Below are 72,089 nucleotides of genomic sequence, written 5' to 3' on the forward strand. Positions count from 1 at the left end.
TACTGTGGTTTTTATTTTGTAAAATACTACAGTAAAAATACTGGGAAACTACATCTTTAAATAAGAATATATTATAATGCCTTATGTGAATAAGGAATACTTTTAAAATTATAAAACAGAAACTTTAAAGAATCAATTAATAACAACAAATAAATAACAATAAAAATGTCAATGACTGTTAACCTAACATGACAACTTTAAAATTTTAAGAGATGGTTCTTTGTTTGATTTTGGTGTTGAAAGTTTGCAATAGTTTTTAATAAAAATATTTGACAGTATATTACGATGATGTTGCTCCATATCAAAAGAGTAATGCTCTGATATTAGCATGAAAATATTGCACAGGGATGTCCGACAAACTTTGTTCTTAATAGAGATAAAGAGTACAAATGAGAAGAAAACCCATTGGGCAGTATTATCAAAAGGAATTTTCAACCCACCTCTATCGATTGATTTAAGATATTGACCAAACTTTTCAAAATTAAACATTGTTTAAGTCAAAAGTTCCTCTTCATTAGGCAAATCATCATTTCGAAATACATATCCAGCAATGCAAACAAAAGACATCTTTGATTAAACAGTTATATTTTTTTCAAGTGTTGGTAAATTGTCAAATACCTCAGCTGAAGACTCATCAAGAAAAAATCCACAAAATTGACAAGAATGTCCTGCATAAGAAGCTGACTCGTTAATGTTATGTGTCAACAAAAGTGAAGCTTTAGAAATATTGAACCTTTCAATTATTTGTTAAACACTGAAAAAATATGTGCCACCAGATCCTTGTCTTAACTTGCTGAATTCTTTTTCAAGTGGGTCTGTTGTAAATTTTCCTAACAGAACATATTTGTGTGTTTCTTCTAATAATATTTTTGTCAGCTCAACAATTCCTTTACATGTATGATTTATGGAATGTCGTGTATTATGGGTTAACTGTTTTATGCGTTTTCCTAAATTACTTGTGTAATGCCATGCGTAATGCCATTTCTCCAAAATCAAAAACAAACTTTAATCTATCATCATTCGGATCTCTGATGACAGCTTGTCGATTATCATTAAATCTACAATCCACATCAACACTTTTTACATTTAAAATTTTTCACCAAGTGACTACAAGTTTAATAAAATCAGCAGTTTGGCTTATGTTTGAGATATTGGTGGTTTCGGGGTGATTAAGTAGAGCATTATATGTTTTGTCAGAGAACACCTTTAGACAAGTAGAAACAGATTAATTTTCAATATGACTTGGTCGAATAGAAACTTCATTCAAATCAGAAAGTTTCATTAGACAATTTGATTCAGCTTCATAAAGTTTTATTAAATGCTTCCAACAAGCTTTTTTCTCAACACCATTTTCATAAAAAACAAGTTCTCCAGTTTTTTCTGTGAGCCAGTTGTTTCGGATGTTTTTGATCAAGTGGATAAAACCAAACAACAAAAAAGTTCCATTGGTGGTTAACCAAGGTCTTTCAGGAAATGTGTCAAACCTTTTAAAAAACACTTGATTAGTTCGATTTCTGTCACATATAATAGCTTTTGCTTCGCCATTTGAATCTTTTACTGCTTCTACAGTTGACTGAATTTGATCATATAGAAATTGAGAACTTAGTTTGTTTACAGGTAACATTTCTACTAAAAATTTAGGTCCACCAAACATACAAGTTATCATGACACCTAAAACAGTTTTTGCAAGAGAATCTGGGTTATCTAATGCTTTTCCAAAAACAGCACCTCTGTAGTATAATAGCATTTTTTTAACATAAACCTTGCCATGAAGAATAATACAAGTTCTTTGACTATCACTTAAATTATCAAAAACTTGTTTTAAAAATAAATTATCATCAGACTTTGATACCCTTGAGGTAATGCGTGTTAATGTTCGAATAGAAGGTAGTTTAAAATCATCACATAGTTTTTTATAAAGTGTACGAGAGGTGGTAAAATACTCAAATGCTCTGATGATTACACTAAGACTCTACTTACTTGTGTTCATTGAATTAACTTGCTCATTCATAACTATTTCTTTATTATTTGGTGTCAAAAGGTTTAGATATCGTAATACTTCTTCAAATTTAGACCACGTATTAACAACATTAGATACAGTATGGACTTTTTTTTTCACATCATTGAAATAGGCTTCAAACTTTAAAGAACTATCAAATATAATGAGAAATTTTGGTGTTGCATAATTAAAGTGTGTAGATTGTACATAAAGTTTGCTATCTGAAATAAAGGCTATCAGAAAAATTACGTTTTTTATTAAGCAATGTATCACAAAAACGTCAAAATCAAAATTATCTTTTGCTAAAAATAAATCAATTTCGTCAAAATTATTTCGGCTTGAGGATGATGCACGTTTAGTTGATCTTATAGAGGGTATAGATGTTGGTATTTGACTGAGAGGGACATTAGGCCAAATTGATGGTGGGTTCTTTGGTCGTTCTCTTCCTTTTACTTTAATTTTTTCGAAGTTATGGGCCAATGCAGTTCACAGACTACAGTATTGCTTGACACTTTTAAGTTTGCATTAGGAATACATCTTATCCAACGTGTTCTCTCTTCTTCGTCTCTTGGAAATCTATAAACTGACGTTTTTGAATCGTTTAAAGTTTTTTTCTGTGATAAGTAATTTGTCGAGCATCCATATACACAGCATTTTTTCACCATTTTTATAACTGACAAAGTAAAGAAGTAAACGAAGCAAGCAAGTTTTTTTTATATCATTCGAGTCCTTTTCATAACATATTCAAGAAGTTAAAAGCGGCCCCCACATTATTTTCTGAATTTTGCGTGTCACGGCCTGTTACTTAAAGAGCGCCATGCAGGCACCCCTTTTAGTATGTTTGTAAAAAACGAGTCACGTTTTACGCGAAACATTTGTTGAAAACCATATTATATAACCCTGAACCTTACAATAAAGTTTGTTTTATTGAAAGCCATACCCTAACCAAAATCCTGAGCCTAACCCTAAAGGTCCGGGTTAGAATTTGATTTGGGTATGAATTAACAACAATATTTGTTTCGTATAAGAGTCTTATACGAAACAAATATACTACACGTTTTAATAAGACTCTTTTACGGACTTACTAAAGGGAGGTGTCTGAAATACACGTACGCCCAAATTTGTAGTTGAAACTTTTAAAAGCGTTCAAATGTAGTAAAGTTTATGATTCTAATTAGTAAGTTTAATAATTAGTAATGCTGTGTAGTTTATCCTAAGGTTGTTTTGAGCACTGGTACAAACATTAAGCAAACAAGATACTTTCAAGACTCTTAAGTTTCCTCCAAAAAGCTGACTTTAAAGTTAAAAAACCAACAATCAATGCCGTTACTATGGCTGTAACTAGAGAAGCCTAAAACACTAATGTCCATTAAAACATAGTTGTTTAAAAAACTAAATTGAATAATAAGAAGCGGTTTTCATATTACAAATCTCCGTTAAATTCTGCATATAAATCAAGGTAAATTTTTTTGATTATTTAGAGGGTATGCTACCTTAAGGTGGTAGTACTCTTTAAGAGAAAAAAAAAATTTTAAACTGGATATTATATGGGAATATTTAAATTTTTCTGAAGTTTAGATTTAATCATTTCAAAAAATAACAAAATTATTTTTTTTACCCCCTGCCTAATAATTACGCACATAAATTAGCAAAATTTAGGCAAAAAAAATGGAGCTTTTTTTAACAAGAATATCTTGAGAACCATAGACGTTCTACAGACCAAACTTTATAAGTAGTTTTATAATGTTCAGAAAATGTGCTGAATTAAAAATTATACAATAAACAATTATACAATATACAATTATACAATTAAAAAAAAAAAAAAACCTAAAATAAAAAAAAAAAAAAAAATAAAAAATACAATAAATATTTAATAACTTTAAAATCATTAAATTCTATCAATAAAAAGAAAAAAGTATAAGTACAACTTGCTGAAATTCAAGCTTTAATACTTTATATAAAAAAAAAGTTAATTTTCTTTGGTTCAGCACATCGCAAATATACTGAAGAATAATTGCTGAAAATTTAAAAGAATTCCAATAAGCGGTTAAAAGGTCATCTCTGTTAAAAAATTAAAAGATACACAAAAAGTTAATCGCTAGAAAAATACAATTTAAAAAAATACTTAAAGTACATTAAGTTTTTTACACAATAAAATCTACTAAAAACCACCACTGTTGTAAGTAACACCTTTTGATTCGTTATGTTGGTCAATAAAACCTTTTTTATTAGTTCTTAGCTTTTTCCTCTTGTTTTTTGTGGCACTTGTACTTTTTATTTCATTCTGTTTAACGCATACATAATCTACATTTCAAAAACTATTTGTTGTAAAATGTCCAGACACAACATTACATTTTTCAAACACTGGTAGTAAACCCTTCTATTCCATAATAGTTTTGACGAGCATTTATCAATTTATCAGTTAATCTTCCTTTCCCACTGATGTATTTTCCATTTGATAATGTATAACCTTTGTAACGATCTCGCAACTTTTTTAGTCTTGCAATAACTCGCTTCTGAACATGTCCAATGCACTCTGCTTTCTCAATAATTTCTCCTGGGTATGGATTTTCATCACAAACTTGCATATAAGACTTGGTATCTCCATTTCCAATGTATATTAGGTACTTGAGTCTAAGGTCCTCAACAGATCGCTTGAATATTTGTTCAGCGCCTACAGATTCCTTACTTCCTGAGCTACCCTTATGATTAATCTTGCAGTTATGTGTAATCTTCCAGTTCTCAAAAGCCGGAGTACCTTTTCTTCTTGACCATATCTTGCAGGGGTAAGAACTTTTTGTCTGCACAGCAGTATTAATACACTTTTCATGAGATATTGCTGTGACTATACCATTCATTGAGGACTATCTTCTGCGTTGCCATGAACCATCTAAACAAACAGCAACATTGATAACTGATGATTCATCATAATTTTCACCAAGTTTTTCCCTACGTATGTCCTCTGAGGCTTTTTTTGAACTCTCTCTAGAGGTTTCAACGTAAACAACGTGAAGTTTATTACTAATGTTATGGTACCCACGTTTAATCATACCAGGAGGTATATTCATTAAACGACAAAAAGTATTAATTGCTGTGTATCCTTGCCCCATTTCGTAGGTTAATTTCTTTCATTTTTTTACATTTGATTACTTCATTTTTATTCTCTATTGATTTCGAAGTTAAAAAATATATCGTTCAGGTACAACTTTGACAAGAAATTGGAAAAGTGTGAGAAAGACCCTCATTTTTATTAATGTCGTGTACAATATTAATTGACGAATAACATTCGGGGCCACTTCCAATTGCCTTCAACAAACTTGAAAATAAATTTGAGTTCATAATTATATTACTCTTTTTCTATGTCATTAAAGTTTTCTACATCTAAAATAGACAAGTTAATTTTTTTTTCCAGATGCCGATCCACTTACATTACTTGGTAAATGTGGAGACAAAACAGTTAGTTGTAAAGCATTTGAATTATTTAGAAAATGTTTTCCTAATTTATGAAATTTTCTTTTCTTTACTCTTGTTTTAGCATATCTTTTTTTTGAACCCATTTATCAGACAACTAATCAAGCGCATCCATCAATCAAAGAAAGTTTTATTAAAGGGTAATCATCTATATCTTACAGAAACGAATGAGGTTTCAATTTATGAATACTAGATCAAAAAACAACAAAAGTTCTAAAGAAACAATTTAGTCATAAGCACACAAAAAAAGTATATAAATTAGACTTCTATTTTTCAAGATATTGCAAGAAATCTCTAAGTGCCGTTGCTAAGACAACTAATTTTCCAGTTTCAAATCTAATAAGGTCAATTGAAGACCTTAATGCTAAAAGTACTCAAGTTAAAATATATTCATTTTGAGGTATAGGAGTTCGAATATTCAAACTAACCTTAAAATCAGGCAAGACATGCCAATACATTTCTAATAACCGCTATATCTTTACATTATTATAATGAATAAACCTGCTTATTTTAAAATCTTAAACCCTCATCTTTTAGAAGATATGTGTAATTTATTTTAGGACTTAAATACTTTTTATCCTATTACTAGACTAAGGCACTTTTTGCACCAAAAAGAAACACTCAACTAATGTATTTTTTCAACATATATTATTTGTATAAAGAAATAAGTCTATTCTATGTCTTCAATGTCATTCGTGTCTCCATCTATATCTATGCCATAAATATTAATATAAAAAGTAACTTCTTCTTGGTTGACTTGTGTTAAAAGTTCACAATTATCATAAAATTTGACAAGCAAAAAATTTACGTATGTTCTATTAGTTTTGAGTGAAAGGAGAGTTAAAAAATTTTCACCACATTTGAAAGTTTTTATAACATCAGCAATATAATATTCTCCTGTCATTGAAATTCGGTTTTGCGGTACCTTGACTCGTTCAAATTTTGCTCCTCTGAACTCACTGATTCCAGTTATTGTATTTTTTTAGGGACTATAAGCTCTTTTAAAGTCAAGTACTTTAACAACTGAGGTTCCATCTTCAATCATATTGTCTGGAAGAGGAAGTTCCACATGCACAACATTAAATGGTTTGATGGTATTTGTATTCTTTACAAGTGATACCCCCTGGAAAGGTAAAATTACTCTGTCCTTTTTTCTTCTCATTTTGTCAATGTGCTCAAAATTTCGATTACAAAGCATTTGGCTATGACCTAGAATGAGATACTTTACATAAGCTTGTGTTGTAGACACATTATTATTTACCAATCTTTGTAGGTCGGCAAATATGTAACGATTTTTATTATGTGAAAAATAGTTATTCATGAAAATTATAATCTTTATAGTTGTAACTGGAAGACCAGAAATATAATTATCTCGACATGAAATGACTTCATTTGGATCCTCAGCTGCAAAATATTCAGCATATAGATACATGTGAGCAGATTTATTTACATTGTCATGAATGCAAAGGTTGTGAATCCAAAGTTGATGCTTATAAAAATCTTGTCTAATACCAGTTAGAGGAAGTGGTAAGTCCAAACAGATTACTGCATTGTCTTTGCTTAGTTTTCCATCTTCTGCAGCTTTGTTGATTTGCACATTTAACATATCTGTTTTCCTTATGTGAAGCTCATGTTGAAATTTTAGTTTATTTACAAGAATTACATCACTAATAGATTAGGCTGCTTGAATTTGTGCCTAAAAATTTTCACACTTATCGCACATGCCACTCCTTGGAAATCCAAGTTTAATATTAAATTTGAAGTTAAATATTTCATGGTAAAGCCAGTATTTACAATCATTCGGTATAAGATCTGGATTTGCTTTTAAAAACAGGCAATGCGTTCCTTCTACAGTTAGAGATAAATCCAAAGATTTTTGTGTTTGATTTTTAATTAGCTATAGTGGCTATTACGTGCAGGAAACAGTCTAATGTGATTACAAACTTGATCTCTAGTTTTTTTTATCAATTTTTTAATGGTTTTTGTGTTTGCTCCGGCCATCTTCAATGGGAACAGTCAAGAACTTTTTTTAACTCTAGATTCCTTTACCCTAAACATAATAAGAAATGCTGCTTTGCAACCGGAAACAGTTTTGTCCATTGTAGTGACTTAATAAAAGAAGCTGCTTTGTTCTTTGCCATTTCCTTTTCTAGGCCTTCGGCGAATACTATTGACAAGGGTTACATTTATGCAACCTTGCAGATATACATTTTGTGCGTCGTAATCTTTAAGAGCAGAAAATACAGAAAAATTTTTTCTTTCTCAATATCTGTGAATTTAGTAAGACATCTACAACGACATAAGATGTTTGAGCTTCTCCTGAAATAAAATAAGCATGAAATTAATATTTATTTTATAATATTAATATGAAATATCCATGTTTTAGCTGTTGTCATTTTATGATCATAAATATTTACATGCAATTTCATAAGATATAAGTTGGGTATTTTTTTCTCATATCATAATTGCTCAGCTCATTAAAAACATTGAGCACACTTTTTGTAGAATACACTAAACAAGTTTATATGGTATTTATTATATATACTATATAAACTTGTTTAGTGTCTTCTTAATATATAATATATATATATATATATATATATATATATATTATATATATACATATATATATATATATATATATATATATATATATATATATATATATATTATATATATGTATATATATATATATATATATATATATATATATATATATATATATATATATATATATATATATATATATATATATATATATATATATACTTTACCTTTGACTTTAGTCAACTTAATGCCATTTCTTTTCCATTTTGATGGTGTTTGTCTTCTTTTTTGGCATTGGATTGAATTTTGGGTGCTCGCTGTGCCATTTTTTTAAAGTTATAAACTTATTCTAAAAGAGTTTGTCGGGAAAGCTAAGATAAGTACCGTGATCTCTGAACAGCGACTATGAACACCGGGGTGAAAATGAACACCAGTACCAGTTTTACTAAATGGTGTAGCAGCACATAAAATATAGCCAAAAATTGAGACTTTTTAACTTATTTGCCTTAAATATAATGTGTGAAAGATAATTTTTGGCTGATTTTTCCGCCCAGTGTTGTGGCCTTATTTATGATAAAGATGGTTATTATGAGCTCGATTTAAAAGTATCGGTTTTGTATGCAGCATGTGTGAGCCATTAACTTCATAGTGTTGATCAGGCTTACAACTTTTACAGGAAGCTGAAAAGTATTATGCTATAATACAAAAAAAAATGGTAGCAATTGGGCAAACAGTTTTCTTCCATGATGCAAAAATGTTCAAAAAGCGTTCGCAGTCACAGTTCACGGTACTTTTAGCACCGAAATTGAGGACTTAAGTACTATTTGTTCAAAAAATTGTATCATTCTGATTTTAAGCTTCTTTAAAAGGAGGCATAGGTACATATTTAAATGTTGCAAATTATCCAGTACACAAGGCTTAACCGTATTAAAAAAAATTACTAATTAGTTTGATTTCGTCAAAATGTGACAAATGTACTTTTAGCACTAAGGTCTTCAATTTAGGCCTTTTGATTATTTTTTTTCAATTTTTTTTTTCATTTTTTTATTATAAAAGTAGAAATGATAAATGAATGAAAATTGTTAAATCTAAAATTTTGAAAAAAAATTTTTTTTTCCTGTTTTTTGTGGTACCTTAAAGATCTTCAGAATCTCTCAATGAGTTTACATAAGTAGTTACAATAAGATTTTATTAATATATTACTTTTACATTGGGGATAGAGGGAGAAATTGTTTTGATGCATTTTTGTTTCAGTTGCTCCAATTTTTTGCAAAGCATTCTCATTTGGTATAACGTGAGTATGGCTGAAAATGTCATATTTGGAACATAAAAAAACAAAAGACTAAAATAAAAAAAAACTCATAAAATATTAAAAACAAATATAATTCTAAAATGATAACAGTTACAAGACAAGAGAACTCGAGGAAGAAATATTTTATTACTAAGTAAGCTTGACCAACAAAAAAAGTGTATTATTACAATTTTTTTTATATAATACACTTTTTTTAAGTCTAGAGTAGTTATAAATTCAATTATGTTGGAATTAAAATTTAGAAATTAACTTTCCTGAGTTTATTATTCACTTTTGAAAAATTTCAAAGCATCGGTCTACCGATTCTTTCAAAAACATTTATTTGATCGAAATATCGAAAACCCTTTGAACTTCGAAGGAGTATGGAGTTGACATAACAATTCAGATATAATTTGTGCTGAAAAATTATTTTGCTGCATACTTTCTATTTTTCTTATTTTCTTTTTATATATTCTGTTATAAAATACTATATCAATTTAATTTTTTAGTCAATTTCTTGCAATACCTTATTGAATGTAGAATGAACTTCTAACTAAACCTTCTCATTCGAGCAGCATGTTGAACCAACCAACACTTTGAAGGCACTAAAAGTAATTTTTTATAGACTTTTAACTTACTGTTGCCCGTTTTCATGCTTTTCTACACAATTTTTAAACAGTTTTTTAACATTTTACTTATTATTTTTTCTGAAATACTTTCTCTAAGTACGTGCGTTCGCTGGTTGTGAAACTATATTTGAAGTTAAATCGGTCTTTGAAATGATATACCAATCGATATGTGGTCTTTGTAAAGCAATTAGATGCAGGAGAACCATTTTGTCAGCACTTGCTAATTACAATAGCAATTAGCAATTGCTGAAATAATTTCAGCAATATTAGCCAGAATTTTAGACAACCAATAAATTATTATAAACATTACTAAATACCTTTTTTTTTATATTAGAAGCCTAGGTAAGAAAAAAGACGCACTTTAAAATAGTTTTTGTTAATTTATTTTAAGTAAAAACATAAGCTAAACTGTTTTGGTAAATTATTTTTTATTTTGTATGTGAGTCATAACATAACTCTCAAGTTGGTTACCAGCCGGCTTTACCATCTTTTAAACGAACTGCTACTTCATAAGGCAATTTGAGACCTTTAAATAAAATTTCATTTAGCGGTTTAAGAGCATCGATGCATACTTCAAACGGAATACAACAAACATACCAGCTTGCACAAAAACTAGCGATTGGCCAGGCGATAAACAACAGAACAATAAACCAAATTATTGCCCATAACACATTCATAATGTCCGATCCTATATAATGTACATATATATATATATATATATATATATATATATATATATATATATATATATATATATATATATATATATATATATATATATATATATGTACATTATCTGTATATATACATATTTATATATATATCTGTATATATACATATTTATATATATCTGTATATATAAATATTTAAATATATGCATATAAATATGTATGTATGTATATATGTACATATATACATACATATATATATATATATATATATATATATATATATATATATATATATATATATATATATATATATATATATATATATATATATGTATATATATACATACATATACATATATATAAATATATATATATATATATATATATATATATATATATATGTATATATATATATATATGTATATATGTATATATATAGACATATATATGTATATAGACATAAATTAGTAAAAACATTTATATAAAAATTTAATTTTTTTCTTCAACATGTTGTTTCGCCAACAAGTAGATTCATCAGGAAGGCTTCCTGATAAGTGTTTTTACTAATTTATCAATTGCTCTGTTCTTTAAGAACATTGAGCCCTCTATTTGTAAAATACACTAACATAATTTATGTATACAAACATATGTATATATAAATATATATATATATATATATATATATATATATATATATATATATATATATATATATATATATATATATATATATATATATATATATATAATTGGTACAAAAGATTATTAAAGTTATTATTAGAAAATTAAAATTATTTTTTCATCATATGAAAAAATAATTTTCGTCACCAAATACTTGGATATGCAGTAAATTCCTGTTAACTCGAACCTCCAAGGGACCAAAGAAAACGGTTCAAAGTTAATTGTTTTACTTCGCTAAAGTCGACTTCAGCGAAGTAATTGGTTTCAAGGAACTAAAGAAAATAGTTCGAGATAACAAAAGTTTGAGTTAACTGGTGTTCGATTTACCAGGAATCAACTGCAATTAGTTTTAAGTATACTAACAATACAAGAAATTTGCAAATTATTTATTTAGTGACTTTAACTTTGAAACAATTTTTTATCTATACTTTTACTCAAGTATTCCTATATTTATTCGTGTACATATAATATTTTTACAGGCTCAGGTAGTGGCAAGGTATAAACCCTGAAGTAATTTTTAATAGTAATAATAATAAAGAAATAATGTTGAAAGACTAGATTAAGTACTTACGTTTATATAAAGATTTTTATATGATACAAAGTAGATTAACAACTTTTTATCTATTGTTAAAAAAAAGTTTAACAATTTTATAAAAAAGAAGCCAAAATTGTTGATATGAAAGTGATAACATAAAAACTTACTCTCAAGTCGACAAACTTTTAAGTGTTACTATCAACTTAATAGCGATGTAATTGCTGAATCGAAAATCAATTTTTTCTGTAAAAACGCAACCTCCGATTGAATATCGATTGAAAGCATATTCATCTTTAAAATACAAAAAGAGAGCACAAAATAATGCAATAACAATTAAAAGTAAATCAATAATAAATGGGACTAATTTAAATATTAAACTTGTAACTATTAGCAACATGTTAAATAAATATTTACAAACATAGACATATTTAGATTTTATTTATAAACATAAATATAATATTTATAGACATATTTAGAAAATTTAGTTCACTCAAAAAAAAATTTAAAAATTTAGCTCACTCACAGACGTATTTAAAAAATTTAACTCAGACAGAGATATTTAGAAAATGCAGCTCACAAACAGACATATTTAGAAAATTTAGCTCACACAGAGATGTTTAGAAAATTTTTCTCGCACGTAGACATAAATAGAAGATTTATCTCACACACAGAAATAATTTAAAAATTGGCTCACATATAAACATATTTAGAAAATTTAACTCACGCAGAGATATTTGAAAACTTAGCTCACAATAGACTTATTTGGAAAATTTAGCTCTCACAGGTACATTTTAAAAAATGTGGGCCTTACCTTGGGTCTTAAAGTATTATTAAAAATTGTAAGTAGTCTATTTTATAATTGTCGAATTTTTTTTATTATCAGTAACTCGGTTAAAAAAAAGAGAGAAACTCATTACGAAGTTACAGATAACACCGGTAAACGGTCATAATATATGAGTAATATAATCACAAACTAAGACTTATTTAAATTAGCTGGAAAAAAAATATGACATTAAAAAAATGATATTTAGTCCTAGTTTTTGTGATACATTAGGTTTTATCCAAAAACGGCTTTTTTATTAATTTTTGATGAAATTTTTTTTTTCAGTCTTGCTGAGCCATCACACCAACAATAAATTTGTAATGAGTCAACACAATTTCTTATAAAGTATTCTATTACGAGTCAGTCACATGCAAACTTTTAAGTAGCGCATTTGAATTTCGCGTCAGTTAGCATTCATTATATCGAAATCCCTTGAAAGTTTGTAAACGACGCACAGTGAGTCAAAATCCATAAAAAACGGCAAAAAACTCCCCATAAAAAAAGTATTGCTTGAAATTAATTAATTTAATCATAATATTACTAAATACCACTAAAAGTCAATAATTAACTTTTTTGTGAACAATTTTCAAGATTTCACCAATTTATACGCCTTTTTCCGAGACTTATTTATTTTATTTTATTTATCGGAAAACTCGTTCAAAAAAATTTAGCTTTTGTGTCACTCTTTTAAGATTGACATGGGTAAAAACAGTTCAAAATTTAATTTGAAGTCATATGTTTAAGATGTTTGGCAACTACTAACAACATTTTTGAAAATAAATTTTGTTTTTAGTTTTTCATTACTGAGATCTCAAAAATGTGTCATAAATTGATTTTTTTAAATTAGTTTAATTATGAGTTTAGTTTAAAAACTAAACGATTCCACTAGATTCCATGGTAGTTTTAATATTTTCCCATTAATAGGTATATATGAAAGCAGAAAAAATAAAAATCATTTGCCCAAACTTGCCACAATTAAAATAAGACCTTTCAAATACTTCGTTTTTTTTGTGTTTTTTTTTTCGTTTTTAATTAAAACTTGCCGTATAAAATAGCGAATATTAGTTCATTGCTTTCATTCATTACACAAATTATACTTTTAGTTCCTATTAGTAAAAAGACTCATGCTCATGCAGATGGTGCTAATTATCAAACCTCAAAAACCAATATATGCAACGTTTGATGGCATAGTGCACGTTTTAAAATTAAAACTTGTGTATAAAATAACTTAAAATAGTTCATTGCTTACATTCAACATGAAAAGAATACATTTAGTTCCTATAATTCAAGAGTTAGCAATTAATCATGATAACTTACTCGAGGCTCTTCTACGTGAGTTTTGTAGACTGGAGGGTCTATACTATGAAAGTATTGAAAAGCCTAAAATGATAAATCTAAAAAAAACTCTAATAATATTTAAATGTAAATTCCGATCAAAGTTGCGGAAGTATGCAAGAACCTTCTCTAGACTTTTAGAACACGAGCGAACTTGGTTGAATAAAGATATTACTGTTAACAAAAAAAATGTTGCATCAGGTTCAGGTAGAAAGTGCAAGAACTGGGAAGATTTAGGTGATAGAAGCAGAAGATCTAAGGTATTAATAAATAAATTAAATTCAACCCAGTTAAAAAAATAGTTTACAAGCTTAAATATTAAATATTATCTTGTTTAAAATTGGCTGAACATCCTGCTGAAGCATTGGCATTAGCTTCAATAAAAAAAGCCACTAGAGATCCTTGCAAAAAAGACTTCGTTGATTTTGTGAAAAGTGCTACAAACTCTGAAAAAGATAAAATCAAAAAGATAAATTTTCCGATAAAAATGAAAACCGAAGATGCCTTGAGCTTAAAAATTCAGTGTGACCTTTCTGATGAACAGTATCAAACTATTAGAAATTCATCGATAATACATAATGCAGATATTTATCCTTCACTTCATGAAATTAAGAATGAGAGACACAAATGTTATCCTGAGGGTTTAATTGTGACAGAAACATCTGCTTCAACTTCTCTACAGGGTATGTTTAATCATACTCTGACAAGGATATTAACTTTTACGGAATGCCAAGACTCTATGAGAATGTTTGCTGAAATTGGGAGGAGGTTTAAAGGTCTACTTCATTTTAAAGGTGGTTTTGATGGTGCCTCCAGTCAAAGTGTCTATAAACAAAAATACACTGATACAAATATTGGTGAAGCCCAAGTTAATGAACAAAGTCTTTTCCAGACAGCTGTTGTTCCACTTAAATTAACCATCATGAACAAAAATGTATTGTTAAATAAAAGCCCTCCAGTACACATTACTGTAGACCCCTCCATCTTCAATATCAAAAAGAAACAGAAGAATTGATAAGAAATGAATATGAACTTTTAAAAGCAGAAATAAATAGACTAGTCAAGTTTGAAGTAAAGTTAAAAGTAGAGGAAGGCGAACCGGATACGACTATCACATTTAAGTTCAAACTAAATTTAACCACGTTTGATGGTAAAGTGGTTGATGCCCTCACTAACACTCTGTCCTCGCAATCATGTAATGTTTGCGGAGCTAAGCCCAGTGAACTTAAAAACCCAGCATTGATCAGATCTAAACCAATCAATGAAAAAGCTTTATCTTTGGGTCTTTCTACTCTGCATTGCTGGCTGAGATGTTTTGAATATATTTTACATTTAGGATATAAATTAGACATTAAAAAATATTTTGCCAAATCCCCTGCTGAAAAAGCATTAGTAAAAAGTAAAAAAACGAACATTCAACTGAGGTTTAGAAAAGAGCTAATTCTTATAGTTGATATGCCCAAACAGAGTTTTGGCAACACTAACGATGGAAACACTGCCAGAAGAGCATTTGAAAATGCTGAAACTTTCGCTGATATAACGGGAGTGGCAGTAGATGTAATTATTAGATTAAGGACAATCCTAATAGCAGTATGCTCCTGTTATGAGTTGAACTCTGAAAGTTTTGGCCAGTATTGCTATGAAACTACAGCTCTTATACTCAAAAACTATTGCTGGTATGTGATTCCCCCAACTGTTCATAAACTCTTGGAACATGGTGTGCAGTTATCTGAGGCATTAGAACTGCCAATTGGTTACTTCTCTGAAGAGTCACAAGAGGCTCTAAATAAAGAAATTCGCAAAGCTAGATTAAACCATACAGCCAAGATATCTAGAAAGAATATTATGAAAAACCAGTACCAATACTTGTTGATTAGAAGTGATCCTGTAATATCAAACACTTGTTTTAAAAAATACAAGGTTGAAAATGGAAAAACACTTACCCCTGAAGTTTTATCTTTGTTAATGCTGTAATAATGAAATAAAACCTTTTTATTAGTATTAGGTTGTTTTTTTTTGTTTTCTTGAAAGAAAAATTAGATAAGATAAATATTAATTTTGTTTTTAATATATCTTAATATTATATTTTTGGTTTTGGTTTGAGGAAATTAATTTTTTTAAATTAAGTCAGTCGTTGTGCGCGTAAAAGTCTCTAACGCGTTTACGCGTAAGTAGTACGAGCCTTAGGCACAAGAAATATTTAGATTAAAAAATATGTGGTATTCTTTTATATGGTATTTTGGATCAAGGAATTCGATTTTTTTATTTAGGTTATATTTTACGCGCGTAAAAGACAGTTACACGCGTATGCGCGCGCCTTACGCGTCATAGATACGCCTAAAAATTATTTTAATGGAAAATTTAAATTTTTTGACCCAAAATACGATAATATTGATGTATCACATAATTGTATATGATAGTTATATAATTTTTGCCGTTTTTTCACCTTTCTGACTCACTGTGCGACGCTTATAACTTTGTTTCATGTGTGATAAAACAATATTCTCTTCACAAGTATGTTCTCTTACACTTTTCACTAGTGATTATAGAAGTTTATTACTAGTATTTTGAATGCAAGATTGGAGACCAATGTAGGTACTGGGCACCACATGAATGAACCACATTTTTTTTGTCTATTATACCTCCTTGAATTGGCTTATGCGTAGCGTGAATATATCAACACTTCCTAAGATATAAACAACTGCCAAAAAGATAAAAAAATTGCAATGCTTGACTTTGTCAAAGGACTACCAGTTGGTAAAACAAACAAAAAAATGCGTCTCTGTTAACAAGTTTTTATTGACTCTTGAAACCTTCTTAAATACACTTACTTTCAAAATTAAGTGAAAAAATTACTATTTAAAACCTATGTTTTACATTGTATCATCATCAAATAGTATCTGATTACGTTCTTTGATTTTTCACAAAAACTTTATTAATAAATACCTCAATATATTATTTTTGTACAAATACTCTACAAAACTATTACAATACTATGTAAAATTTCATAGTTTTTAAACTAATAGTATTTAAATATTAGGATTGTGAATATGTTCATCATAAACCGTAAGCTATGAATTTCTGCTGCCTAATCTCTAATAACTCAAACTATGCTACAATTATGATCAATTATGCAGCGCAATAATCTTTTTTTGTATTCTGAATGATTATTGTCTTGCTTATACCTTGAGCAATTTTGATAAAATCTTTATGAGCAGTTTCGACAAATTGTTTATTATAAGGGCTAAAGGGGGATCCTTTTTGACTGATGAAATCTTTGATGTGGTAGAAAATGGTGTGAATTTTGGGTATTACGCTTGCACCAGTTATCATTAGGTAACATCTTTTTAAATTTCCAATATTTTCAGTGAAATCCGGCTGTTGAATGGGTTTGAAGAGCACATATCCGGGTTTTGAATTAGTTTGAAGACCACAGCAGCCGTGGCGCAAAGGTAGCGCACTTGCCTCATAAGCAAAGAATCCGTAGTTTAAACCCCACCTCTAGGCAAGTTTTGCTACATCTGTTAGGAAAGAAGCGTGAACTTCCTATTAAATGCTCATTCGCGGTGCTCTGTGATAAGACCTTAAGGACTTCTTGGGGCACCTAAATAAAAAAAAAAATTATTTGCAACTGTCATGCCGCAATCAAAACTAGTTTGACTCCATTTGCATTAATCAGTGATCAGATTTGTTCAATATTGGAGTGAGTTTCTGGCAAATCTTATGATACCCCAACAAGAATTTGTCAATTGACTCAATTATCTTTGCCATTTTTTTCAGTGAAAGGTTGTTGTTGTAGCGGTGAGCTGGTTTCATTTCTATCGACAGTGCTAAGAAAAAACCTTTGCCACCATCAATTCATAGCTTCACAAAATAGCCAAAATACGTCATATATATATGATCATAAGCCAATATATACCATACGTCATATATACATGACCATAGGTCATTATATACGATATATACGACACAATAGATAATATATACAACCATACGTCAATATATACGTCATAGTCTCAAATTATTACATTTTAGGCTAATTCACTTCTTCTTTAAGCCTTTGACAATATATCATAAGCTAGTAGGCAAACTAAAAAACTTCAAAAAATTTATAGACTCATAAAACACGCGTACCTAATATATACTCTAAATATTAACAAGAACATGAACATTAACACATCTAACAACACATCTTACATGCAAAATCTCTTATTGAAGGTATGAAAATGATGGATATAACTGAAATAAATATGAAGACTCCACGGGAAGAAACGTCAGGGTCACATTTTTTCATTTTGAGATAATTCGTTATTAAACTTTTAAACCTATGTAAGTTTTGAATTTTTAAGAAAAATGTGTACATATTTGAAGTATATTGCAATTATTGCAATATACTATTAACTATATAACTATTGTGGTTAATAAAGCTAGAATGTGTAAAAAGTCAAAATTTTCAAAATGTGACCCTGCCGTTTCATCCCGTGGAGTCTTCATATCAATAATCTACTTTTTATGTGTGCATATTAAAAATACCGCTTGCCAGCAAACTTTAACCACAAGTTTGAATTAAATCCTAATAAAAAGTATAATCTAATGTAATGCCATCCTTATCTTCTTTGAGCCCTTATTTGCATTAATTTTTTGTTGTAAGCATATATATGCTTACCATAAAAAGTTAATGTACATATGCTAAAGAGTTTTGCAGATATACTATAGAGTACAATAAAAAATTAATGCAGAAAATACAATAGCATATGCTTTAGTGTTTTCTTTTATTTTATCTATATATACATATGTATTTGTCAGGGCTGACGACACGGCTTTTGAAGTGGAAGGGCACAATCTTCAATTTCTAAAAAAAGCCCTCTATATCTTGAAATTTCTTAAACTAAAAAAAAGATCCTGATCTGGATAATAACCTCATTTTCAAGAGTTCTTGAATTTAAATGGATTTTGAAGAGATGGATCCGGATCCAATTTTAACATAAAAACAAATGAAAAAAACTATTTTACTCGAGAAATTTTTATTAACTTACTAAAAAACCACAGCACGACGCCAGCTCTAGCCCAACAAGCGACATTGGTACGGAAGGAGGCGTGAACTTTGCGTTAAATGCTCTCCCGCGGTGCTCTGTGATAAGACCCTAAGGACTTCTGAGAGCACTTAAAAAACTGCAAAAAAAAATACTGCATTTACTAATTAGTACAAACAAAGATTATCACTTTTAAGATTATCAATGATTGCGTGCAGGATTTCAACGTTCAGGGGTATCTAAAAATTAGGAAAACTAGAACCTTTCTTTATTAAGATGAGTAGAAATGGTCTAAAAAGGTATTTGAAGTTTTTTTTTAAGTAGAATTGACCATTTAAAAATTTAATCTTAAAAAAAGTCACTTTTAAACAAATGCACTTTAAGTTTCCGGTTCTGCAAGATCAACTAACTTTGATATAGTAATTGGGTGTCTGTATTTTTTAAACAAAGAGCAAAAAAGGAAATTTGTTTAAGTAAATATCGACTTAAGTATGTTATGTGACATAGATTCGAATTGTCGAAATAACTAAAACTTTTTGTTTTTTACATTTAAAAAAATTTATGCGTTAAGCGGGGTTGCTTTTGTAATGATGCGTAGAGGCGGGATCGTTGATTACATACAGGTGCTTTGCATATTATGCGCTTTTCTTTTATCACACCATGGCAACTAAATGTAAAGAAACGTAATATTTATATTTGTCCCTACAGTTCAATAATTAGTGTCTAGACCTTAGCGTGTGAAATAGGCTAATTAATATTTAATATTCGTTTTTCAGATCTTTTTAGAATTACGACCAAGCAGTCAATGCAACAAAAAGGTGAAAATAATTGTAAAGTAAAACAATACAGTAATAGCAAGTAATTTGTATTTTTACTATATACGATGTATGAAAATATAACAAGGTAATAAAAATGAGTTGAATTTAGAAAAATATCAAAAATATAAAGATATCCACAATGCCTTGCGTAAAAAAATATTTAATATAAAAATAGAAACCTTAAACACGAGAAACAAACAGTTACGCAACCAACGATTTTAGAAGACAGCAAGCTAATCTTTGTCAAAAAAGCACAAAATTTTGTTATGAATGTTAACTTTCTTTATTAGTTTGAAAAATAAAAAATGCTTACGAGTTTTAAGAACTAAACCTATAAAACATATGTGAAGCAGTTGGACAAATTACAGACTTATTCATTACTAAGTTACTGATTATACAAAATAAGTATGCCACCACTATTATATAATATAGAATACTAATGTAAACAACAGCAACAAGTAATTATTCTAATGATTTCTTTCTTTCCTTTAAAGATTTAAATTCTTGCTTTTTAACATATTCTCGCCTTGCCAGTTCATTTTTAACAGCTATTGGAACATCAGAAATTAGATAATGAGATAAAACGAGGCATAAAATCAGTATATGTTCTGCAACAAATACCAATCCGACAATGTACCTGTAAATGAAATAAATCAAATTGTTATCTTATCGCTAGACACTTTAAAGATCTATAAAGATCTTTAACTAACACAAAATTCACCTTCCACTTCCAAGCTTTATCCACCGATCACCATCATCACGTGTTTCATACATATCTGGTACCCACTCGGCCAATTGTTCGCTAGCAAATCCAAACAGGAAACAGTTTGTTAGCATTGATACTAACGTCATTAAAGTGAGTACTTTATACCAAACTCCAATATTCCTCGCTCTGTTGATATAAATTAAAAAATTATTTTAGATATTTCAATCTTTACAGATGATGATTTTTTTATGAAAATAAAAAAACTGTTTCTTAGAGTTCAATTTTAAAATTTTAAAATATGCAAACATAACTCTTTTTGTCATTTATCACATATTTAAGTGCTTAAGTACTCTGCTCATACTATTACCCCCTCTCCATAAATAATTTTAATGAGTAAATACGTGTTACTCTAACAAACAATTTTGTCATATAAACAATTGATTTTTGTAAACACCTAGTTTGGTCAACTGAATAAAATCATTTTTATTAATTTTTGTAAACACCAGTTTGGTCAACTGAATAAAATTATAATGTACTAAATTACGACTATGTATCTTTAGTGCAATACTTTATATGATTAATAAAAATAAATCAACGAGTTAGACAAATGCAAAATCTTTTTACTACATACAAATAGTAATTTTAAAAGTTTTAAAATTATATCCGAGTTTTTTAAATGAAATTTTATTTTGTAAATGTTTTTATCTTTATTTTCTTTTCTCACTTATTTTATACTTCTTTTAAATTTTTAACCAGAGCATAACTTCAAAAGCTTATGTTTTAAAGTTAACCTTTTAAACCAGAGCATAACTTCAAAAGCTTATGTTGCTATATAAAGGCTATCGGAGAGAGGGCTCAAATATATAATTAGGATTTTAAAATCTAATTTAAATTCTGCAGACGCCAATATTTTTTAATTTCTATAAACTTTTGCTTTATATATAAGTTAAACACTTGTAGATTTATAACTAAACATGTTTATAATCAATTAAACAATTTCTTATTTTTGATTCATTACGTTCAATTGCTAATAATGAAAATAAAAATCAATATAATATATATTGAAAAATATGAAAAATATTAAAATCTTTGAGATTTTCGGAACTCAATGGTTCAAATTCAAAATTTTGTAAATGAACAATTTTACTTTAGGTAAATAAGATTACACTTTTCTATTTGCATTTGCATAATGTATTTTTTTAAGTAAAACTTAAATTTTTAATCAGACACCTAGTAGGTAATTAGGGTGAATGTTTATCAACAACAATGTTCAAATCAACAACTTTAAAATAGCAAAAAGTTATTTTTAAACTAAACTTTTTTGAGCCAAAGGTCAACAAAAATGTGGTTGCTAGAAGTGGACTAGCAATTATGGTCATATAAAGACTATTTAATGTAACTCTAGTTCTGATACTAAATTTTCTAAAATTAAAAGTAAACAAACCTGCGAACGTGAGGTCTTCGGCATAAAAACATAATTTTAAACATATCTGAGCGTGCTTCAATAAACAAAAACAGAACCGTGATAATAGAGCATAATGGAAATGCGGATGCAAAAAGAGTCACATACTGAAAACAAATAAATAAAGAACTAAAAAAAACACAACAATATATGAAGTGGCTCTTCATATACAAATATAAACTTTAATTCACAATATTTGTCTACTGGTACATCTCTTGGTCAATCACAAGTACTGCTGTGTAACAGGAGTGCTTGTGGTTCGGGTAAGGCTGACCACCCATCATCTGTTGGTTTTATGATAAAAGATGTATATAGCGGGAATGGTGATTTGTATATGCATGATTTATATATAAATCGCTATATTAATGATGGTTCATTCGTGAATTCATCTAGGGTAAACGAAAAACTACGAACATCTATCCACCTGAACTGCCGATAGACAAATGCTACTTCACTCAATAATAAATTTGATCTTTTTCTAGCACAAATGGCTACATTTAAACCTGATGTTTTTATGATTAGTGAAACGTGGTTTACACCTTCAAGTGTATTAATGGAAATAGAGGGTTATAATATATTTTACTGCAATCGTTACAGCGCTAACTCTAGTAAACACCGTGGTGGTGGGGTAGCCATATATATAAAAGATAAATATGTCGCATATTCTCCAAAGGAAAAATTATTCATCGATATATCAATCAAACAAGTATGGTGCGTTATTAAAATTGAAGATGAAACCATATTAACTGGCTGTAACTATCGTCCACCAGATGCATCAGTAGTCACTAATCACAAAATTAAATTGATTTTTAAACAAACTAAAAAAGCTAGTGATAATAACAAATATACTGGTCTCATAATAGCTGGTGACTTCAATTATCCAAATATAAAATGGAGCGATAATAATGTACAAACAGTACTAAATAATGATAAATCAGCACAAATGTTTTTAAGATAATTTAAATGATAATTATTTACATCAAAACATAATAAATTCAACGTTTAAACCAACAGCTTCATCAGTATCAGAGGGAAATACACTGGACTTGACCTTAACTGATGCACCTGAGCGTATCTCAGTCATACATCACAATCCACCCTTGAGCAACATAGAAAAGGCACATCAAATTTTACATTGGCATTATGAGATTCGGGCTTCAACTAGTAAAAAAGAATCATATGGCAAATCAATACTCAATTTTATAAGAGGAAATTATGATGAAATGAATGAAGGGTTCAAAAATACTGATTGGTCAAAACTTTTTCACAATAAAAGTGTCAATGAATGCTATGAAATATTTTTAGATATCAAGAGCTATCAATTCAACACATACCAAAACGATATAACAAGAGAAGGAATATAAGACCATGGATAGACAATCGATTAAAAGCCAAATTAAGAGAAAAAGCAAATTTGTGGAAAAAATTAACATCCAATAATTTTAAATCAGTTATTATATCAACAACTGATAATGTAATCACACGTGATTCAATTGAGAAAAAATTAAAACAATTAGATAGCAATAAATCGGTTGGCGTAGATAGAGTTAGTCCACACGTCTTGAATAAATGCCATACTACAATGTGAACCTCTGCTTCTGATACACAAAAAATCATTGATGGAACAAAAGCTACCCGATTTATGGAAACCAGCAAATATCTCACCATTATTTAAAAAGGGTGATAAAACCAATGCATCAAATTATCAACTAATTTCACTAACATCGCTCCCATGTAAAATTTTGGAATCACTGATTAAAGAAGAAATTTTTGATTATTAAATGAAAATCAGCACGAACTTGTAAAAAATAAATGTAATTATTATTATTAGAAACATTAGATATCATAACCAATGCTTTAGAAGCTGGTTATTCAATCGATATGCTGTATCTAGATTTTGCGAAAGCCTTTGATAAAGTGCCACAATCACGTTTGATCAACAAATTAAAAAATCATTGGTATCATTGGCAATGTTCTGAATTAGATTGAAGAGTTTTTAAGCAATAGAAAACAGAGAGTTGTTCTCGGAGATTGTACATCAAAATGGTTGCCAGTTGGCAGTGGCATGCCACAGGGATCAGTTTTAGGACCGTTACTGTTCCTAATATTTATCAACGATCTACCGGATCAGGTCAATAACAAGATAAAACTATATACCAACGATAGTAAAATCATAAACATCATAAAGAATGTAAGTGACAATGAGAAATTACAATTAGATATAGAAAAAAATCATGGCATGGTCCTCCACTTGGTTAACAAAATTTAATTATGAAAAATGTAAGGTTATACATATGGGCAAAAATAATCCAAATAGAGTGTATATAATGCATGATATTGACACCGTACATTACCACACCATATCTAATACGGAAGATGAAAGAGACCTAGGCATAGTAATACAATCAGATCTAAAATGGCAAACTCAAGTTAACTCAGCTGTTGGTAAAGCAAATATGATGCTAGGCATTATAAAACGGACATTTAAATATTTTGATAACAAACAATACGGTAAAAAAGTTATATACAACTTTTGTTCGCCCACATCTGGAATTTGCTATTCAAGCTTAGTGTCCTTACTTAAGACAAGACATCGATAAAATTGAAAAAATCCAAAGAAGAACCACTAAGATAGCGCCAACGTTGAAGAAATTACCATATGAAAGAAGATTAGAAGTCATGCAACAAACAACTCTAGAAGAATACATGGTGATTTAATCCTGCAATATAAAATTCAATATGGCTATGATAAAATCAATTAGGTTTCCCAGTACAATTACACCAATAATGAAAAACAATAACATAACAGTAAACACCTATTTAGTTAAAAGCTGATACAATGCAATATCTACTGCTATTGCACTCCACAACTGTTTTAAAAACAGTTGTCCCAGCTTTTATTTGTTATTATTATTATTGTTATTATTATTATTATTGTTATTATTGTAAATATTATTATTATTATTATTATTATATAGTATAAGTAGTATGCAAAGTAACAGTTAAAAAGACAATAACAGAGAAAAAAAAAATTAAACTAAGAAAAGATATAAAGGTGCAATGATGTATTCAGAAGTTCTGGCACACGTTTAAAAAAACAACAACGTGTCCAAATACAATTATTGAGGCTGCATAAGAAACTCCAAGTTACCACAAGTTAATTAGCAGGACTAAGGTAACTGCATAGCTTATTGCTTGGACTGCGATGCTCTATATTTGATTCAGTCAAGTTATTTTTAACTTGAATCATGACTAAAATACCCAAAAATATTAAATATAAGAAACTATCCATCTCTAGCAAATATTTGTGGTCTTCGAAGTAACTTTCCATCAGCTGAATCTTACCTCTTGCAAAATTTACCAGACTTACTTGCTCATTGTGAGACTAATTTGAATTTTGCTATTTCTGTATTTGAATTCCTTGCTGACCATGCAATGATCTCTATAGATCTTTTATCTTTGGACTCTTTTCCTGACAGATGTCTTTCATCCTTCTGCTGATAAATGTGCCTCCTATGTAACTTCTTGGATCCAGGCAGGTATGGAAGCTTTGTTCCTTTTTATTGGTTTTAATTCTGGAAAAAAAGATGCCAATGATACTACTTTTTAGGAACAATTTGCAAAAGTTTAATTAACTTAGAAAAATTGTTCGCATACTTTTTTAAAAGTTTTTATCTACAAATCATAAATATGCTTTGCTCTGAACAATTATCATTGATCAGTTAGTACAGAATAGTATATATTTATATTAACTGCAATGAGAAAAGACTACTGAAACAAAGCATGAATACAAGCTATTTGCAGTGTAAGCGATACATTTACAGTACGTCATTGTTCTTTACTAACTTTTTTTTTTAAATATAAAACCTCAAGGATTTTAAAAAGGTTCGCTGATGCTTAAAAAGGTTGGCTGATTTTTTAAAAAGGTTGGGTGATGCTTGTAGTACAACATTGTTAGGAAGATTGTTCAAAAAATTTGTACTTAGGTTCTACTTTCAATTGTTCAATATGCCACTTAACTCTGTAAATTTTATTTTCAATTTTAAAATGTTGAACACAATCAAAACAAGCTCTTATGGCTAATAACATGTCTAAATTAAAAAGCTGTAATCAATCTAATATCAGGATTATTAAAAAAGTACTCATGTATGTCATGTAGCTAATGTTTTTATTTGCAAGACATTCTGAAAAAAATAGTAAATACAAGTAAAAAATACAAACTCTGCAATTTGTATTGCGCAAATAAATGTGCAATTTACTAAATTCCTACTAAATTTCATAAACTACATTTTAAAGTTGACATCCAATTATTACATTAGTTGACAGCCACACTAACCATTGTTAGTTATTTTATACGCAAGTTTTAAATTTAAAATATGCACTATGCCGTCAAATCTTTTTGTAAAATGTAAGCAATTGCTCACATTCATCACAAAAATAATACATTTAGTTCCTATTAGGAAAAAAACTCATAATAACTTATAACATGATAACAGAAACAAAATATTTTTTTTTTACATATTATTATAGAAAACAAAGTCTTTTATCTATTAAAAAATGTTTATGAAAAATTTCATATTGAAAGTTTAAAATGTTTCCTTTCAAAAGCAATTTAAACTTTATGAATGTTGACCGAACTTAGGCTAATTTACTCTTCTGTTTTTTAGTTTTATTCATAAAAATTTTAGCAGAATCATTAAAAAAAAAAAAAGTAAACCTTTTTCCAATAAAATTATAAGTCAATCTTATTGTTTATTTATTTAAATCATTAGTTATCTTTATAACTATTATTTTATTATTCATTTCTGCACAAATTTTAATTTTTAATCACAATTTTAGTTTTCTCTTTGATATTTAACATTCCAAAAAACATTTTAAAATAAATTTAAAAAAATGAATGAACTAATTTAGATGTCTTAGACTTAAATTTTAGATATTTTGAATACGTCCATAAGTACCTCACTTATTTTGCTGAAAATGTTCAATGCGTTTTGTTTAACTACTATTACTTTGCTGATTTTGATTAACTATTATAGACTGAAGGCGCAAATTCTAAATGTGGTCTGACATGTGTATACTTATGTATACCAGTTACACTGTGTATACTTATGTAGACCAGTTACACTGTGTATAAATTTTTTCATAGTTTGGTGTCTCTACTAATAAATGAATTTTTCATCCATCCTAAAATGATATTAGCTTTAGACAATTTTGGAAACATGTGTATCCCACTTACCATTAGACGTGAAGATGTCAAAACCATGCTCCTGTTCAAATTTCAAAAGGTTTAGGGTGGTGGAAGATGCAGCATTAAACTAAAACATTAGCAATTTTTTTGGGGGTTGTTTTACCTATATGCATCATTTAACATTATTTGTAGTTCATTTAATGTTCATTCATTCAATTCAGTTTGTATTTCAGTGATGTAACATTATAGGACCATTCTGTAATAGCATTTAAATCTAGCTGTAGCTTGTCTGAATCTAAAGCATCAATAACACAGATTTGAGGGAACATTGAATTGACTTTCAGTTTTTCTAGTAAGATTACTTACCATTTTGTTGATGCGCGCAACTTTTCGCTTTCCTTCTGAGAGTATATGTTTTGAAGACTTTGAATGAGATTTTAGAGGAGATATATTAAAATTTTCAAGTTCTTCATTGATCTCCTGTCTTTTTGATTTGAATGATGATATTAAAACATAGAGTTGTTTCTATGATTATTGCTATGATTTTGCAATCATCAACATATAATTTACAAGGCAAGTCATTGATAACTGATGGCAAATCGTTTATTTAAATAATGAACAAAAGCCGACTCAAAACAAAAAATACAAAAAAAAAATTTACATACACCATATTGAGTGACCATTTCTATGTAATCATCAAAAGGTTCATATTCGTCAAGCTCTAAATTTTCAAGTATCTAAAAATAAATAATAACAACTTAATAAATAAACAAATTAAATAAATATACAAAAGAAATAAAAAAATAAGATTTTTATTATGTGATAAATTTTTATTATAAATAATGTAAATTTTACTATGAGTTTTCAAAATGTCTTGGACATTTTGAAAACTCATAGTAAGAGTATCTGCTATCTCTATTAGTATATGCTATTGAACCTTTAATTAATATGATATTTAGCAGATTTTATAAATATTTTACAATTCTTTGTGAATTTATCTAGCTGTTTAAAAATTATGGTTACACTTCAATGGTTACGTTACATTCATTGATTCATACTTTTCTATTACTATGAAAATTTCAACAAAAAAATTTATTTTATTTTTATTTTATTTACTTCTAGGCCTAGATACCATAGTCCATACCATAGTCAAGAAGACTAATCTTTTTTTATTTTTAAAGATAATTTTTCAAACCATTAACAACAAAAACAAAAAAATTCAAACAGTAATAATAATAAAAAAAATATTAACTTCGCTGTCATTAAATTTTATATCTTCATTTTTTTTTATCAATGCACTTTTTGCAAGACGACGACGTGCAGTTATTTTTTCTAATACATAGGGAATTATTGATTCTGTCACCAACCGGCGAATTTCATCTCCTAGAAAAACAAAATTTTATGATTTTTATACAACCTGTCATATTTTTCAATTTGTACTCATAACCCAAAGTCACATTTTCACAATTTGCATACATTGTTGTTACAAACCAAAAACAAATCCTAAAATGCATAAGCTATAGGAACACAAATTTGCCAAGTTGCAAGAAATGTTTTGATACAAATAAAGTTTTTAGAAATATTGGGAAAGGGTGTATATACATATATAGGGTTAGGACTATTGTAACTGTAATGAAAACAATAACAGTAACAATAATTATTGTTATTGTATTAACTTAATTTAGAAACAATAACAATACTTGTGATTTACAACTACTGTAATTCTGTAATACAATAACAATAAATATTGTATTTGCAATTTATCTTTATAAAACAATAACAATATCTGAAAAAATATGTATTGTAATGACCCACTACAATAACAATAAATATTGTATTGTAATTCGTCTTTGTAATACAATAACAATATATTGTTGTTGCAATAAAAAAAAATATTTTAGTGTTTAAATTTAATAATGTTTTAATAGTCCAGTTGCCAACTATATACCCTTGTACCCTTGAAATAGGGTTCAACTAATATTTAATAATTGATTCTATTTTACTGAAACATAATGGGAGGGGAAGGTGTGCCAGAATGGTAAATTGGGCAACTTTAAATATTCAAAATCAAAGTTAACGGGATCAAAAAAAAGGGAACCACCATTTTTCTGCAAATGAAAGGGATTCGGCAGACCTAAGACAGCGATTCAACATAAAATACGCCATGAGAAAGGTAAAATAAATAATAGAAATGAAGTTAATAGTCTTCTTAAAGTTTAAAAATCAGAGAATATTTTACAATAATAAATTACAGAATGTTCATCAAATTAATAACAAGATAGGTGATGCGAAATCTAAATATGTAAAAATAAAATTTGCAATATATTGCAAATCCATAAATAAAAATTAGCAAAAATAATAGTAAGTCCGTCAGAGATAAATATAAATACGTTAAAATACGTTAGCTTTTCTACTTTAATGTAAAGTAATACATTACAATAGTTATTGTAATTGTTTTCATCAAAACAATACAATAGTTATTGTAATTTTATTTCATTAAAACAATACAATACAATACTTCTCGAATTTTATTGTATTGTTAGAAAAAAACAATACAATACTTATTGTAATTGTTTTTCATCGCAGCAATACAATACCAAAATAAATTTTTTTTATTGTTTCTGTAATATTAAAATACAATATTATTGTATTGTAATGTGTAATTGTATTTAATTTTTACAATTACAATAGTCCTAACCCTATACATATATATGTATATGTGTGTATATATATATATATATATATATATATATATATATATATATATATATATATATATATATATATATATATATACACACACACACATACACACACACACACACACACACACACACACACACACATATACATATATGTTCTTATCATAAAAAAAAATAGAGGTTATATGTCTGTCTATCTTGGAAAAAAATTTTAATAAAGCTACATGCTCATTATAGTGAAAAAAAATTGTTTTCAAATAATAATAAAAAAAAAAGACATAGCAATTTATTTGACATTAATTGACGTCAAACTAACGTGAACAACTTTTGATTTGTTATCCCAAAAATAAGGTAATATATTTGTTTAAAATTTTGTTTTTGAAATTAAATTGTTTTTATTACTTTTGTAACTTTTGTTTTTACATCACTAAAATTAGCATAAAATATGATAAGAATACATGCATGTATTGATCAACATGCTTAAGTAGTAGCTATATTGAGGACCACAGATTATGTAGTAGCTATGTAGCTGGCTATGTCATAGCTATGAGCAGGGTATGTAGTTGCAATATTATGTTATTAAATTATGTAGTAGCATGTTGTACAATAGCTATGAAGTGTGCAGGTAGCCTGCGGGGTATGTAGTACCTATATATTGGGCTATTTAAGGCTATGTAGCGGGCCATATAGTAACTATATAGCAGGCTATGTAGTAGTTATATTTTAGAAAGAGTAAAAAATAATTAAAGCTAACTTAAATCTTCTATTAATTCTTCCTGCAATTTAATAGGGAGAATTAGTCAAAGTTCTGACAGTTGAATCCCATGAAGAAGCTTAAAAGGCTACATGACGCAGGGAGCAAAAAAAAAAAAAAACAGAACTCTTCATTCCTCATCCACCAGCAGACTATTCTCATGACAGCAGACTATCTGAAGACAAAAAATAAGATCATGCTAATGCTAAATTACTTGAGCCTTCAACATCACAAAATCCAGATTTTAGTCCTAAAATACTCACAGTAGATCAACACAGGATTACACTGAATGAGTTAAGTGACCTGATCAGAGACCTGGATTTATCAAAAAACAGCAGAAATCTGCTGCAGTAGAATGACTTTGTATTCTTCCATAAAATTAATGAACAATTTACTCAATATTACAAACAGTAGAAACCTAAGTACAAACCTGAAAAGTGGAGAACCTTTATTGACACTTTAAATCTAAGTTTAAAAGCACTGTTATTACATAATAGAAATGAACTACCATCAATTCCTGTTGCATAAGCTGTTCACATAAATGAGTCTTATCTTAATATATAGCTTCTTCTTGATTCTATTAACTACAACAGCCACTAATCTGTGAGGATCATTTTGTATATTACAATAAAGAAATAGATCAACTGATTGAGTTGATAATTGTTCTTTATTTCTGTTTTCTACAGTGAGAGATATATGTGTTCAATGCGGTGACATTCAAATTAATTAATGCAAATTAATTTTACTTGCTTTAATATTTTTACTCATTAAATAAATTAAAGTTAAATATCAACTATATTTATTAACATGTTTACTTATTAATACTAAAATACTAACTACATTAATACCCCAAAATAATCCAATAAGTTCTCGTTTAAGGGATACAATATCCAGTTGATAAAACGCAATGTAGAATAATGGTAAGTAACAATCAAACAATTCAAACAATAAACGCTTTGCAATTAATGAATCGTTATGTTGTTGTTCTGTCCTGTAAAAAAAAAAAATTCAAAAAAAAATTTAAATTTTAGTTCAATTCTTAAATACTTATAAATAGTAAAAACAGAAATAAAAATCAAATCTGCATATTTATGATTAAAGCATACTTATGATTTTCAAAATTAGTGCAGTAACTAGCAACTGTTCGATAAAGTTTGTTCAAAATATTGATAACAATTGAATGAGCAATTGTAGGTATTAGCCAACCATAGTATTTATTGTCGTTTGCAAATATATTACCCTAAATCAATATATAACAACTGAGATTCTGCTGACTCAACATTCTTATTGTTTGAATAAATACCAGCTGAGATCCTGCTGACTTAAAAACATTCATATTTTTTCAAAATGAATCTTAAAAGCTATACCATTATTTAACAAAACAATTACATGTTTTATTATTGCAAGTTTTATTATTACTATATATTTTTACTATTTATTGAATATATTCACTATAATTTATTAGTTTATTTCTTTATATTGTTATATTTTATATTTATCAAGGGGAATTAAGTGATTGCCAGTTGCGATATCTGGAAATACTTCTGGTCCTTTAAACTTTTAGTTTCTTAAAAACCATATTAATATTATTGTTAATACTATATTTTAACTTTAATAGCAAAGTCAGTCTAATGGAAGTCTAATGGATCAAATATTATTTAATGCTTTGTAAAATTTATTAAATGCTTGTAAATCTCAACACAAATATTTATATAAAATTAAAGGCAGAGGTGTTTAAAAACATACAAAAATTAATTTAAACAACTTATAATTACTCTAACAACATATTTATCAAAATAATTTTATCATTATTTTTATTATCAATTATTTATGTCTAATTTATAAATTTACATTTTTAAACAAATGATTCTTCAAAGTTTCCCTGTAACTAAAATCCCATTCTAATGTTTTCCATGGGTTATTCCATGTCAAATGAAATTTTTCAAAATGTCACCCTATATCTCAGATTTTGCTGATTTTTATACAATTGAGAGTACTTAGTAAAATAAGAACTCTTTGAAAATTTTAGTCTCTGGCTCCAAAAAGATCCAGAAATATTATCATTTTACTTTTAGTAGATATTAGCTAAGCCCCTCTTGTCCCCTCAGAATTGCAACTTTTATTTAGAGGTTTAAAGTCACATAACTTTAATAATATTTGATCTTAAAAATTTGTACCTGGCTATTTTCATGGCTGACGAGTCCAATGAAATAATCAGAAAGAAAAAAAATTATTTTTAAGTACCTGTATTTATCAATTTAAATAAATTCAAATTATAAATTATACCTAATTTTGATGCTTAAGAAACCCATGTGGACTTGATGATACTCAAAAGAAAACTTTACACATCACTCTGTTTATTGATTTTTCATATACCTGCATCACTTTCTATATATGGATTTCCATATATGGAATATCGCAACTGATTCTTCACTACCTTACAGACCAGCTGAAGCTCTGAAACTTTTGGCATTTTTGTAGTGCTGATGAATGTGCATGTTAAAGTTGTTTCCAGGAACCAAGACATGGGGGGCTGGATCATGTGCTCAACTTTTTTGTAGCAGAACCTTACAATCTATTTTTTACTACTTTCCAGATAAACTGAAGTTCAGCATTTGTGTAGTCCTGATGAATGTTTGTTAAAAAAATCAAAAATTCAACACACGTTCCTGATAAACGTGTGCTAGGTTTTGATCATTCTATATTTAATGAATTTTTAAAATATTTTAAGAATGTTCATGTTTATAAGAATTTTGATTTGCAAGTATACAGATTAAAAACAGTCATCCATCTAAAATAATGATTTTAACAGAACTTTAAATTGTATAATTTTAAACTTTTTGAATTGAAAAAAGTTGATACTTTTTAAAGCTAAAATGTTAACAGCAAGTTGTTTAATGAACTAAAATGTTAACACCAAGTTGTTTAATTAACTAAAATGTTAACACCAAGTTGTTTAATTAACTAAAATGTTAACACCAAGTTGTTTAATTAACTAAAATGTTAACAGCAAGTTGTTTAATTAACTAAAATGTTAACAGAAAGTTGTTTTATTAACTAAAATCCAACAGTAAAAACAAAACCCTGTTATTACATCATTAAAAAATAAAATTATCACCTTTTAAAATCATTACTTAAACTGTTACTAGCTAATTCTAAAATATTAACATCAAATTGTTTTATTAAACAAGAACTATTAACAGTAACAAAAAAACATCCTGTCATTACATTAGTATAGAAGAAATTTATTACCAATTAAATTCATCATTAACATTTTTAATATTAACAAATTAATTACAATTAAACAACCTTGTTAAACAAGAGCAAATAAAAAAACAGCAAATAAAAAGTTAAACAGACAAAAAAATTGTCCTTTACATTCAAAAAAAGGTAAAAGAAATCAATCACTGTTTAGTTTTCCATTACCCGTGGTAATGTTGCCTTTGTCCATTATGTTCAAGTTGCTTTAATTATATTAATTACTATTGGTTTCTCGTTTTTAATTTAAGAGACAAAAAATTATCTTTTACATTCAAAAAAATTTTAAAATCACTCTTTAGTTTTCCATTACCATGGTGTTACCATGGTGTTTAAGTTGCTTTAATTATATTAATTACTATTGGTTAATAATAATTATATTAATTACTATTGGTTAATATTAATTATATTAATTACTATTGGTTTCTACTGGTTACTATTGGTTTCTCATTTTTAATTTAATCTGAAATGCAACTTAGTAGTTAGTTTTACAGTAAAAATGGATTCATGTGATGTAAAACTGTCAAATGATACTTTATAATTAATTTATTGTAGAAAGACTGATCTAAAGAGATTTACATGTTATAGAGAAGATGCCAGAGAAGAATTAATTGGGGGATCTGGAATAACAGATGACAAAATTTTCTGCCATCGTCATGAAAAGATCTAAATAGTAGAAAAATTCCTGGTCCTAGTAGCTATCATCAATTGAACCCAGAAACTATAGATACTATTAGCTTAAAACAAACAAGTGAAGATGTTAACATAACATTTTTTCTTTTTATGGTAATTAAAGTCTTCAAACTAACTAGCAAAGTAACATCGATTTATTTGGTGAGTTTATTCTGTGTAAATATGATACATTTCATAGGATTGGTATGATAAATTAAATTTATTATATTGAAATCTTTTCATGGTGATGGATTTCATGATGCATCCGTACAACCCTATCAACAAACTTTTCTGACCATCTACAGCAAATGAATGTTGGGTTTTAATTACCAACACAATTTGTATCATTGATGCATCTGTAACAACAACTGGACATATGTATACTCCGATTGTTGACACATCTAAGTAATCTTGACACTTTATTTTAAAGAAAAATCAATCGCAATATTCCACTACAAAAAAATAGGAATGTGCCCAGTTCTCCAGATATAGAAACTCATATACTTGAAGATTAAAATCCTTATGTTTTCTGAAAGATCAATAAATATAGAATGATGAGTAAAATTTTTTGTTGATATTATCGAGACCACATGGGTTTCTTGGACATTATTTGCCTAACTTTCTTTAAATTGATAAATATAGGTACTTAATAACAATCATTTATAACTCTGATCATTTTATCGTATTCTTTACCCCTGAAAATAGCCAGGTACAAATTTTTTAGTAAAAGGATCAAATATTATTAAAGTAATGTGATTTGAAACCTCTAAACAAACATAACAATTCTGAGGGCACAAGAAAAGCCTGGCCAATATTTGCTTAAAGTAAAATGATCATATTTCAGGATCTTCTTGGAGCCAGAGACTAAAATTTCAATGAAATTTTCAAGAAATTCTTATTTTACTAAGTACTCTTAACTAAATAAAAATCAGCAAAATCTGAGATATAGGATGACATGACTTGGGTCAATTGATATGGAACTACCCTTTAGTATAATTTTAATTGGTTAATTTATATGGTTATCGCACATTTTTGGACCTTTAGTAATTATTTTTTTTAATTTGTTTTTTATTTATAAAACTTGAATTAACTGGTGTTTAAACAAACAATAAATTAAAATATGCTCATGCACTTGTGCAACCTGGAACAGATGGCGGTCTTCGAAATTCTTTCCATACATTCATTACCAGGCAGTGACAAACCCATAGTTTATTTGGGATACTGTTATTTTTCCGACAATGTGGGTATGCGATGTTATGTTAGCCCCTCTCCCCACTCCTAAAACCAGTACTATGACTATGATTTTGAAATAAAACATTGTGTTAACTAATTGTATTAATCAACCTTATTAAGTTTTATTCAAAGAATCATTTAAAATTTACTTTTTACTTTTATTAGTCTTTGTAAAAGACATTTCTTTGAACACGTGAATTTACCATAAGATTATGTTACTCTAGTTTTGCTAAGAAAAACTATTTTGTTTAACATTTTAATAAACACTCAAGTTGCAAATACTACGCTATTTATAAATATTTATTGAAAATTGTTTAAAGTATTTCAAACACTTACTATCGATATTGTAGTAATTTTAATTTTAGTATTTATTAATTGTTTTAATTTTATAAACAATATGCAGATACATTTTATCAGTTACGTAAGGTATTTTTAAACATAATTTATGTTCATAAATGAATTACATCCAAAGTACTCTACATGATATTGAATTAATAAAAAATAAGAAGTTTTTTATTGAATTAATAAATAAAATAAAAAAATTTAAATTTGCTTTTACACATTTTAATCTGATGGAGAGACATGTTTTACGAAATAAATTAGTTAGCTGATGAAAAGAAGAAAAAAAATTATTACTTAACAAATATTGCCAAACTATTTTACATTCCTTAATAACTAAACTTTACATTTTCCATTTTACTAACTATTTAACTATAAATTGCTACTGAAATGTAATTATTATTTATGACTGTAACATTACACCACTATATATTTATATTTTTTGATTTTTGATGAGTACTCTGATAAATGAAAAAATTTGATAAGTAATTTTCTATTAATTTAATATTGCTCTGTTTTTTAAAGAACATTGAGCACTCTACTTTGTGGAATACATTTAATATGTGTGTATATATATATATATATATATATATATATATATATATATATATATATATATATATATATATATATATATATATATATATATATATATATATATACACACACACACACACACACAACAACAAATTATATATATTATTACTTATTATTATTTATATATATTATTGTCAATAATAATAATAATAATATATATATTAATAAGTAATAATATATATAATAATATATAAAGTAATAATAAATATAATAAAAAGTATAAATAAGTTATTTAATTGCTTCAGTAAAAACTTACAGGGTCTGCATAGTGGCCTAGTTCATGTATGTGTATTGGACTGTTATCATCACTGATATAACCGTTTAGATTTAAAGAAATAATCATAGCTCCAATTCCTAGCAAAAGAAAAGGTATAGATATCAGGAAACTCAGTAAATAGCGAAATCGTCTTTTCCACGCAGGAAAATACTTTTCATTTATTCCTGTTATAGGACTTTGTCTAGTTACACCGAAAAATTCTGGTCGAACCATATCAACTTTTTCAACATCAGTTGTTTTCCATAAAAGTGCAAGTACATATTCATTTCTTTTCCACAGCTAAAAAAATTCATATCAGTTTATGAATGGTGTATATTAGGAAAACAAAAGATTTTTATAAAAAAGTAAAAAATAATTAACTTTCTTATCAATTATTCAAATTTTGATGATGACATTATATACTGGAAAAATGGGTCACCTGTAAATTACGTTTTAGGGGAGGAGGGGTTGGTGGTTTTGTGAAAACTTATACGGAAATTGTTACTAAAGTATTAAAATGTTGTGACGAGGGGTGGGAGGAGTTTACTAAAATGGTCAAAAAATTGCGTGTTGTAATTTGTGGACGACCCCTAAGAAGCAATATTTAAACTGATTTTAAAACCCATTTATTTAGTTTCAAACAATATTTTACAGAACTTTAATGTTTCATTTTATAAAAGTTTTTACATCACTTTATATTTAATAAAATTATATAATTGATTGTACGAGTAACATGTAATTTAGTACAACATACAGTGCACCTACTGCTTTAAAGAACTCAATTTTTTATGCAAATGCTAGTATAAGTTTCTGACTTAAAACTCTACCTAGTGGCTTTTGGTTAAGTAAAGGTAAAGATGGTAGCTCAATAAAAACACTCTTGAGAATATACAAATTGCATTCAGTTAATGTTTTGATACCCTAGACAGGGTTCGTAGCCAAATATCTATATAAAATTCCCTGACTTTTCCCCGACTTTTTCGAAAAAGCAGAAGATATTCCCTGACCATTTTCAACAATTATTTTTATAAAATGTTTAAAATTACTATCTACTGCAATGGAAATGCTTTGAATGACAAAACTTATAAAACGTAGATATTAGTTAAGTTGGATATTAGTATGGATTTTATTATACATGTTAATATGAATCTTATTATTAAGGATGACTAAGAATGAACACTAAGAAAAACATAAGTTTCAGAAAAAATAAATGGATAGCATCAACAAAAACATAATAGTTTAATTGTAAATCGAGTAACTTCTCAATCAGAATTCCCTGTTTTTTCCATGACTATCTAAAGAAAAAAAAACAAATTCCCTGACTTTTCCAGGTTTTCCATGACTTTAGCCAAAGTTAACAAATTTTCCAGGTACAGTACAAACCCTGCTAGACACAGCTAGGTTTTAACACCCTAAATACCCCCTGTTTTGACACTCTAACATTCCCTAGACAAAGAGTTAAAGGGTAAGCAAAATATTTCAGCCAGCAACACAAACCCTTTAATCAACTATTAAGCTAGCATAGATGTAAACCTGTGTTTTCTGCCTAAAATGATGAACACCGGGTCTTCTTGACTCATATCATAGAAACTTCCTGGTGTCTTTTTGGTAGTGACAACTACCAAACTCTTTCTCCTAAAAAAGGTACAGCCTTAAAACTCAATTAAATAGTTGTGAGTCAATTGGTAAAAAGACTTTTAAATTCTGTGGTCAGTCTTTCTCAGAAAGACTGATTCCATCAACAACTGCAAAATAAGCTGTAAACTAGTATTCACATTTTGCGCATAAATGTTGCTCATGTGCTTATGAAGTACATTGTCTAAACCACATAAAGAACACTTGGTTGCAATTTTAGATAAATTAACCAAAATGAATCAACTGAATAGTTTATTGTTTAAGGTACTATTCTCCTAATAATTTAAATCATGACATATAATAGCAAATAATATTATATACAAATATACCACAATTATAAACAAAGTACTTCAATCATTTTCAATTCATACACGTGGTCATACAAATAAATGTGGTTTTCAAAGCAATTCTTTATCCTTAAAAACTTACCTCATTTAAAATTCATCAGTTCTACTTGCATTTTATGAGAAATTTAGGTTTAGCTGTTCTATCTGTATATCTATTACCCACAATATTTTACAGACTCTAACAGTCACATGCTTGGCTATGGTATAAACTTATCTAAATCACTTACTTTAGTGCTATGATTTGAATCTTGTTTTTGATCTTTAACTGTCTCAAGTTTCTCTTTGTTTTTCTTTAGATGACTCAGATGTTGTTATGACAACAAAATTATTTAATCTACTTTTTTTTACATTATTGCCCTATAGTTGCACTTTTTACAACCTTAAGCCTGAATGGAATTATGGCTGAATGGAATTTTTTTCATAACTATATTTGTGTCTGTCTTTGGGTTTGCAACAATAGGTACACAAATATTTCCCTTAACTATTATTTTATTTCTTGTTAACTATTATTTTATTGTATTTCCCTATTATTATTATTATAATATATATTATTATTATATACTATTACCTATTAGTTCCCTCATAACTATTTCCTATTGATTCCCTCAAGTAAATTGGTCATTATTAATGATCGGTACGAAAATAATTTCTTTTGTATTTTTCTGCATAAAGGAATCTCCTATGATGCATATAAAAGCTGTAGCACAAAAGAATCAGATGATACAAACAAGAATAACAAACAGTTAAAGACTATACAGATTTAGTTAAATGTTATTTATTTATATTAAATATTACATGTAGTTAATATGTTTATAATTAGCTATATACACAAAAACATTGTTCTCTTTCTAATAATAACTAATAGAAACATTAAATACTATATTAAATATATTAAATACTTCTAAGGGGTACCATAAATAAAAGTCATTTTATAAAAATGCTTTTAAAAAAGCACTATCCAAAAAAGAAAAAGAAAAAAGAAAACAAAACACTGTTTGCCAAAGCCAAGCAAAATGAACTTTAATGAATCCAACAATGCTATTACTTGGGGAAAATGAAGTCAAACTATACAGTAATATATAAATGCAGCAATAAAAAATAAACCTGAGGATAAAAAATACTCTTGTTTATTATTGGCGAAAAAGAAATATTAAAATCTGTACTCAAAATAAATTGTTAATGAACTGTTAGAAAGATTTGAAGAATATTGTCTATCATATGTAAAATTTATTCATAAAACAAAACAATTGTGGAGACACTTAAAAAGTTTCCACTTTTGTAAAGTAAAAAAATTTACTACCAGAACCATTTTTTAACAGAAAGCTAAAAAATTAAAAAGTTTCTTTCTTTTAATGACATAGTAATTTATTGATGCTTAAGAATGATAACAAAAACAGTATATTGCTGCAATATCCTTTGAACTAAGATTTGGAACATTGAGTTCATTAACTAGGTTATAACTATTAATTTCTTTGACTTTTAACTAAAAGCTTTTTCAACATTTTATAACTAATTAATTGACTTTATTGTTATATGCTAATCATAACATTGAAGTAAATATCAGTGGGATATCTTGATAAAAGTTTTAAATTTTACTTTATATTTTACATTCAAGTTTATCTTGTTACACTTAGTTTATCAATGAATTTACTTTTGAAAGTTTAATCTATGAATTACATTATCATTAAAATTGCACATCATAAAAAAACAACATCATCTCTCGTATATATTTCTCCAACTTGTGAGAAAAGTACAGGTTTAAAAAATTAAAACTTTTCAAAGATCAAAAAGTATTTACAAAAAAAACACAAAGTGAAATTAAATTGTTAATGAGAACTGAATTTTTTTTTTTTAATTTTACAACAATTTACCTTGGTATAAATTATTGTCCACAAAGCCATTCCAAGAGCATAAAAAGGCAAATAATGGCTATCATCTGCTGATTCATTTGGTTGATGAAGAAAAATAAAGATACCAGTAATAGCTATTGGTATTAAGGACCAGGTTAGAAAGCTCATCCAGGCAAAATAATAGGCAACTTCTTCCCCTATAAAAATATTATATATATATATATATATATATATATATATATATATATATATATATATATATATATATATATATATATATATATATATATATATATAGCAATAACAGAGCAAAAATAAATTTAATATATATAGATATATATAATTCATAATAAAAACTTATTATGTATTATAAAGATAAATAAAGCTATTCTATTAATTATTTCTTGTTTAAAATTTTTTTGTGTGCTACGGTTTGCACATTTAAGACAGTCTAGAGAGATATTCATTTAGTAAAGACTAAATAAAACTAGATTTCTAAGGAAAATTATTATCAGGAGTTGCTAAATTTTACTTAAAGAAATTTTAAAAATTTCAAGAATGGAAGATGCACACAAATTAAAAAATGTGTGTTAAATGGTTGTTTAACAGTGAAATGCGTATGCATATATGCAAATTGAATCAAAATCTGATTGATATTCCGTTCAATAAATAAACTTAAGAACGATGTAAAGTTATTGAAGTTTATTTATATAAAGAATATAAATTTTTTTTTTAATGTTAATTCACCTCCGGGAAATTCCACTTCATATGATTCAGAAATATTTTTAAAATGTCACTCTATATCTCAGATTTTGCTGATTTTTACACAGTTGAGAGTAATTAGTAAATTAAGAACTTCTTGAAAATTTTATCCTTAGGCTCCAAGAAGATCCTGATATATGACCATTCTACCTTTAACGGATGTTGGCTAGGCCCCTCTTGTCCTTTCAGAATAGCAACATTTATTTAGAGGTTTCAAGTCACATAACTTATATTTTCAAGTCACATAAAATATTTTATCTTTTTACTTAAAAATTTGTACCTGGCTATTTTCAGGGGTGGCAAATCCAATGATGAGAAAGGTAAAAAAATATTTTTAATTACTTGTATTTATCAATTTAAATAAATTTAGGCAATATTTTATATACCTGATTTTGATGCTGAAGAAACCCATGTGGCGTTGATGATATCAGAAATTATTACACATTATTCTATATTCATCAATCTTTCAAAAAACATAACAATGCCAACATAAAAGTTACGCCAAACAAGTAACACAAATAAACAACCTAGGTGCTACATCAATGTGGCAATATAGAAAAAATTATTAGCTTTAAACTATTGATTGGAATGCTTTTAATTTAATTAACTAAGTATTTTATTACTTGAGACCTTCTAAATTAAAAAGTATATTAGTTTTATGCTTTTAATTTCTCTGGTTTATCCTTTATTTATGTTACCATTTGTTAAATTTGTTTCTCTTTTCAGTTTATAATTTGTTTATTTTTAATTTTCTCTATGAACTAGTTTGGTTTTTCCAGCAACACAAACTTAAATTTAAAACACACAAATTATTAAAATAGTCAAAAAAGAATGCGTGGTCAATTAAGGCATGTAACCACAAACATCTCCTGAGAAGGCTTGATATATATATGTATATATATATATATATATATATATTTATGTATATACATGCAATATATAATAGAAAATATAAAGCATATAGGTAAATAAGTCGAAAATATATCAAACAGGAAACAACTTTGGTCTAATCTTTCTTCTTTTAAACAGTATATAAACAAACACTTATAAAAAAACAATTAAAAATTCTTGTTCTTTCAATAAAAACAACATACCATAATAATCTCTTAAATCATTTACTGGAATTATGAAGGGATTTTTCAAAACCTTTCCCCATAACTTTTTTAGTTCGTCTTGCTGGTGCATAGGTGTGTAGCTCTCAATTATACATGGGTTGGAATGCAAACACCCTGTTAGAATAGAATCGCTTGCACCAAAGTTTTTTAAACCATTTTTTAAAAACTCGGCCTGAAATATGATAAAAAGAATGAAATGGGTAGTAAAATCTAAAACTTAAATTATTAACAAAACAAAACTTTAAATTTATTGATATCAAAATTAAAAGGGGAAAAAATATAAACCTTTGAAAATTTAACATTATGCAATATGTTTTCCAACAAAAACAGCTGTTCTGCAGATGTAAAGAAAGTTTGTTTTGAGTCAAACTTAAATGAAAGCAAGTCTTTTTGATTAAATTCTCTAACCTGAAAACAGGATAATATGTCAACAAAATAAACAAGAAAACACATAACACATCAGTTTATATTAAAATGTGTTTCACTGTCAAACTATTATCAATATGCCTACCTTTTCCGGACTATTGACATCTTTAAGAAGTTCTAAATTCTCAGCCTGAAAATCATAAATGTATGCACACACACATATATATATGAATATATATATATATATATATATATATATATATATATATATATATATACATATATATATATATATATATATATATATATATATTTATATGTATACATATATATATATATATATATATATATATATATATATATATATATATATATATATATATATATATATATATATATATATATATATATATATATATATATATATATATAAATTATTAAAAAAACACTTATTTAACTTTTTCTTCTACTGACAGTTTCTCTTTCAAATATAAACAGGATCATCAGGAAGCTGGTGAAGGAGTAATAAAGAAACAGAAGCTTTTTTGAACTAATTTATTACATAATATTTATATGAAAACAAAATCAGAATAATACCTAATTTAGGATCTATAGGTTTGTCTTTAATGGTTGTTATGGCAGAAGTGTTTCTACAGAATATAGAAAGAAAAGCCCTTAATATAGTTACTATAGACAATTGTCACGTATGCTTTGGCTAAGTAAAAAAGCAACAAATGCTTCTAAATGTCCTTAATGAACAAATTCCTTTCATAAAACACACCATTAAATTAAAAAACCACCAAAAACAATTTAATTTTTTAGATTTTAATATTACAAATGCAAAGCATGGAACTTAATATATTGAAATAAAAAAGAAAAGCCATTACTAATATTCAACTCAAAGCTAACTCCAGCATCAATCCTAGTTTTATCATTAGTGTATTCAAAGGGTTTTATTTCATAAAGAAAGAATATGCTATCAAAAATATCTCCAACAAGGAACTTATTTTCTAATAGAAATATTTGTTGAAAACAGGTATGACAAAAACAGTCTAACAAGTTTCACAAGAGACTATATATAAAAATGTTGTAAAAATACCAATTACCTAACAATTTACAACCAACCATTTATAAAGCTAACATGTTTATCAATTATTGGTCTCAAACTTAGGAAAGACCTTAGGAAACAAAATATAAAAGTTATATTCACATCAGCTCCAAATATAAACAATATATTCTGCAATAATAAATAAAACTTCCTCCAAATATAAACCCAGGCCCCTACCAACTAAAACGCTCATGCAATTTAATATATATCAGTGAAACTAAAAAGAAAATTATATTAAAATGTAATGAGCACCAAAAAAATAGCATAAAAGGAAAATGGGCCAGTTTGGGTGCTACTGAACATTCCAAATCATGCCAAGGTACTTTTGACTGGTTGCGAAAAATCTTTTTTGTATTTTATTATTGCCTTTTTAATGATATCTTCTTAATGACTTGTTTTTATTATAACAATTTTTATTTTCTATACCTGGTGATGCTTATCATAATTTCACAATCAAGATTGAAAACAATCAGTTAAAGATTAGTGAAGTATATGAATTAAATGAAGTAAAAGTAAAAATAAGTTGACCGGCGAGTTTATACTTGATCAAAACATCTTTTATAACATAAGGCTTAAAATATAGAAAAATTAGACACAGTTTAGGTTTTGTAAAAGCTGGAATGCTTGTCAAGTATATAAATATTTTTAATTAAAGTATTTTAAATATACTTGTTCACACTTTAGGTGTTTCCTTTTTTGTCTCATTTAGATAAGCAATATAACTTTAAACTAAAATAGGTAGCAGCAAGGGCTTCAGTACATATATCAACAGACTATATATGTAGTACATCCAAGGAGCTTGGACGTCAACATTTTACCTACTTATATATTGAAAATATGAATTTTCTTTAAAGTGTTTAATTTGGTCCACAACCTTAGATCTAATGTTGCTAAATGAGGAGAAATAACGCTTTTAAATTTTTTAGAGCTTTTTTTTCTCCTCATTTAGCGACATAATTTGCAAGACTTGGTTTGGTTCTTACCTGAATACAAAGATTAGAAAATGAGCATTGTACAGATAAGATTCTGTTTCCAGAAATTTTTTCATCGATTACAGTTAAGTTAGATGAAATTAAAGAGTCTTTTAAGTAGCTTAAACTTTTTTCAGGACATGTCTCAGCAATTTTAATCAGGTACGTCGGCGAATTAAAGTCCCCCTCCATGTTTTTGTTATTAGTAAGTTTCCGCAGTGTAAACCTTACTATTTTGCTTATGCAAGGCAGATATTTTATTTTTTTGATTATTACAACTTTTAGTTAAAAAACACAAATTTAACAAGTTTTAAATAGATTTTTTTAAATTAATGTTTATTATTAGGTGTAAGCAATTATTAACACGTTTTCAAAAAAATATTGAATTTAATGGATACCTAAATCTCCAACTGACACGTGAGCGTTAGCTTGTTCCCAGTCTTAGGAACTTATAAATTGCTATTCAAAACTTATATTCCTTTCATTGAAAAGAATCGAAGAAGCGAAGTCATGTTGGCATACACTGTGCTAGGTATAGTCAATTTTTATGCCTGATTTTTGCGATAATAAATTACATTTAACTGTGATGAAATGGGTAAATGCCAGTTCTGCTGCTGATGCCTGATGTGTAACTTACCCTATCTATCTGAGTTGTAAAATGTTACAGACATTACTAAGTAAATAAAGCACTACATAAACTTACTATATATATACTTTTCTTTTCAGGAGTTTGGCTGTTTTTAATTGGAAGATGTTCTTGCTTGTATGCACCTTTGTCTCTCGGTGAACAGCAAAGAATAACTATTCAACTCCAACAAAAGCAAAATGACCTCAAGTCGATTTATTATGCGGTTACCTCTCTAAATGCAATTGGTAAAGAACCTGCTTTTGCTGATCATTATTGCAGCACTGTCTTCCAATTGTTTAATAGCAAACTAATTGTTGATATTTTCCAAGTCTCTGAAATTTCTAAGATTTTAAAGTGTAAGGTGAGTTTTATTTAGTAAATCATATGACATCAATGATGAACTATAGTTATCCCTGTCATAAACTTATGTTGAGAAGCACGTCAGCCTGAGATGTCACTATTATAATGCAATCCATAATAATATATACATAAGAATTTTAATTGTTTTTATTCAATTATAAAGTATAAATGTATATAGACTTGTATATACTTAAATATACAAATATATCCATAAAATACTTACAACGATAGTGTTATGAAAATATTTATTGTAAAGAATATGTTTAAAAAGTATATGTAGAATATGTAATGATGTCTAAAAAATATTTAAATTAAAATCTATAATGCATATATATTTCTCTAATTTATTAATTATAAACATAAATAAATATATTTAAAGAAAAAATATTGACTTTTAAATCCTTTTACTTTAATTAGTTAAAGGCATTGTCCCTTGCTTAATTGAATACATTTTTAATTTACAAAAATTAGATTTTAGTTTTAAAATGCATTTAACATGGTTTTTATGACTTTATTATATGGTCATCAAGTTATGTATTTATTTTACACAATAATGACTTAATTACGCCTACATAAAGGTTATGTGTATTTATAATAACTAAAATTTATATTTAATTGTGTTTTAATCTTTTACAATTAAACATGCTATCATTAAAACTATATTTTTAGAATGTTCCAATAATTGCTATTTCTGAATTGTTAAATGAAGACAGTGATGCTGTCGCTTATTCGCGGGCCATTGTATCAATGGTTAATCTTGGTTACCCAGGTAGTTTTTTACATGTTTGTCATTGTAACTTAAATTTTCACATTTAATAATAATATTATTTATCAGGTACTTAGTTAAATTTTTATTTTACAATTAGCCCTTTAGTAACAGCTTTTTAATTAAGATTATCACTACAAGAGCCAAAAGTTCAAACCTTTATATTAAGAAAATTTATTAATTTTTTTCCGTTAATGAAAACTATATTTGTAGCTCATAACTAACCTAAACTTTGTTGTAGTGCCAAGTGAAGCAATCCACAAGTTGGTTAAAATTGGTAAAGAAAATGATTCTCCTGCAAAGTATTTCTTATTTATTTTAATAATTACATATATTTTTTTATTATTCATTAGGTTGTTGTATTTACGACAGCATTTACAAAAGTGATTTTTCCTCTTTAGTGCTGCGATATTATTTTATGCTGCTAGTTTATTACCTAAATCTGATGTATTAAACCCTATTGTTTCAATGGTGGAGGTAATTTATTATTTTAAAGTAACTAATCCTTACTAAATTTTAACATAAGGTATTATGGTTGGCTTTGATGATGCATATTTATTGATTTAATGAAATCTCAACAGTCCCACTGAGCCAAGTTTAAAATATTTTTTTTATTGTTTTTTAGTTGTGTTATTCTGATTTTTGAGATCAGCTAAATTTTTTAAATAAAATAAATTTTTATAAGAGATGCTACTAATGTTTGGGAACACGATAGTTTTTGAAGGTTCTGACTTTTCATTGCAATGCATAATGCAACTACACTAGCCATTTATAAATACGTTGTCACACTACACTTATTTTGTTAACTGTTATACTAAATATTTAACTACAATTATGGTTAAAAGTTTCATACTAATTAAAACATTCAGGAAAATAAAAAAAATAACTAGCTAAGGTATATCTTGCACTACTAAGGTTATGTCAGAAAATGCTATAAGTTGATTTAGCGCAAATAACTTCAAACAATTAAACAAGATACTTTATGACAACCTTAACTTAAACAATGGTTTAACTTTAATGGCAAAGGCATTTAAATGGTTGTTTTTTTTTTGTAAGTTGCTAATTATTTGTGATATTTAAGTTTTTATGTCATAAAATAATTAGCAAATAGTTTAATAGATAGTAACTTTTAATTATAGTAAAATTGCTTATTTAAAACCAATTAATTGTTTATTCTGATCTGTTTTTATTATAATTTGTCATAACCTATGATGATATAAAGTTATCCCTGTCAGAAGCTCCATGTTGAGAAGCACGTCAGGCTGAGATGTTATGACATTTTTTAGTTTCTAATTTATTAGCTTGTACCATTATGTTACTATAATTTTTTGATATTTTAGGATGTTTTGGCGCAGGCTGACGAAGTTAATAATGAGTATTTACAAGTAAATAGCTTTATTTGTTTATATTTAAAGTGCTAGCAATCATTTTTCAAGTTTTTAATTTTGATTTTATGCTTACATGTTATACTCCATGCTCCTATATATTACTTTTCTATAAAACAACTACATGATTTTAAAATTATTATAAGTTCAATAAAATCAAGGTTCATTCTATGATGAATAATATCCATGCGCTTACTGAATTAAATGTTGAGTTGGTTATTAATTCTGAGAGTGTTAAGTTCAGTATTTTTCTCTTGAAATAAATAATACTTTTGTATGTGTTCAATTTCAATTTCTTTTTTTTAGTTTGAAGGTGGATTAGCTTTGACATCTCAAATAGTACGAGGTATCATAAGTTTAGGAGATCAGCAGGGAAAATCCTTAATGAAAGTAGTAAGTTAATTAAAGTTTTATCTTGAGCAATGCCAATGATGTAAGTTATCCTTGCCCTGATTTTGTTTAAGACATTATAAGATGTGTGCAATGCATGTATTATCTGAGGCATCAGTATTCAAATGTACCTCTTAAATATCAATTTTCTTTATTTTTGTGAATATTCACTAGACATTAAATCTTTTTAGGATCAAGTTAATAAGTTTGCCAATTATTTCCTAAATCGAAAATATGTTTATCTACTAAAAGATATTCACCATCTAACATCTGCTCTCTTGTCATTATCTAATAACAAGGTAATTTTTTATAAAGTTGATGAAATGTAGGTTCTACAATGATGATAAATTCTCAGCTCACTTTGAGATTTTATGAAACTATGAAACAATCTGAGTAGATGATTTAAACGTTTTGTTCTTCTTTTTTTTTTAAGTTATATCATTTTTATTTTAATTGATCTCTTAAGCATCAAGTTCCGTTGGTTGTATCTGTCTTTAATACAGATGTGATATCAAAAGAAAATCCACTTTTAAAAGTTAGAATAACCAATTTACTTGATGTCTCACTGAATAATGTTCAAGTTAATGTCAAATCATTCGTCACTGCTGATGAAAGAATAATTTTTGATAACCAAGCTTTTGTTAAAAGTCCAGAAAAAGATGATTACATAATTGTTGAGGGAGAGGTAGCTAGAGGATATTTTCCTGCAAATTCTTATAATGTTGATGTTGGCAGCACTAACCCTTTACGTGGAATGTATAAATGCAATGTTCAAGTTAATATTGGTAATCAAAAGCATTATATTGTAAAAGACACCTATGTTATAAATGTCAAAGTTGTTTCTAAGATTGCAGTAGAAGATGTTTTTATTGAAGTTGGTGAAAAAGATCAAGCTTCTAAAAAACATGAATCTCAGTATGTTTTTCTGTAATTTTCAAGTTACATTTTAATGTTTTGTTTAAAGTCTTAATGTGATTATTAAATTTCGCCTGTTTCCTCATAGAATTTTACTTTTAGGCTAGTTTATCCTAATAAGCTTTCTTCAGTATTGGAAGCAGATTATCATCAAACTCTTTTAATAAAATTTAATTTAAAAGAAATCAATTCTGGTCAGTCGGTGGTTGTGCACCAAGCTTTTGTACGTCTGGTTCATGAACTTACTGGTCAGGAGATTTTTTTTGTTAGTGAGCCTGACAGTGCAGACAACTATAAGTTTACTCTTGTAAGTATAAATTCATATTAAGCTGTGTTGTTTAATGTTAATTGTTGTCAAGAAGCAATTATTTTATTTATTTAGGATGTTGGAGCAACAGCTAAGGACTCCTTTAACAATTTGTCAGGAAAATACAAAATGGTATAATTTTAATAATTTAAGTTTGTTGACCTTAAAGCAGTTAATGTTGCATTTGATCTTGTTTTTAGGCTTGATAATGCATTCTGTATCAAGGTTATAAAAAATATTAAGTTAATCTCAACAGTCATTCTTTTAATATGACTTGTTGCTTCATGCCTTATAAACATTTTTAGTATCAATTCTTTTCATTTTATTAATTTTATACCTAATTCTCAATAGGTTTAGTTTACCATATACATTTTTAATTAAAAACTTCATCAGCTAAATTGCCTGATTTTCTGATATGCAATTAATTATTTTTTCTTACAGTCACTAATAGTTGGAGATTCAACTGTCCAAGTTCCTATTTGTTGGTCTATGGTAAGTATTAATAAATTAATATTTTATTACATATGTAGTTAAGCTAGTATATTTTCCAAAGATATTACTTTTACATTTTAAATATTTAACCATATTCGAAGCTAGTGAATTTTATAATATTTTCACTAGTCAATATGTGGTTAAAGTACCTTATACCCTCTTTGGTCGCCTTGTAAAAAATAATTTTTATTTGGCATTACCCAGTGGGATTACAATATTATATACTATAAAAGCACCTTATGATTATATACAAGAGTTGACTTATTTATAACATGATGAGTCTCTAGGACGGAATGAAGGTGAAATGTTGCAACTGTTATCATAAGTTATCTAATAATATCTGTAATAAGATATTATTTTATAATCATTTTTTACCTATATCATAGGGTGAAATAGTTCTTAACTTTGCTGGTCAACCAAAGAAATCTAAACGCCAGGAAAGAATTGTTTCTCCAAAACCAGTGATAGAGGTTAATAGAAAAGTTTATACTTACCGTTCTGAACAAATTATTTATTTTGTGTTTAGGACTATTTTAATAAAATTTTTTTTTAGCATATGTTTAGAGTTCCTGAAACACGTCCTCCAGCTGTTGTTTCATCTGCATTTACAGTTTTGGCTTTATCTCCTTTTCTTGTCATGTTTGCTATGGTAAGTTTTAGCCACTAAAGTGAATTCAATTAGTAAGTTTTTATAGCAATTTCTCCGAAGACCACACAATAATTTATTAAATCAATTTAGTGGTACAAAGTTGGTGCGAATCTTTCCAATTTTCAATTTTCTTTTCCTGCGTTATTATTTCACGTTGGGTTGGCTGGAGTATTTGCTCTATACTATATGTTTTGGCTTCAATTGGTAAGCACCTTTCTGACTTATATTTACAGTTTTTATCTAATCTTCGACTGTACATTAAGGTAATATTTAATATTATATTTTTAGAACATGTTTCAAACTTTGAAAGGTCTTGCAATAGTTGGCGGTTTGACCTTCCTTGGAGGCAATAGATTGTTAGCTAACATGGCAGCATCAAAATATCGAACATAATTATTAGCGAATTATTTTATAATTAGTTAACATTTTAATTTATTTTTTCTATTAAAATAGGTGAAATTTTTTGTATAATTTAATTCCATCACTCTTGATCTATTCCGCTCGAATTAAATATTTCGGAAAATAAAATTTATACGCCGATTTTCAGCCCAATTAACAAAGTGTAAAGATATAGAACAGTTGTTAGCTGCACAATAGATTCATTTATACATTCGCAACATAATAACTGAACAGCAAACGCGAGGAGGCATTTAAAATGTAGGGAGGGCAGTTAAGGCAAAGGTAATGTTGTAAAAATGTTGTAGTTCAAAATGTAGTTACAAAAAAGTCCGGTTGTTGTGTTCATCTGTATGTAGTTATTGTCGAGGCCAGCCTTGCTTTAATTTTGAACCAATTGCAATTAATAAAGATATTGATGATATTATTGATCAGACAGCTGTTACTTCTTTTACACATTTCCAGCTAGGAGAAGAATAAAAAAGACTAATATACTAATTAATATAATAATATATAGTAATAATACAAATACACAATACGAGTACAATATGACATGTTATGACTAATGCAATATATGTCTTGTACCAAAAAAATCTGCGCGTACATTTTAATGGATATTCTTTTAACTATTGTATTATGAAATATTTTAAAAGTTCATAAATTAATATTCTTAAATTCCACTTAAGAAAGTTTGAAGTATAGTACGTGCGCACGACTTAGCGTCTTCCATTCGACTTCAGCTTTTGTAGTCTTGCTGCACACTTTTTGTAGCTCCACTTCATTTATTTTTAAAGTCTATAATGTTTGATCTTTTACATTCAACCTTATTTTTTTTTGACAAGATCATAATACCTTTTGATTGAACGTAGTTCGGGACAATTTGAAAGTTTGCGGTGTTTTTCAACTAAATCTACTTCTAAGCTAGATAAAATTGTTCTCTAAGCTAGATAAAATTTCTCCCACAGTTGTTACGTAATGCTAGATTGATCAAAATAACTAATAACGCAGTCTGTGTATATTCACAAACTGCTTGCCTATCTGAAAAGTGTTTGCATTGTAATTATTTACAATGGTAATTCAGTTTCTTGAGTTAATTGCTGCATGTTATTGGTGTCCTGGAAGAGACTAGAATTATTCAGAACAATAAGTCACATCGTTTATAATTATAAAACTATTTTCTTCACTTTTTTATATAGCAGCTTTGTACAACAAACTGCAACATTTTCTTGATTTTTTTATAAGATTTATAGCCACAATTTCACTTGTATAAAAGGTATAGATATTCTTTTGTATAAATATACTCTGTATATAAACTGTATAAATGATCTCTTTGTATAGTGTAAGCACTTGTCTTACATTTGATCGCAGATTCGGCTTTCCCGCCTATCCAAACATTTTTTCTTCCACTTAGTGGAAGCTGATTGTACTATGTCCTTAATTCGTTCCACAACGCTCTGCACTGTTCTTAAAGCAATCTGCAACTCCTCAGAAATTGTTTTGTTTGATACACCAAGATTTTCAACGGGATAATGCTAAATTTTTTATCGCTTATCTAGAATTAATGACATTTCAATTAAAACCAATTGTTTTGATAAAAGAGTTGTTTAAATTTAGAATAACACTTTTTTGAATATAATCACATCTTGAATCCAATTGGCTATTTCAAATGCTGCACGGTTTTCGTAAACGCCACATCAGAACAAGCGCTAATTTTTTCTGTTACATGTCTTTAAACATAATTTACAGATTATGTTGAATAAGACTTCTTCAACTTTAAGATTTGCAATATATCAGGAATCGTGGTTCTTAAAAAAAGACAATTTTTGTAGATAATTTCATCTAATTCTTTTGTTTGATCAATTTTTTTTTGATAAAATTTACCGTTTTCCGGAAAGATATGAAAAACCTTAATTTTCGACTTTTTACCTTGAATAACTTTTTTTGCAGATGCAGGATCGTTAGGGACTTTATATTTTATTTGTAGTAATGTCCTCTAGGTCTGTACCAATTCTCAGCTATATGCGAATTATTTTAAACTGAAATGTTTATTTAGACCGGACTACGCTGTTAAAAGAAGAGATGCCACGAATATTCGGCGACTATTCGGTACTCTGCTTATTCGGCTACTTTTTTTAACATTCGATATTCGGCCGAATTTTGCAAATTATTCGGCCGAATACCTAATACCAGATTGTATCAAAATTAAAAAATTAACGCATAAAAAAGGATTACATATAAGTACAGATCAACAATTATAAGTTAGAGCATAATAAAGGATTACGAATATTCATTAGAGAATATTTGTTGAAATTATTCGTTAAAATTACTCACTTAAGTTATTCGTAATGTTCAAATGCCTTCGTAAACCTATATTCGTTTAACAAATATATACTCGTTGAATAAATAAAAAGGGGCAAATATATATTCCTTTCCATTTATTTGTTTACGAATATATATCTTTTAAACGAATATTATTTGTTAAACGAATATACAATTGTATTTTACAAATATATTATTATTTTTTATTTTTATAAACTATATAGTATAACATTTGAAAATGTTAAACAAACAAATAGGTATTAGGATTTTTTTTTTTTTTTTTTTTTTTTTTTAATTTAACAATATTCTCTGGTAAAAGTGTCGTTGGTACATAATATATAAAGAACACGGAAACTCGAAGAGAATCATAAGATCCTGTCACCGAGAACCGTTTAACAATACAAAAATTATAAACCAATTATTTCAAAAAAATATAAAATAGAAAGTAAATACCGTTTAAGATAACCTTCATACAAATAAAATAACCTCAATTATAAAACACCGTTTAACTAAACAATAAAAAAATAAAATCAAATATTTGAAATTAGTAAATACCGTTTTTATGAAAACCGTCATACAAATAAAATACCGATTAAAAAAACAATAAAAAATAAAAACAAATATTTTAAATTACATTTAGAAGCACTTATAAAAGAGAAACGAGATCAGAAGAACTCGAAAATATTTTCTATTGAGAAAATAACTTTTTTCAGTTTGTTTTTGAAAGAAGAAAAATTCCAACTTTGGGAAAAATCAAAATTTTTTAAAACTATTTGGTTCCACAAATTAGCTCCGCGATAAGATATAAGAGACCTTCCAAAATTTGTATGCGAATAATGTTGATAAATAAAATTGTCATTTCTTAGATCATATTTGTTTTTGGGCTTTATTGCATATAAATTTTGAAAAGGTATTGGAGCTAAGTCTATCTTACATTTAAATATAAAGCAAAGAGTGTTAAAAACATTTAGTTGGTATATATTAAGAATACTCATTTTGAATAAAAGTGGTTTTGCATGAGTAAAACGATCTTTAAAATTTATTAGTCGTGCTAGATGCTTCTGTTGCCGATAAAGAGGATCTAATTGACATTTTTTTAGCACTGCCCCATGCGATATTTGAATAATTTAGATGGCATTGAATAAGTGAGTAATAAAGTTGAATTAATGCGTGTCTATTTACAAAACTTCTCGCTTTATATAGTACTCCAATATTTTTTGAAACTTTGTTGCGCAAGGTTTTAATATGATTTTTCTACGTAAGGTTTTCATCAATAAAAACACCAAGAAAAAGTATAACTTTTGATTGTTTTATTTGAATATTATCTATATATATTTGAGGCATATCATTTGGCAAAAGATGTTTTTTGGATTTTGGATGAAATAGAGTCCATTTAGTTTTTTCTATGTTAATTGATAACTTATTAGACTTAAACCATTTTGAAATTTTAATTAGCTCTATGTTCATGTCATTAAATAATGTTATGATATTATTGCTAGACAAAAAAAAGTTTGTGTCATCAGCAAAAATTACTGTTTTTAAATTTGAGGCATTATAAAGATCATTGATATAAATGAGAAAAAGAAGTGGTCCTAGTATAGACCCTTGGGGTACACCACATGTTATATCTAGTAAATTTGTTGTAGAGGATACATCAATTTGCACATACTGTTTACGATTGCTTAAATAGCTCTTAAGTAATTTTAGAAAATTACCACAGATTCCATAATTTTCTAGTTTTTTAATAAGAATCTCACGATTTATCGTATCGAAGGCTTTTGATAGATCTATGAACACTGCAAGAGTAAATTGTGATTTTTTAAACGAATCTGCAATATTTCTAGTCAGATGAAGCACTGCGTGTTCAGTGGAATAATGTTTTTTAAACCCATACTAGGTTGTACTTAGTATTTTATTTTTAGAAAGATGATCATAAATTTTATTGTAAATGATCCTTTCATAAATCTTTGAAAAACCAGAAAGTACAGAAATTGGACGATAATTAGTTATATTTGATAATCCCCCCCCCCCCCTCTTTAAATATTGGTGTAACTTTGGCTATCTTTAGTTGATCAGGAAATATACCTTGTTTAATTGAACAACTAAAGACCTGAAAGAGTATAGTTTTTATGATCTCGTAAGAACTGATTATAACGTTACCATTTATTTGATCTGGGCCTGTCGATTTATTGATTTTTAGCATTTTGTAAGCACATTCAAACTCTTTAATCGAAAGTTCAAAGTTATTAAGTATAGAAATTATCGGAAGATTAAGATCATTAATTGTGTTAGTTATAATTGGAATATTTTTTTCTAAATTTGGACCAATTGTTACAAAAAAATTATTTATTTGATTTGCTATATCTTTAGGATTATATAAGAAATCATCATTGTTTTTAATAAATTTTGGTAAGTTGCATGTTTTAATTTTTTGATTGCCAGTAATTTCATTTAAAATTTGCCATGTGCGTTTAGCATTATTCTTAAACTTCTCTAATAAGTTTGAATAGTATTTTTTTTTTAAGTTTTTTTCAAAAAGCTTTACATAATTTTTATAAATTTCCTTATTTTTATCTGTTTTTGACTTAAATACTTTAAATACTTTATATACAATTTTTGTTTAACTTTGGAAGATTTCCTGAGTTCTTTAGTAATCCATGGTGACTTTAAGCTTTTTTTGTTTAAGTTAACTTTGTATTGTGGAAAGTTTGCATCATAAACTTCATAGAATGTTCTAAAGAATGAGTTATAAACCACATTTGCTTCCGACGAAAAATTTATATGTTTCCAATGTAGTAATGATAGTTGTTCATTAAATGATGCAATATTTACTTCACTGAAACAGCGTTTTAGGATAACTTGTTTTTTTATTTGTAATTGTTCAATATCAGTATTTATTGAAAAGAAGATAGGAAAATGATCTGAAACATCATTTTTAATTAACCCTTTTTTAAGAGGTTCATTAAAAGTGTCTGTTGTCATAATATTATCTATTAAAGATGCCTCTCAAATTAACTGTCAAGATTGTTTGTAACTAAAAGTACTTTTATATTTATTACTAACTTACTTATTTATTTCATTTTTTGTTAAATTTTAGTTTTAAAGTTATTGCTAGAGGTCTTGTTGATTGATTTTATGATTTTTAATTGAATGTGTTAACTTCTTCTTTAATCGTTTTCTTTGTTTCATATGTTTTTCATATGAAAAAGTTTAACAGTTTTATCTATTTGCTTTAGATTTTATTATTAAATATAGTGACAATTATTTCATTAATTTTGTTTAAACACGCCAAGAAAGTGTGTCAACAATAAAAATATGTTCTGTTATATCTGTGGCAAAGTGATATTGGTTTCAAAGAAACGCACTATCAGACCAATAATCAAGAAAGCTTACCATTTGTAATTTGGTTGTAAGTTTGGAGATCAAGAACAACCCCGGGCTTCTCACATTTGTTGTACTTCTTCTAGTGCAGGGCTTTCTAGCTGATTATATTACCAAAAGACAAGCCATGTCATTTGCGGTATCCATGATTTGGAGGGAACCAGCTCATCATATTACCAATTTTTGCTTGGTACCCTCCATAGATCATGGCATCAAAAAGAAGAGGAAACAATGAATACAATATTCAAGCATTCCAAGTACATTAAGACCAGTGCGCCACGGAGAAGGTTTTCCTGACCAACATACTGACTGAGTTCAGTGATGATGATGCCAATAACAACGTAGAAACTCAGAGCCAACAACTTCGGAAGATGTAATATTTCTAAGAATAAGAATGAGCTATTAAGATCCAGATTGCAACAATGAAATCTACTTCAATATAATGTTAGATTAAGTGTATTTCGCACCAGACACAGTCAGTTTAGGCCTTATTTTTCAATGGCAGAACAAGCTGTTCATTTTTATAATATGGCTGATTTGATAAATGAACTAAAGATTCAGTATGCTAATGAAAAATTGAGACTCTATAGACTCATCAAAGACAAGTCTCAAGGCTGTACTCCTACACAATGGAAACACTCTACCATCAGTTCCCATTGCTCATGCAGCTGGATCGAAGAAAACATATAACAATATGAAGCTAGTCCCAGCCAAGATCAAGTATGAATTACACCAGTGGCAGATTTGTGGTAACTTAAAAATTGTAGCACTTATTCTACGATTGCAGTCAGTTATACAAAGTTCTGTTGGTTTTTTGTAAGAGGAATAGTCGAGCAAGAGCGGATCATTACATCAAATAGAAATAGTCTTAAAATCAATCCTTATAGCCTGGTGTAAAAAATATGATTCATGTAGCATCTGTTATTTGATTTCCAAGTTCTATAAGTTAACTCTGGAGAAAACCAAGGTGTATTTGTTGATGCACAAATACGCGAGCTAATGGTGGACATTCAGTTTAGCAACACCCATGAAGAAGATGAGATGACTGCCTGGGAGAATTTTAAACCGGTGGGGAGGAATTTCTTCGGGAACCAAAGAGCTTATAATTATCATGAAATTGTTGAGAGCCTATTGGACTCATATCAGACATTGGGCTGCAATATGTCATTGAAGCTACACTTTCTACACAGTGATCTGAACTTCTTCCCTTCCAACAATGTGGACGTGAACAATGAACATGGTGAACACTTTCATCAGGAGATAGCTGAGATGGAAAAGTGGTATCAGGGTTGATGGAGTACCTGAATGATGGCAAGAGAATGTCCAGAAGCTGTGTACAAGCGAGCATATAAACGCCCTAGAGTGTCTAATGTGAAATGGCTCAAAATTTTCTATTCTAATCTATAATACATGCATAAATATAGTTAATCGTATCGATACATTGCATAAAAACTAGAGCTTATACAACGATTTTAATATAATATTTAAACTCAGCGTGAAAAACTGCACCAGAAAAAAATAATTTCTGTTCTGTTACACGAAAAGAGTTAAAATTTGTTGTCCAGTGTTATTTTTTCCAAATCTTTTTTAACATTTGAAAGTTATCATTTCCAGGACCAAGCTGCCTTTCTTTTAAGCCATCATTATTTTATTCTCATAATGCCTAGAAAGTCTTGCAATTAGGATATATTCAAAAAGACCGACGCTACTAATGCAAAGTGTAATGTCGGTGAAAAAGAACTTGTTGCTAAAGCCGGTACTTCAGGTCTTCTTATTTATTTAAAAAGACAGCATCAACATGTTATTTTGGAATAAGTTCTTAAGTCAGGTTCAAAACAACTTTACGTTATTGATAATTCTTTGTGTTATTACTCAATGGCCCACGTTTTCACACTGTAAATAGTGACTAAGTGGGTTGCCCATAAGCAATTGCCTTTTAGGACAGTGGGTAGTAAATATTTTTAGGTCATTATGAAGCAAGCAACGAGTGGGAAGTATAACCTTGTTTCATTAAAATCGCTTTCTCAGGACAAAATTTCTAAATTAAGGACGACCAGAGCAAAACTGGATACTTTAGACTAAATTACAAACAAAATCATAAATATAAATACTTAAGTAAACATTTAATATAGAAACAAAAGTTTACACTATGAGGTACAAACTTCATTATCAAGAATTGATTAGGAAGTTGTAGTATTTTTTTTGTTAATAAAATAAAAACATAACAATATACCTGAGGCAAAACGGGATTAACATTAATGAATTAGGTTAAGTGTAAAATCTACTCTAATAATAATCTAGTCTAATAATATTTTCAAATATTATTAGACTATATGATTATTAGAGTAGATTTTGCACTTAACCTAATTCATTAATGTTAAGCCTTGAAATTTTAAGTAGTTAATATTATAGTCATGGTATAAGTATATGCATAGAGAATAGAGGCTATGTGGCTATAATACCATGCTAATTTAACTGAGATCATTTAGTCAAAAATGTCAGCAATATTATAAATAATTAAAATAATAATTTAGAGTTTTGTTTTATAAAATAAATTAACATATATTATGTAAAAAAATATTACTCTGATTTATTACAAAATAGAAGATAAGATGGAGCTGGACGGGCTAGTATCCCATTTCGCCTTATATAGGGATGAAACACGTTTAGTATTTCACCAAATTGCCTGGCTAAATTATGAATAAGATGTTAAGTTTTTTATGTAGAATATATAAATATAAACCAATATAAATAAAAATATGACTCACTGCTTCAAAAAATTTGTAACTGTGCAGAAAATAAAAATGCTAAACTTAGATCAAAACAGATGCAAAACTGAACTTACCGCTCAAAGTTGAATGAAGCTTGTTTACTGGAACAAAACCAAAAAGATGGCATCTTCTCGTAGCCTAATCTCGCAGATTGGCTCTTTGACGTTTTGGGGCTCTGAAAAGGTTGTTTTAACGAAATCTCGTTACACCGCATTATCCAGTTTTGCCCCAGTCTTTCCTATATAAATTGATTAGTGGCTATGTGAACAAAATTATTGACAACGAGAAGATTGACCATGACGGTTGCGCTTTACTACGGGCTTCTTCTATTAATCTTACTTTCCAATGATGCACATGATGCCAAAAATATCGTTGAAAAACTAGATTACTTGATAAATGAATTTGAACTAAAAGTATACTTGGCAACAACTGATAGCGATTCAAATGTTATGAAAGCTAAGCACATAAAGTAAAGTTATCAACGTCAACCTTTGGTGTGCTGAGCATTAGATACATATAATTGTCATAAATATATAATTGTTATAAACTATATGTATCTCAGTATCAGATACATATAATTTACATAAAAAATTAGTTAGGCACTTCAGGCATTCTTCTGAGACATTTTTCTAAAAGTATTTTGAAGCAAACACTAACTACACTTATCCAGAGAGCAGCAACTCGTTAAAATTTCGACCTTAGGCATTTAAAATTCCTTATTGATCTCAAAGAGTGTTTAACTATTATGGCAGAAACGTCAAATAAAATTGCCCGCTGTTGAAGAAGCTAATATTATTAAAGATATTATTGACTGTCTTGATCCAATTGATAATGTTTCTCAAGTTTTAAGCTCTGAAGAAGACCCATCAATCGATTTGTTTATATTGAAAATCTATAATATTAGAAAAAATTTAAATAAATTTAGAAAACTACATTTTCTTACATGTGTCACGAATATAACATAAACTTTAATAGCAGGATTTCCACAATGTGCTCCAGATTGTGGTCATAAAGTACTTGAGTATTAAATGGCACATTTTCGCGATCCAAGATAAAAGGGAGAAATTATCTTTGCACTTGACGAGAAAAGATACAAAGTTGTCAAGGGTATCTCTACTCAAACCATAATTGATATGCGCAAAATAATGTACAAAAATATACTCTCTTATAAATAAGAAACCTTTATTTAACAAAAATCTGGTCCGAATAGTATGAAAATAGGAAATATTGTCATCAGGTGGTCTGTAACAAGTAGATAGATCACAGGATAACGATTAAAAATATATATTTAAAAAAATGTACGCAAAATATAAAAAAACATTAAAATAGATATTAAATAAAAAATGTATCATTTAATTCAGCTAAATCTACAACATTTAATAGATTTAGTGACCAACATGCTAACAAAATTCCATCAATTTTTTTTTAACGAATATAACGAATATTCGTTGAACGACTATTTATTCGTTCAGCAATTAAGCGGGAGCGAATATATTTGTTTCGTCAAACATTTATTTGTTGAATGATTATTATTCGTTCAGTAATCGTTCTACAATTAAAATGAAAACGAACGAATATTCGTCACCGTTAAACAAACATTCGTTAAAATACTCGTTTATAAAATAACCATCGCTCTCTAGTATAATTCAATTTAAAAGCTTGTCGTAGCTCTCAGGCTACCAAAAATTTCATCATTATCAAGTAAATTTAGACAAAAACTTAAGTTTTTTATTCTAATATTAAAATTTTTTTAAATTGCAATAAAGAATTTATTTGTATTTAAAATGTTATAGTAAAATAGTAAAAATGATTTAAACATCTACATTCGTTATTTAAACCTATTCAAAATCTGACTTGGTAACAGCAATAACAAGAGCAGATAAAGTTTAAATTACAATCATTGTAACTACTTTAAACATTATTAGCATAATTATTTATATTCTTCATTTTAAACTTAGTTTAAAATAAATTTTATTTAAATTTTTTTAATAAGATATATAGCCTATATGGTATATAATATAGGTGATTTTTTTGGTCAATACTTTAGTTAATTTTTCTGTTATTTATTGTGCGGCATCTAGCATGATTTTGTGCTAGTTGGTATTGTTGTTGTATTCCGTTTAAAGTATGCATCGCAGATCTTAAAGCTCTACATAAAATTTTGTTAAAAGGTGCCAAGTTACCATACGAAGTAGCAGTTCGATTAAAAGATGGTAAAGTTAGTTGGTAACTTTATATAAACTATTCAAATATATTTTAATAAATTTTTGATCATAAATAAAGATTTTAGTTTATGATAAAAAAAATATTAATTCTTTCAAGGTTAGAGGTCAAGTCTATTTTGTTGCTTTTTTTGATTTGTGTTTTCGTTTGTTACGTTTTTTTCTGCATCTGATGATAAGATTTTATAACGGTCGTAATATTATTGCTTGAGTTAAATTGTTATTATTATAATTTTCTTTGTTATTTTTATCATTATTTTCTACTGTCATGTAAACTCTATCATTATTATTATATATTGTGTTATTACATATTATTATCACATATTATTTTAACTGCATTATTAAGGCGTATTTTATAATTTCGTCGTTGTTTTTTTTTAATTATGTTAATTTATGATCTGTATTATTTAATAATATTGTTGTTGTTGAATTTATTTTTTGTTTATTTTATTTAGGTGTCACTCCTTTGACTAGTTTTTAACTATATTAGCGACACCTAACCTGATTTGTAAAACTATAACTAAATTTGTAATTTTTAAAATTTGGTTAAATAAATGAATGAATATTGATATTGTGACGCACTTCTTTCTTAGTTTTACTTCTTTCTTAGTTAATAAAATAACCTAAGTTATTTAAAATATTTTTTAACTTACATGAATCTTTTAACTTTTGTAATACAGTAACGTAACTAACTAATTTAACTAACTCCGATGACATAATTAGTTAACATAATTTATTCTAATAACATAATTTGTTACCTTCAATTTCAGTAACATAATTACTTAATTTATCTTATCTCAGTAATTAGTTCATTTTTAGCAACATAATTAACTAAATTAGTTCTAGGAACATAATCAACTAATTTAATCAATTCAATTATTAATTCATTGAAAAATAAGCTCAATCTTTAACTAACTTAAATAAAATTTTAAAATGTAATTTAACATAATTTGTTAATTTAAATACTTCCAGTAACATTATTATTAAAAAAAAAATTTAATTCCAGTAACATTTGCTTTGATAAAATTGCATAATTCTTTTTTTAATTTTGTAGAAATTTACATTTTCTTGCTTATGCAGACACTTAATTACAGAGTTATTCATTTTTATATGCGTGTTTATTTATTCTTATATGCGTATTTATTCATTCTTACATGCGTATTCATTCTTATATGCGTAGTTATTCATTCTTATTGGCGTAATCATTCATTCTTATATGCGCTTTAAAAAAGCACAGTTTTTTCAAAATAAATTGTTTTGAAAACACATGAATTAAAAATACTTAAAACGAAGACTTTTTACATTCGATGATGGTTTATTTAAGGTACAAACTACCCTCATTTTCTTACTTAATTTAGCATTAGGTCTTTGTTTAATTTTAATACTAAATTTATTGATTTATTAAATTATTGTTTATCTAACTATTCATTTTTCTAGATTTAAATTTAATTATTTTTATATTTAATTATTATTAATACACAAATATTTACCCTATGGAAGGAAGAGGAAATAGCAGTGCCAATCGAAAAACAAGGGAAAATGTTACAAAAGAGCACATTGAAATGCTTAAGCATTTAGTTGAAAGAAATGAATCTACAACAAGCATTTCCACTTCTCTTAATTTATCTAAGCGCACAGTTCAAAGTCTTGTTGTTAAGTTAAACAGAAGAGAATTTGACGACATGACTGAGTTTAAGTCATTTTCTGATAAAAAACGAGGTAAAAGACCTATAAACGATAAAATAAAAAATATTATTGAATCATGTGTACAAGAAAATAATCATTGTACGCAAGAAGCAATAAAAGAAAATCTTTCTGAAGCAGGCTTCAACATGTCTCAGCCTACTATTTCAAGAAAACTCAAACGCTTGGATTTATCAAGAAAGCGTGTTGTGCATGCGCCAGAAGAAAGAAAAAAAGAATAAAAAGCAGTAGCAACAACATAATTTATATTTTAAATATACCCATATAAAAACATAAAAGCCTATTAATTGTTTATATAAAATTGGAGATTTTATGGGTAGTTGACTCGCATATAAACGCGCATATAAGAATGAACAAACACGCATATAAGTATGAATCAATACGCATATAAGAATGAATAAATACGCATTAGGGTGGAGTGAATTTTAGTTTTTTTTACAATTCGTTTAGCCTGGGTGTGCAAAAGTTGTCTATTCGTTTCAGAAATACTCTGGAAAAATATCAATGCTCTATGAAATTATCTTGAGGTTCCTCAAGACCTTTAAAATTTTAATGGGTCCCTAATATTATGTAAAAAAAAGTTTTTCAAAAGTATGTCATGTTGGGTCTCAAAAGAAGCAAAATTTTATAAAAATTTCAAAAATAACAATTATTTATAAAAAAAATTGTTATTTTATAGTTTATTGCAGAAAAAATGACCTTTTAAACTAAAAATGAAAAAAGTTTATTTTTTTTAATTATAATTTAAAAAAAATCTTAAATAATAATTTTTTTTATAAAATAATTGTTATTTTTGAAATTTTTATAAAATTTTGCTTCTTTTGAGACCCAACATGACATACTTTTAAAAAACCTTTTTTTACATAATATTAGGGACCCATTAAAATTTTAAAGGTCTTGAGGAACCTCAAGATAATTTCCTAGAGCATTGATATTTTTACAGAGTATTTCTGAAATGAATAGACACCTTTTGCACACCCAGGCTAAACGAATTGTAAAAAAAACTAAAATTCACTCCACCCTAATACGCATATATCAGAAGCATGCGATCCGTTTAATTAATTTTGCGGATCGATACACTCATTCCAAACCTTTTTTTATTGAAATGAAAATTCTCAATATATATGAGCTTAATGTGTTTAATGTCTTATGCTTTATGTATTTGTGGAAAAATGACTTATCCTTATCTGTCTTTAAAGATCTCTTTTGTGAAAAACCAATAAATAAATATACAATTAGAAATAATTTTTTCCTATATGAACCTTTTTGTCGAACCAAGTTTAATAAGTTTCGTATTGCTTATCGCGCACCGTATCTTTGGAATAAGATTGTTTTGTCAAACTTTGATATATTTCGCACTTATCCCACTTTCAAATATAAACTGAAAAATTTTATTTTATCTATTGATGACGTAGTCAAGTACTTCTAATTGATACTTTGTAATCTTTGTTTAGAACTTTTATTTTATTGTAAAATACGCTTTATGAAACGTTTTAATTTTTGTTTTTATCTTATATATAAATGACATAGATTCTATATATAGTAACGTCAGATTTATTTACACGAAATTTTATTTTATTTATATAGCATCGTCAGATTTATTTACACTGCTTATTGAAATTTTTTTATTAATTTTTGTTATGCTGTAAAACGTCTAAAGCTGTAAAAGGTTCTGATGATAAGATCATTATGATCTTCTTTCAGATGCCTTGTTTGTTTGTAAAATACGACAAATGTAAACGAGCAAAAAAAAAAAAAAAAAAAAAATATAAGAATAAATAGACACGCATACAAAAAGGAATAGACACGCACAAAAGAATGAATAAACCTGTAAACTTTTGGACAAAAAGTTTAATTAAGTGTAAGAAAATTTTGAACCACTTTCTTTAAAAAAGTAGTTAACTTTTTTTTCTTTTTTTTTTTGTGTCAAACCTTTTCGTCTAGAAATTTAATCTGTAGCGTAACATCAATTCCTGAGCAACATTTTAAAATTTGTTCCTTTTATAAACGTTATAAAAGTTTTTAAAACGTTTTACAGGAAAATAAAAAAAATTTGTTTGAAATTTTGGCAAACAAAATTAACAAAAAACAAGTTAGAGTTTCAGTTAAAAAGTATATATCGCTTTCAACATTTGCAAATACAAGACCAATGTTTTTGCATAAGAAAAAAAAAATTATTAAAATACAAACTTGGTACAAATGCTCCACTACAATTACAATAAATGAACTTATGATGCTGCAGTTTAAAAACTTGAATGTATTCTTTGTTATATTATATGCTATTGTTGTAAGTTTATCACACAGCAGAAAGATGTATTTGCTTGGTGAGAACCTTAGATTTAACCAGTTAAAAAAATAATAATAAAATACAAATTTATAAATTATAACACAAAATAAAATTAAAGAATTTCAAAAAAATTGAAAAGTATTTTAAAAATGTAAAAAATAAGTCAGTTGTTAGTCAGGTTGTTCAGTGTGTGTGTGTGTTTTTTTTTGAATGATAGAGCTTTTATGCCGAAGGCTTTAGGTTTAAGCTTTTGTGTTTTCAAAACTTGTGCAATTCGCTGGATTAAGTGACTAACTAGAGTAATAAAAAAACTTGGCAACTTTGATTTATATCTAACAGGTATTCTAAAACTTTTTATATCTGACAATTTATCTTTATCTTTATTTTGACAATTTTTATTTTCTTTACATTAAATTTAAACTCTAAAAATTTAAGTCAAACAAAACAAACAGACCAAACCAAGAATTTAAAACACACACTTTCAATCACACAAATAAAGTATGCCCCCATCCTCAAATGCAATATTTTCACCCAAGTTTCTAACCTTCTCAAAACTCTCTTGATACGCTGTTGAGCAGCGGCGCGCTGGTGCTCAACAACGCTAGATGCTTCTGCATACGTCAGTACTCAACATACTAAATTATCTGAAAATGAAAAAATATATATAAATTATCTGAAAATGAAAAAATATATATAAATTATCTGAAAATGAAAAAATATATATAAATTATCTGAAAATGAAAAAATATATATAGGTTAAAAATATCTATTTAAAAAGTTTTTTAAAAACTTTAAAAAAAAAAAAAAAAACGCGCATTGGAGTTTATAAAATAAACTTCAGGAAGATAAAAAACATGCTCCGAAATATTAAAGTTTCCTTTATTAGATTATAAAAGTGGATAATACAATAATATATGAATCAAGAGTTATAGCTCATGAATTTAATAAATTCTTCACAAATACCGTTGGTAAATTGGAAAATGAACTTTTTATATTAAGGGGGAACACTCCTCAAAAAAAACGTTTTTTTTTATTTTTTAGCTATTCTAAAAGTAAATTTATTATAAAATTAAATGGTGAAAAAATTATTCAAAATTAACTTTTATTTGTAAAATAAATGACATTTTTGTATGACTACCTGTTTGCAATTCTCACCTAGCAACGCCCCTAGTTACAAGAAAATTATCAATAAAATGCATATAGTCCCCTCTTTATGCCGTTTTTTTTTGCAGTTTCATCATAAATACTTTCTACTATCTCTAAAGCCATGATTCAAAACCACATATTTAAAAAGTGTTTTATGTGTTGTTCATTATAAGTCGTCTTTTAAGCTGCTAATTTACACACGAGTGAAGAAAAATGGACAGCTTTAAGTCGAAATATAGTCGTGGTAGAGTTAAATTTTCAACGAAACGTCTTAAGAAACGTAAATGTACATTTTATGGTTTAAGAAAACAAGAAAAATGTGTAAATATTGATGTAAATAGTGTTAATAGTAATGGTGTAAATATGACAGACTCTGTTGATAATGTTGATAGTGAAAGTGTATTTGCAAGTGTATCAAAAAGAAAAGTAAAACCAATAATAGTACCGAGTAAACACTCAAAATGTGTCAGTGGCTACAGATTTGTTGATATGGAAATTCTTGCCTCCGTATTTGATAAACTTGGATGTCCAGAATGTTTGCAACCTCTGTTGTCTTTAATCGAGAATAAAAAGTCTTGCAAAGGATTTGCATTAAAATTATCTATAGGTTGTATTTGTGGATTTAAATTAGACTTTTACACATCAAGAAATGTAGAAGGATATGATGTTAATAAAAGAGTGGTATGAGAACACTGGGTCAGGGCCAAACTGGTCTACATCGGTTTGCCACTCTTATGAATAAGCTGTACAAGAACTCAGGGAAGGCAAATCTCCTGATGAGGTAGTTGATATTGGAGTTTCTGTCGATGGAACATGGCAAAAAAGGGGATATAGTTCCCACAATGGGGTTACGGCAGCATTGTCCATAAAAAATGGGAAGGTTTTAGATGTCGAAGCCTTATCTAGGAAATGTAAAATATGCAATGAAAATCGAAATATCCTCAATTCAAAGCAGCAAAACCAAGCAGAATTAAAAACACATGTTTGTAACAAAAACTATGATGGATCTGCTAGTGGAATTGAAACTGTTGGTGCTGTAAATATATTTAATCGCTCTCTTGAGAAATTTAAATTACGGTACACAGAATATTTGGGTGATGGGGATAGCAAGAGCTACACTACTGTTAAAAGTACATACAAGGATGTTGAAGTAATTAAATTAGATTGCGTTGGACATTTTCAAAAGCGTATTGGATCTCGCTAAAGAAAGCTTTAATGCAATGATATGGTCCAGAATACCTAAGTCAAAGTATGTTTCGCTTACATAGCTAAAGTTTGGACTCTATGATGCTATTAGAGCCTTTAATATAGGATTAAAGTCTAGTATTTTAATATTTGAAAAACTACTTATGATACCAGGACAGCATACCATTTCTAGTTGCAATTACTTGAACCGGAGAAGAATCAGGATGTCGGAGTATAAAAACAAAGATACCATCAAGAAGCGTAGGAAAATTTTGAGAGGACGCAAACATAAAAAATCTGATAAATTTGATCAGAAAGAAGGAAATATGTATGAGGCTGGTTTTCATGATTAAAAACTATAGTTAACATACTTTTATATATAGTATTTTTTGAGTTACTATTGTTTTTATAACATTTTTTTTTCCAATTTTATCTTTATTTGCATTTTTCTCAGAACGCTGGTTTTTAATCTCCCGGCAAAGATATCTTGAAAACCGCTTGACCGATTTGTATGAAATTTTCAGGAAGGCTTCCTTTAATAAAGATGTATACAATGAACAGACAACTTTTTCAAAACATTTTTTAAACAGAAGAAATATTGAAAAACGTATGTGATTTTTGTGCTAAAAATTATTTCTACAATCAAACATGGATAACACCTGGTAGAAAGGTTGTTAGAGAAAAGTGTTGAAAAAATCAGCTAAAAATATTATTCTAATCAACTCCAATCTTTGCCAGGGCGAGGGAACTAATTTCACTTTTTTCCCTAGTTACCAGGTTGCCATGACAACGGGGTGCCATTATTTGTGATAAATCTTCCTAACATTTTATGTCCTCCTATTTGAAACATATAACAACTTTTGTAATGCTATATTTTAGAAAATAAATTTTTGAGGAGTGTTCCCCCTTAATGCATTTAATTATCTTTTAATATAAGATTGCGCTTTTTCTAAGAAATCAAAAAAAGAAAGAAAAATTTTCTTTTACTGCCTTTAACTTTTATACTAAATTTTAAAGGATAAAAATATAAAGCATGAGGAGCAGATTTTGTTAATTGGTTACAAAACCATGATTGTTTTAAACACGTGAATAAATGAGGAATGGACTTGCAAAACCTGATAATTCACTTTTTCAAAAAATCTGACTTGCGCACACAACTGGATAGCTCTTGTAATTTTGCATCAGGAAAATAATTCAGGACATGCAGAATCCAATATTTCTATCACAAATTAATATGCATACAATAGTGTTTCAATTACAACTGCATAACAAACAGATTTTCTGAAAACAGTTTTTGCCAATTATCTCGAAATGACAAAAAAGTGAATTATCAGGTTTTGCAAGTCCACTCCTCAAATATCTTTTTTTGAAGTTTATTAATCTATTAAGAATTTTTCTCCTGAGTATATAAGAACTGAGAATAAAGAATTGCTTAAGTTCTTCTCTTTTTTAATAAACTTATTGGACTTAATTGGAACTTATTGGGAACAATGAGGTAAAAAAGGACACGGAAAAAGTAAGACATCCTAAATATTCCAATTAGGAGAGGTCCCTAATCAATGTTTTCTAATGTAAACAATGAGATTTTTTCCCCTCTATTTAACAGACATCGTTTTACCTCTATGAGTGTGATCAAAACCACATTTTAAAAAAGTACCACCAAAAAACTACATTTTGAGGGGTAAAGTAGAATAATAAAACTTGATCTCCTATTTATCCCATATTTTATACTTTGTGTAATTATATCGTGAAAACCTCCAGAGTTTTTTGATGCAAAGTTATTTTGTTTACGATTTTAATAGTTTTTAGTCAATAATTTTGTTAACATGTTGTTAAATTAAATCGTTTGTCCTACTTCACCTCATACCTGTACTTTACCTCAATAGTAGGGCTCCTCTAAAACCAAAAATATATATACTTTCTAAAAATATTTTTCAATATCTCACTTCTCCTCACTCTCCTCTACCGATCGAACATTGTGCGCATATTCTATTGGAAAATTAATCCAATAACAAACTTTATTAATTATTCCGTAATGTTTTATTTTATTTAAGAACATGCAACCGTCTGCTGCATTAAATGCTATTAAAAATAAGTTGGTTCACAGTTTGGTTTATAGCGATTACGATTAGATAACGCATAATATAAATAAGAAAAAAATCCTTTATTTTTCTTTCTTACTTTTCTTTCAGTTTTTCTTGTTTACTTATTTATTACTCTTAACATAAATATTGTTCTTGAAGTATTTCTCAAATTAATTGTTATTTATTCTTACGTTTATAATTTTCAATAAATAATTTTTAAAGTATACATATATTATACGGTTATTGTAAATACGTACGATTGGGGGTTGGCGATAAGACAAAATGATGTCTTCTACTTGCCCCGCCAGTGTTTTTATTTATAAACTTTTATAAATAAAAACACTTAGTTATTAAACGGCAAAATAAACAAACAAACTTTCAAATATTAAATTATACAATAATATACAACTTCATTAAAAAATTTTTCTAAAATACCTAATGAAGAAGCCCAAAGAAGATTTTGGTATGAAACTCTGAAAAAAAAAAATCTTTCTGCTTGTATTTTTGTAAATTTATTTCGTAAAATTTTTTTTTAATTTTTAATAGAACTTTTTTTTTTCAAGAATCAAAAATATTTAATTTTTGCCATTTAAACGATGCTTAAGTCATTAAGCATAGACTTTTCATGTTTTTACATGGTTTAAAATAAAATTGAGAACCCTAATTAACGAGATTTATATATATAAAGTTATGAAACTGGCCGCAATGTACGAAATCGGTAAAATGTAAAAAAAATGTCTAAAAAAGTAGTATGAAAATATTTTACGTTATATTCAGACAGCTCTCTGGCAATTTAAAAACATTTCATAAACAATTTAAAAGTGTAATTACAAAAACATTTCGTCACTTATTTAACAACAATGCTCAAGCCCGTTTTAACTGACTTAACAGGAGAGTGAAAAAGCATATTTCTTTGATTTTAAGAGTTTATAAATTATTATAGTTTAATTCAGTGGTTCCCAACCCCGTGCCCGCTGGCACTATGGCGCCCACGAAGCAAGTAAAGCTGAGCAATTAATCAGCGTTTTTGGAGTAAATTGCTCTGCTTTACGTGAATAAAAATTTGAGCAATTTTTGCTCACATTTTATCCACGTAAAGTTGAACAATTACTCCAAAAACACTGAGTAAAAGTAAGTGCTTTTCTTTATTCACCCGGCCTATTTACTTTTTTTATTCTTTTAGTCCTAAGATAAGTTGGCCGAGTAAAAGACAACGAACCTATAATTTAAACACTGACTAGGAACAATAAGAAAATATGCGACATAAGAAATAACCGTCGCAATAAGAAAATATGCCACATACAACAGACATACAAACTTTGTTAAAGACTGACTTGGAGTTATGTGCCTGTTTCTCACTATAATTTGACGAGTCAACAGATATATCAGACACTGCATAGTTAGCAGTTATGGTGAGAATGGTATTTAGTAACATCACAGTAAAAGAGGATATGTTGCAAATATTACCTATAAAAAGACAGACAAGGGGTAAGGATATTTATTAAATATTTAGAACATACGCTAAATTAATAGATATGCCTTTGCACA

General features: G+C 27.6%; 2 protein-coding genes, 1 long non-coding RNA gene and 1 other non-coding gene across 5 annotated transcripts; 2 read left to right on the forward strand and 2 right to left on the reverse strand.

Moving 5' to 3' along the window:
- Positions 1-10,487: 10,487 nt before the first annotated feature.
- On the reverse strand, positions 10,488-12,095 carry LOC136079590 (uncharacterized). The gene is made up of 3 exons (XR_010638053.1): positions 11,992-12,095; positions 11,861-11,910; positions 10,488-10,625 (listed from the first exon to the last, which is right to left on the reverse strand). It is a non-coding gene; the product is annotated as an uncharacterized LOC136079590 (long non-coding RNA).
- An 8,051-nt stretch (positions 12,096-20,146) lies between these two features.
- LOC100198118 (anoctamin-10) lies at positions 20,147-45,371 on the reverse strand. The gene is made up of 13 exons (XM_065795554.1): positions 45,167-45,371; positions 43,221-43,265; positions 42,995-43,117; positions 42,689-42,881; positions 40,854-41,029; positions 37,001-37,300; positions 31,752-31,885; positions 31,494-31,636; positions 28,442-28,572; positions 27,855-27,926; positions 21,984-22,108; positions 20,555-20,725; positions 20,147-20,470 (listed from the first exon to the last, which is right to left on the reverse strand). The coding sequence occupies exons 1-13, from the start codon at positions 45,344-45,346 to the stop codon at positions 20,296-20,298; spliced, it is 1,968 nt and encodes a 655-aa protein (XP_065651626.1). The 5' UTR covers positions 45,347-45,371; the 3' UTR covers positions 20,147-20,295.
- Positions 45,372-45,500: 129 nt separating this feature from the next.
- Positions 45,501-51,496, forward strand: LOC100208828 (dolichyl-diphosphooligosaccharide--protein glycosyltransferase subunit 2). 2 transcript variants are annotated; one of them, XM_065795555.1, is made up of 16 exons: positions 45,501-45,686; positions 45,881-46,143; positions 46,812-46,911; positions 47,150-47,210; positions 47,310-47,385; positions 48,249-48,293; positions 48,600-48,686; positions 48,875-48,982; positions 49,150-49,598; positions 49,701-49,905; positions 49,981-50,037; positions 50,347-50,397; positions 50,784-50,867; positions 50,951-51,046; positions 51,137-51,250; positions 51,335-51,496. In XM_065795555.1, exons 1-16 carry the CDS (start codon positions 45,665-45,667, stop codon positions 51,437-51,439), a joined length of 1,923 nt encoding a protein of 640 aa, XP_065651627.1. In that variant the 5' UTR covers positions 45,501-45,664; the 3' UTR covers positions 51,440-51,496. The 2 variants fall into 2 exon arrangements, with proteins under 2 accessions (XP_065651627.1, XP_065651628.1); XM_065795556.1 differs by having other exon boundaries at positions 45,627-45,686; positions 45,881-46,138.
- On the forward strand, positions 46,168-46,239 carry LOC124818896 (small nucleolar RNA R38). Its single transcript, XR_010638319.1, has one exon. It is a non-coding gene; the product is annotated as a small nucleolar RNA R38 (small nucleolar RNA).
- Positions 51,497-72,089: the final 20,593 nt, after the last annotated feature.

Source organism: Hydra vulgaris, chromosome 04 (genome assembly GCF_038396675.1).
Source record: "Hydra vulgaris chromosome 04, alternate assembly HydraT2T_AEP".
NCBI lineage: Eukaryota > Metazoa > Cnidaria > Hydrozoa > Anthoathecata > Hydridae > Hydra > Hydra vulgaris.

Bases quoted from the DNA above. Each gene is read 5' to 3' on its own strand.
- LOC100198118 (XM_065795554.1), bottom strand. From the start codon at position 45,346: ATGGAGGGGGACTTTAATTCGCCGACGTACCTGATTAAAATTGCTGAG. The intron at 41,030-42,688 runs GTATGTTGTTTT...ATATTTTTATAG, and splicing joins TGATTTAAGAGATTATTATG to GGGAAGAAGTTGCCTATTAT. The intron at 20,471-20,554 runs GTGAATTTTGTG...TTTCATTTACAG, and splicing joins ATAAAGCTTGGAAGTGGAAG to GTACATTGTCGGATTGGTAT.
- LOC100208828 (XM_065795555.1), top strand. From the start codon at position 45,665: ATGTTGGCATACACTGTGCTAG. The intron at 49,906-49,980 runs GTAAGTATAAAT...TTATTTATTTAG, and splicing joins ACAACTATAAGTTTACTCTT to GATGTTGGAGCAACAGCTAA. The intron at 50,868-50,950 runs GTTAATAGAAAA...ATTTTTTTTTAG, and splicing joins CTCCAAAACCAGTGATAGAG to CATATGTTTAGAGTTCCTGA.